This window comes from Neophocaena asiaeorientalis, unplaced genomic scaffold (genome assembly GCF_003031525.2).
Source record: "Neophocaena asiaeorientalis asiaeorientalis breed wild unplaced genomic scaffold, Neophocaena_asiaeorientalis_V1.1 scaffold190, whole genome shotgun sequence".
NCBI classification, from domain to species: domain Eukaryota; kingdom Metazoa; phylum Chordata; class Mammalia; order Artiodactyla; family Phocoenidae; genus Neophocaena; species Neophocaena asiaeorientalis.
Window position 1 is genome coordinate 7,353,602 of NW_020175017.1, and position 66,540 is coordinate 7,420,141.

Genomic DNA, 66,540 nt, shown 5'->3' on the forward strand with positions numbered 1-66,540 from the left:
GAAAAGACATTAATAGAAAATGCAATTTTAAAAACGTTTCTGTGCTGTTAAAGCAAAAAGCAATAGCTGATAAAAAGAGGAAGAGAAAATAGAACAATGTATGATTGTCTTACTTATACAAAATTTTCTATTGAAAGTTTACCTTAAAAAACATTGCTTCTGGGCTTCCCTGGTGGTGCAGTTGTTTAGTCTGCCTGCCGATGCAGGGGACGCAGGTTCATTCCCCGGTCTGGGAAGATCTCACATGCCACGGAGCAGCTGGGCCCGTGAGCCATGTGCGTCCAGAGCCTGTACCCCACAACAGGAGAGGCCACAACAGTGAGAGGCCCGTGTAACACACACACAAAAAAACATTGCTCCTATCTTAGTAAACTGCAGGTGATATCAACAACATTTTTAGAATGATTACACATTATGATCAAAGTCCTAAGACCTCAAAATAAATAAAGAAAAAGAAGTAAACATGAAGTCTCCTCCATGGGGGGGGGAGCGGTGCTCAAACATCAATAATATAAATGTTTCTATATGTACCACTGAAGGACATAAAGTAGGTTATTTTATCTTAACCTGGTCTATTAAATTCATTTCAAGAATAATGCTTTACAGTTCTAAGAGGGAAGTTTATAGCAATACAATTCTACCTCAAGAAACAAGAAACAGCTAAAATAAACTACCTAACCTTACACCTAAAGCAATTAGAGAAAGAAGAACAAAAAATCCCCAAAGTTAGAAGAACGAAAGAAATCATAAAGATCAGATCAGAAATAAATAAAAAAGAAAGAAGGAAAAAATAGCAAAGATCAATAAAACTAAAAGCTGGGTCTTTGAGAAGGTAAACAAAATTGATAACCCATTAGCCAGCCTCATCAAGAAAAAAAGTGTGAAGACTCAAATCAATAGAATTAGAAATGAAAAAGAAGTAACAGCTGAGACTTCAGAAATACAAAGGATCAAGAGAGATTACTACAAGCAATTATATGCCAGTAAAAGGACAACCTGGCAGAAATGGACATATTCTTAGAAAAGCACAATCTTCCAAGACTGAACGAGGAAGAAATAGAAAATATGAACAGACCAATCACAAGCACTGAAATTGAGACTGTGTTTAAAAATCTTCCAACAAACAAAAGCCCAGGACCAGATGGCTTCACAGGAAAATTCTATCAAACATTTAGAGAAGAGCTAACACCTGTGTTTCTCAAACTCTTCCAAAATATAGCAGAGGGAGGAACACTCCCAAACTCATTCTACAAGACCACCTTCACCCTTATACCAAAAGCAGACAAAGATGTCACAAAGAAAGAAAACTACAAGCCAATATCACTGATGAACATAGATGCAAAAATCCTCAACAAAATACTAGCAAACAGAATCCAACAGCACATTAAAAGGATCATACACCATGATAAAGGGGGGTTTATCTCAGTAATGCAAGCATTCTTCAATATACGCAAATCAATCAATGTGATAAACCACATAACAAATTGAAAGAGAAAAACCATATGATCATCTCAATAGATGCAGAAAAAGCTTTTGACAAAATTCAACACCCATTTATGATAAAAACCCTCCAGAGAGTAGGCATCAAGGGAACTTACCACAGCATAATAAGGTCATATATGACAAACCCACAGCAAACATCGTTCTCAATGGTGAAAAACTGAAACCATTTTCCCTAAGATCAGGAATAAGACAAGGTTGTCCACTCTCACCACTATTATTCAACATACTTTTGAAAGTTTTAACCACAGCAATCAGAGAAGAAAAAGAAATAAAAGGAATCCAAATCGGAAAAGAAGAAGTAAAGATGTCACTGTTTGCAGATGACATGATACTATACATAGAGAATCCTAAAGATGCTACTAGAAAACTACTAGAGCTAATCAATGCATTTGGTAAAGTTGCAGGATACAAAATTAATGCACAGAAATCTCTTGCATTCCTATACACTAATGATGAAAAATCTGAAAGAGAAATTAAGGAAACACTCCCATTTACCACTGCAACAAAAAGAATAAAATACCAAGGAATAAACCTACCTAAGGAGACAAAGACCTGTATGCAGAAAACTATAAGACACTGATGAAAGAAATTACAGATGATACAAACAGATGGAGAGATATACCATGTTCATGGACTGGAAGAATCAACATTGCGAAAATGACTCTACTACCCAAAGCAATCTACAGATTCAATGCAATCCCTATCAAACTACCACTGGCATTTTTCACAGAACTAGAACAAAAAATTTCACAATTTGCATGGAAACACAAAAGACTCCGAATAGTCAAAGCAATCTTGAGAAAGAAAAACGGAGCTGGAGGAATCAGGCTCCCTGACTTCAAACTATACTGCAAAGCTACAGTAACCATGACAGTACAGTACTGGCACAAAAACAGAAATATTGATCAATGCAACAGGATAGAAAGCCCAGAGATAAACCCACACACATATCTTCACCCTATTTTTGATAAAGAGGCAAGAATATGCAATGGAGAAAAGACAGCCTCTTCAATACGTGGTGCTGGGAAAACTGGACAGCTACGTGTAAAAGAATGAAATTAGAACACTCCCTAACACCATACAGAAAAATAAACTCAAAATGGATTAAAGACCTAAATGTACGGCAGACACTATAAAACTCTTAGAGGAAAACATAGGCAGAACACTCTTTTACATAAATCAAAGCAAGATCCTTTTTGACCCACTCCTAGAGAAATGGAAATGAAAACAAAAATAAACAAATGGGAACTAATGAAACTTAAAAGCTTTTGCACAGCAAAGGAAACCATAAACAAGTTGAAAAGACAACCCTCAGAATGGGAGAAAATATTTGCAAATGAAGCAACTGACAAAGGATTAATCTCCAAAATTTACAAGCAGCTCATGCAGCTCAATATCAAAAAAAACACAACCGAATCCAAAAAAGGGCAGAAGACCTAAATAGACATTTCTCCAAAGAAGATATACAGATTGCCAACAAACACATGAAAGGATGCTCAACATCACTAATCATTAGAGAAATATAGTCAAAACAACAATGAGGTATCACCTCACACCAGTCAGAATTGCCATCATCAAAAAATCTATGAACAATAAATGCTGAAGAGGGTGTGTAGAAAAGGAACCCTCTTGCACTGCTGGTGGGAACATAAATTGATACAGCCACTATGGAGAACCGTATGGAGGTTCCTTAAAAAACTAAAAATAGAACTACCATATGACCCAGCAATCCCACTACTGGGCATATACCCTGAGAAAACCATAATTCAAAAAGAATCATGTACCACAATGCTCATTGCAGCTCTATTTACAATAACCAGGACATGGAAACAACCTAAGTGTCCATCGACAGATGAATGGATAAAGATATGTGGCACATATATACAGTGGAATATTACTCAGCCATAAAAAGAAATGAAATTGAGTTATTTGTAGTGAGGAGGATGGACCTAGAGTCTGTCATACAGAGTGAAGTCAGAAAGAGAAAAACAAATAATGGATGCTAATACATATATATGGAATCTAAAAAAAAAAAATGGTTCTGAAGAACCTAGGGGCAGGACAGGAATAAAGATGCAGATGTAGAGAATGGACTTGAGGACACGAGGAGTGGGAAGGGTAAGCTGGGAAGAAGTGAGAGAGTGGCATGGACATATATACACTACCAAATGTAAAATAGATAGTGGAAAGCAGCCACACAGCACAGGGAGATCAGTTCGGTGCTTTGTGTCCACCTACAGCGGTGGGATAGGGTGAGTGGGAGGGAGACACAAGAGGGAAGAGATATGGGGACATATGTATATTTATAGTTGATTCACTTTGATATAAAGTAGAAACTAACACACCATTGTAAAGCAATTATACTCCAATAATGATGTTTAAAAAAATAGAATAATGCTACCTACTAATCCAACTAAATTCTATAGTCTATCAGGCTTAAAGAATTATATTGGGCTTTTAAAGCTCCTTTCTGCTGAGAAACTCAGACTGCTTTTTTTCTTTTTAAATAAATTTATTTATTTATTTATTATTTATTTGTGGCTGCGTTGGGTCTTTGTTGCCGCACATGGGCTTCCCTAGTTGCACCAAACAGGGTATACTCTTCGTTGTGGTGTGCGAGCTTCTCACTGCGGTGGCTTCTTTTGTTGCAGAGCATGGTCTCTAGGCATGCAGACTTCAGTAATTGTGGCACGTGGGCTCAGTAGTTGTGGTGCAAGGGCTGAGTTGCTCCGCGGCATGTGGGATCTTCCCGGACCAGGGCTCTAACCCATGTCCCCTGCGTTGACAGGCAGATTCTTAACCACTGCACCACCTGGGAAATCACCTCAGACTGCTTTTATATATAATGGCTTTAAATGTCACAATGGTCCCATAAATTTCATCAAAAGACCGTAATATTCCCAAATAAAGCCAATTCCCCACCCCACCCCCCCAAATGTTAACATCTGCTGGAATCAGGCAAACTCCTTGTTTTGTAACTAAAGAAACCCTGTGGATATTTTTTAAGTAAATAAGGTGTAAAGGTTAAGAGAGGGTGTTCAGCTGTGTAGATATAAAACAACTGAATTTTGGCAGACGTAGTTCATAATTTCCAGATAATTTAAGGTAAACTATTTCCACAAAAAACACACACAACTTTTTAAACTTTTAAAAACTCACATGTCACATGTGTTCATTTTCAAAAAATTAAAAGAAAAAGACAAGAATATGAACCCATAATCCCACTGTCCAGGATAACCTCTGTTAACATATTGCTGTACACCTGTTGATCTGGGTATTTTCTGATTGCCCCTCAGGATCCATTCTCAATCCTGCCCACCCTACTCTGTGCTATATAGGCTGATCTACATGGACTGCATCAAAGGACCCCTTTGCAGTCTGACTTCTGGTTGAGCTCAGTGAATGAAGGACACTAGTAAGAGAGTAGAGGGAGGAAGCAAAGAGAGGCCAAGATATTCATTTTCCAGCAACCACACTGTCGAGTTACTATGGGAAGACTACATCCCTTTAGGAAAAGTTACAAATCCTGTCAAAAGGACATCTCCACCGAACAGCCCCTTCCTCTGGCTCCTTTAGGCAGGCCTGGAGGTGGTAAGAACATCCCACCCTCCATACCCTTATAAGTTCCATGTTCTGTACTATTCATTGTTTCTCTATGTTCTGCCTACACCTTGTAAATAACCCCTATATTGAACTCTGCTCAAATTACTCAAATTCAGTGTGCCATCTGTGTCCTGCTGCTACCTTAACTAAAATGCCTGTCCAGATTTTTAAGTATCAATTATATACAAACACACACATACAAATACACATTCATGTTTTTGTAAAATACCTGCATAATTCACCAGTGACAGTGTAGCTCTATCAAAATCTATATGAATTACTATTATTCAAATTTTACATTGTTTCCATTTTTCTATCTGAATATTGATGCAATAAATATCTATGTACTTACATATATCTTGACCCTTTATTATCCTAAGATACATTCTTAGCAGCAGTATTTCTGGGACAAAGGGTATGTGCATATTTAAGACTTTTGATATTACCAAATAGTCCATCATACAGGCCATAATGATATTCACCTGTCCATGCAGCATACAAGAAGCCCAAAGGCCCATTATCTCACCCACTCACTAACACTCTACCAAAACATTCTTGCAGAAAGAAAATTAACCTCTTCAATTCTATTGTATTCATACCACTTAGTACTGTGTGATGAAGCTACACCCAAAGCCACCAAGTTGCTAGCTGCATAACAATTCAAACATCGGCTCTAAATTCCAATTTCAGAAATCATAAAATACTGTTTTCTGACTTCTCCTCTTTTTCCTGCATGCCCCTCCACCACCCAGGTTTAAAGCTTTTTTATTGTAAAGTAAAATGTGAAGACAGAAAAAGCACATATACACGATACACATATATAACTCAAGAAATTATTATAAGGCAAACATACCTTAGTCGAGAAGTAGAATCTTTCCAACAGCTCCAGAAGCTTCTTCCACATGTCCCATCCCAGTCACCACTCTTCTTCATCCCACATGAATAACGACCATTTAGCTTTTATAATAATCACTTCTTTGCTTTTTAAATATAGTTTTGTCAACACACCATCAGTTATTCTTGCCTAGTTTTAATAAAATTATATGTCTTTTAAGTATCTCTTATTCGATAAGTTCTCCCTCTATCCCTTTCATTTCCTTACACTTTTTCAGTTGAAGAAACTGGGCCATTTGGCTGGAGAGTCTCCCACAGACTGGATTTTGCTGATTGCATATTCTTGGTACAATCCAAAATTTTCTTCTGTTCTCTGAATTTCTGCAAATTGTTAGTTGCATCCAGAAACTGGATCAGACTCAGGTTCAAGACTATAAGAGGCATGTGATTTCTGATTATCTCTTTATTTTGTGATCTTAGCAGCCAATGATGTTTAATGCTTATAGCCATTCATTAGAAATTGCCAAATGGCAATATTCAAATTCTATTACTTTATTTTAATTTATTTGTTAGATTACCTTTATAATAATCTACTCTGTTGTTACCAAGTAGCGCAGTTCATATAGGAAAGGCAAGGTAAATGTTGTTGTCTTTCTCTTTATTCACCAGTTTTCAAGATAATGAATTGTTTCCTTATTCTCCAAAGGTTAAACACACACATGCACACACAAAATCATTATGAGCTTTTCAATTTAGACATTTTTATGGGCTTCAGTCCATTGTAATTATCATATTTGAGCTCAAATTGTCCCATTTTTTACCACTAGGAGCCTTTTAAAGCCAGCCCCTGAGTCCTTTTGATGTGACTCTAGCAGTATTTGATAGTTTTCTCTCTCTGGTAATATAGGATGTTCTAGGCTTCTCTTGTTTATTTCTTGCCCAAGTCCTCGATTTGACCATTTCTCCCAAAAGCCTTGGTTTCTTTTAATGAGAAACTGTAATGAGAATTATACATTGTATCACAATCTAAGCACAAAGGATGCACCCTGTTTCTGGGTTGATCATTGTTTTTAGGCTGTTCGGTGGACAGAACTAGGAAATATATATGAAATATTTGTTGCATCCATATTGATAATTCCAATTCCACCTCAAGGTTTTATGTAACCTCTTTCCTATTGTACCTCCTTTCTTCCAGATGAGAATTCTGGTTCTCAAGAATGCAGAGGATGATAGAATTAATATATTCCCCAATTACTCAGTTTATCTCATACTACACACACAACAGTCTCAGAATAATAATATTAATATTACCACCAATATAACTACTGAAAACATTTTAAAAATTCATATACTCTTCCTATTCTTAAAACAGTTATACTCTACTTTGTCAGGCCATTACATACTACACACACTCTCTCCCTCTTATCCAGTGCTGGGGCCACCTCATATCAGCTCAGGAGAGCCAGTTGTTAAATTTTCAGGAACTTTGTAAGCTGGTGGTTAAACACATCCATTATTAAAAATTAAACTATATAAACTTACAATTAAATCATACGGAAAGAAAAGGTAGAAAATAAACAAAACTCATCATCTCCTAATTATTTTACTACATGTCATTACTACCTATGCTTTTAAGGTTATTTACATGGATTACATCTGCATGGTGGAAACACCATATTACTCTATCATGGTGAGAGGCTGCCCAACTCTTCTCAACTCCGCCTTCAGTGACATCACATTTGGTAGCCTGAAGTCGACCATGGTGGGAGTATGTACGTCACAGAAATGGACAAATCCTATAAACTAGGGCTTTATTGTTTTTTACAATTGTCTAGACTTAAGAAACTGAAGGAGGAAATGGTAATAATGCAAATTAAACTTAAAAGTGTATTGCATCTATAGCCATTACGTTTTTGAATAGCACCCCAAAAATGAGAAAATACTTGAAAACTATTATCCAGTTCATCGAAGAGGTCACTTGCATCATTGACAAATGAGTGAACTCATGATACACATCTTCATTGTTTCACATTTGTCTTACTCCTTGATATAAAATTTTGCAGAGTTCCCTCCTGAGTTGTTTCCATGTGATGCTCAAAAATATGGTGGCTTGTTTTCTGAGATTTTCTTGGTTTTGTTACCACACACCACCTCGGTCTGAACCTTCTCTTTCCTTCATCTCTATCGTTTCCATGCTGCTCATCTTTGATTATATTCCCAGAAGTTTCTCCTCAGTGGGATCCCTGACCCAAAAGGGCTCCTCTGTCAGGTCTGTTTGGAGAGTTCATGGGGCGCGGCTCCTCCAGCTCCTTCAGTCCGTCTTCCTTCAGGGCCCTTGGTATTGGAGAGAGCAAAACCTCAGCAAGTGTCAGCTGCTCTCCTCAAAGTGGCCCACGTTGCTTTCCAGTGAATACCTGTTGGCTACTTTAAGGGTCTCTCCTCTTCCCTGTTGCTTCCTTCTTCCTCCTACACAGATGCTGTTTGTGTTTTGTGGCTGATGGTGGTTTGGCCTCACCTACCTATAGTTTGGGGTCCGTAAGGAAACTTCTCCATTTAGTTTTGTCGTAAATGGAGTCCATGAGTTTTTAGTTTTGCTATCTGGTTCCTCTGACTGCTTTTATGTGGAGAATAAAAGACATTGAAAAACCATGCTGCTGTCATCATCTCTCCAGAATTTTCCATCTAAAATTAATTTTTGTATTAATGTAGAAGTTCAACTTCCATATTTTCCCATATGGGTAACTATTTTTCCACAGTCACTATTGAAAAGTCCACTCTTTCTTCACGGCTCTGCAATCCTCCCTCAGTCACGTATTAAGCATCCGTAGATGTCCAAGTGGGATGAGTGTGCTCCTGCACGCTGCGTTTTGTTCCACCGATCTCATCGTCTATTCCTGTGCTGATACCTCACTGTTTAATGACAAAATCTTTATTAAAATTCTAGTATGTCAGCTTATTCTTCTTTGGAAGTGTTTTGGGTGCTATTGGCCTTTGTTCTTCCATATACCTTTCCAAATCAAGTTTGTCAGGTTCCTTGAAAAACCCTGTTATTTTCTACATTTCATTTAAGTATTTAAAAATTTAAATGCCTCTTTCATACATTATAAGGGTAAATGTTGCTTCAAGATACTTTTGTTTTAGGTGCGTGTGTGTGGTATGTGTGTGCATACACGTGTATGTATTAGGACATGTGTCCCTGTCAAAAGGAAAGCCACTGCCCTGGGTCATCCAGAAGGTTACCTTGGCACTGGTTCCCTCTCAGGCTTCCTCTTTTCCATTAGGTGTTGATGGCCTTCTTATCCCTTGCCAGACAGTCTGGGAGTTTTTAAATTGAGACAGGAAATCATAGGAAATAAAGAAATGTTAGTAATGTCTTTACTCTTAGGAAAACAGTTTGAAGACAAACAGTCTGAACTCTTGGGCCGCCCAAATCTTGGAATTCTAACAGGGACACCTCAAAGCGCCCTCTGCTGGCAGCCAGTATTAATCACCGCTACAGTCAATAATTACTAATGCAGACTTTATTTGTACATAACTACATTTTAAGCTCGTGATCACATATAGGGAGTTATATTTACTATGATGTTCTCCAACTGACAAAATGGAATTCAAGCACATAAGCTAAAATAGCTCTTATACAGAATCTACAGTTAAAAGACATTCTTTTTGAATGACAGATCCTTAAAAATGTCCTTAAAGACAATACGCACACACATACACACACACACATACACACACACACAGAGCACAATTAGTGCCTCTCTCTGAGGGGTAAGATTACGGGTATCTCACTATCTAAGTTAGATATATTCTATAATGGAAGTGCAAAAAAGAGACATTTTTTTTACAAGTTTTCAAGTATTACAAACAAATCTAAATGCTACTTGAAAATGAAATGAACTAGTCATTTATAATTATTGAGAATAATTGTTAGTTGAAAATGACTATTTTTGAAATTCTCTATTATGAACAGTTATCAATATTTCAGGAATAAATGTATATGTCAGAAAGCTGTGCTTCTAACTTTACATTTTTCCCTGGTCAAAAATAAACCACCCATGACTAACCTCTTTCATTCTTCATGTAAAATTTCTGAGTGCCTAAGAGAGATGGCCATAAAAAATGATAAAATTCTACATAATTATGAAAATTAAAGTTGTATTTACTGTGGTTAACAGTCATTTATTAGTATACTACAATCTTAAAAATAGAGTTGAATAGTTTAAAATAGAGTTAATAAAATTAAGTGGAGAGATAAAATTAAATCTTAAAATTCAGATCATCCACATTAACAATTTCTAAACTGATAATTACTCCTGTGTCAGCACGGTATTGCAAGATATTTAAAATATCATCATTTATCTTGCTCAAAAAACTTAACTATTTTGTGTATTTACCCACTAATACATACAGTACCTGTTTATTTTAACTTTAATCTAGAAAGATTATAGAAAGTCTATGCTTCCCAATTTTCAAAGCTCTAATAATCGTATGCCTATATACTGAGGTCACTAAAACATCACCCTAACTTTGGGTATAACTCAATGTTTCAATGACAATGTTTATACCCTAAGAGAAGGAACTATGACACAATCTAGTTCTAGATCTTTATATAAAAGATCAGTGAAGTAATTCATTTTCCAGTGTGAATTAATATTTATTAATTTGCTATTTATAAATATTCTTTATTAAATTATCAGCTAGGCCATTCCTGATTAATAACAATCTAGAGATTCTATTGATTATAAGTAGATTATTGGGTAAAACACAACCATACAAAACTATTTTAAGAATGCTGAGGATAAAATTGGAGAAGTGGGGAGCAAAGCTTACAACAGGGTTATTGATTTAATAGACAAATTAAACTATTTACTGCCACATCCTTTCAGAGCACTTTGATCTGTACAAAAAGTTCTAATGTTTCCTTTTTTTAATTCCACACTCTGTTTCTGTAGTAACTCTAAAGCATATAATCCGTTGCAATATTCCTAAGCCTTTTACATGGTGAATTCTTTTCAGTCAATAAACAGTAATAACAACATAATGCTTGTTTCGAACTTTATCTTCTTCCTGAATATCCCTTAATTAGTATGCAACAGAATTAAATGTGACTGCAGTCTCACTATACGATTTTGAATAATTAGAAGAAAAAATACAAATTCCAAACTAAGCACCTAAGTCTTGTAAGAATTTACTGCCACCTTCAGGTTTTAATCAAAATGCAATCGTAGTACAGCTTTTACATTTCCAGGAGACAGTCCCTGGTTAATGTAGTTAAAATATTAACATTATTTTCTGGTTTGGGAAGCAAAGTGCTATCTAAGTTAGACTGCAGTACAAATGTCTTTCATGAAATACCCTTCCACCTTGTCTTTCATGATTCTTCTACAATGTAATTGAAAATCAAAGCCTACAGTATTTTATCAGTCACTATAATTACATACAGGGAGCTCCCAGAACACTGTCTAGAATATACCTAAGTATCTTCAGACTAAATCTAATTTAAAAAGCTCTTCAAACAAAACAGTTTTAAAGGTTCCATGTGTCAGTGCCCTCCAGCCAAAGACGACCAGGAACACAACTATAGTAAAACAAGTTGGGTTTCTTGCTCACTGCAACGAGGGAGCGCACACACCATAGGGGCTTTGGGTGTCTGAGAAAGGTGTGAGAAAGGACTTAGAAGATTTGGACTTATAGTGGGAGATTTGGGGTTGTGTTCATGGAAGTGGGGCTTGGCTCTGGATGGGATACTGTCAGGAAGTGGGGGCACTTCTGTGATTGGGCACTTTAATAAATCTTATTTATAAGGCAGGAGGAATGAAACAAGGCCAAAGCCATCATGGATAAAACAGCAGCAGCTGTTCATATTAGCCAGGATAGGGGAAGCTTTCAGATTTTTGTGGTTGGCAGGCTGACCTTGGTTTTGTCTATACTTACACAAGATTATGAGGGGGAGCGGGGTCTTGGTTTTTTCGTCTCACTTCATCGCGGGCACAGAGTGGCCTTGTTTGATGTTGATGTTCTATGCGATTGTTTATGCTCAACAGAACACAAAGGCAAGTGCCAGACAGATCCCAGTTGTCAGGGACTGCTTTTCTTTCTCAGGGGAACGTTTGCAATTCTACCAATACCTTTAGTGTTATTCCTTGAATTTGTGGTGAAATCATAAAAGTTTATTATGTTTTTTTAAGATGGAAATCAATAGAATTTGAAGCCCTGGTGTTCATGATAAATGTTGTAAGCTAAAAAAAAAAATTAGAAGGAGGGTATTTATTAGAAGACTCATGTAACATGAGGAAGATTGGGTGCAGGTGGACTGTGGGTTAGCTGGAAGCAGGAAGTTAAATGCCAAGAACAGTCTCTCATCTCTTCAGCTCTCCATGTCATCTTTCTCCACAGGGCAGGAAACTTAATTGCCTATTGCTTAATTGTCTTCCCAGTTACATTTAAAAAGGGAGACTGACTCTCTTTCCACAGATATAATTTGAAAGATCCCAGGGGAGGATTCCAGCTGGGGCAGCCTGAGTTACAGACCCACCTAATCTAAACAACTGTGATCAAGAACGGCAGAGCATGAGAGAGATGGATGCTCCCATTGGAACCACATGGCTGGGGAAGAAACAGTTTCTGTAAAAAGTAGAACTGGAGGGCTGGGCAAAAGAACTGAAGTTCAGCCAGGAGTGAAAAAATCAGTTCTGGGTTTTAGAAATAAAATACCTGCTATAGGCAGTACTCTTTACAATAGTCAAGACATGGAAGCAACCTAAATGTCCATCGACAGATGACTGTATAAAGAAGATATGGTACATATATACAATGGAATATTACTCAGCCATAAAAAAGAACAAAATAATGCCATTTGCATTTGCAGCAACATGAATGGACCCAGAGAGTATCATACTAAGTGAAGTAAGTCATACTAAGTGAAGTAAGATTTCACATATAAGTGAAATCTTAAAAAAAAATGATACAAATGAACCCATTTACAAAATAGAAATAGACTCACAGACATAGAAAACAAACTTATGGTTACCAAAGGGGAACATGGGGGGAGGGGGATAAATTAGGAGTTTGGGATTAACAGATACACACTACTATGTATAAAATAAACAACAAGGACTGCTGTATAGCACAGAGAACAATACTCAGTATCTTGTAATAACCTGTAATGGAAAAGATTCTGAAAAAGAATATATATATATATATATATTTTTTTTTTTTAATTTTTAAAGGTGATTAATAAAACGTCTTGACATTAAGAAAAAGAGAAGCACAGAAGAGTACATATAATATTCCTTTAATGTAAATAATGGGTCCTGCTTTGCCCTATTTTATTTACCTAGCAGAAAAACAACCAATATAAGTCATGGAATCTTTTAAAGCTCAAAATGGAGAGAGAAAAAGAGGAAGTCCAGAGAACTAGGAGAGGACACAGGAGGCATCTTGCAGGCAGTGGACAGACCAGCATCCTCTCCTTCTTTGGTCTCCCCTCACCTTGGCAGCCTCGCAGAGAGTGGACTTGGGCCATGACCATGACTGGTGCTAAGAACTCCCTTGAGCAGTCACACCAGGAGGAGGGAGAGGAGAGCTCTACAGGAGGGGAAGGGGAACAAGCAGACACAACCCTTGGGCTCCCCTGACTATGAGAAGCCTGAAACCTCCCAACAGACCCTTGGGCATGAGGGACGGTACAGCGCAAGGGTGTATAGGAAAGGTCCAAACCAATTTGGCCCTGACATAGTGGGTACTGTTATTATTTATACGTATATAAGTATATTGATAAAATACGTATAAGTTAACACCATGGAGGGTAAGCTTCAAATCAAAAACTGCTATAGTGGTGGGGGAGTGGAGGGGGGGAAGAACTGGGAGATTGGGACTGACATATACACACTACTATGTACAAAATAGAGAACTAATGAGAACCTGCTGTATAGCACAGGGAACTCCACTTCGCTGTACAGTAGAAACTAACACAACATTGCAAAACAATTATACCCCAATAAAAAAATAAATCTAAAAAAAAATTGCTGTAGCCAATGAATAATTTAAACAGTACCTGAAGTTTTTTTAAATCGTCTTTCCTTGATAAGTGCAATTACCTATAAATGCACTTAAACATAATACACGGAAATCATAAATTTATCTTCAAAGAAGTGAAAACACTTCACTATCTTTGCCATTACCAATAACATTTTCATATTTGCTCAATAATAAACGAAATATATTTCTTTCAACATCTCACTAATAGCAGGTATCATTTAGCCTCTGCCTGAGGATCTGGTTTTCTAAGCCGTTTAACATAAATTATAATCTTTACTAGCAGAGATGAAATGCTACCATGTGGCCTGCTTCTGGACTAGAATTATGGCTCTTCTCTCTTCAAGAGAATGCAACAGTCTCCTGGCAAGTTCACCCACTTCAGACTTCTATTAGATACAGAAAAATGGAAAAGGAAAGGAAAAATGAACTCTAAAGACTGTTACTACATAACTTTTCCCCTTGACCTTCTTTAATAAATTGTGTCTTTGAAAGAGAATATATTAACTTCAAGTTTAGGAACAAAGAAATTTTAGACTTATAGTTGCTTTCTAGTTATAGATAGATGATAGATAGACAGAAAGAAGATAGATGATAGATAACGTATATAACATATATACATTTTTTCAGGAAGATTAGCAACTTGAGATAATCAACTAAGTTTAAGACCATTCAAAATATAAGTTCTGCCACAATCTTTTGCCTTGCATACCTTGAGGAAAAAAACCCCAGAAATTCCTAATATATGGTAAATTTATAAAGTAAGCATATCAGAATTCTGACATTTATGTTCATTTTTTTTCAAACATGAAAAATATTAAATAATGACTTTCTGTTTATATACTAAACATAGTTCCTGGCACATGGCAGGCATTCGAATTACCAGTGTTATTATCACTGGCTGCCCATGAACCAGGGGCCACACTGGTCCAATAAACTGGGCAGAGTAGCAAAGTACATAATATAGAAAGAACTTAGAGGGAGGCTGTGGACCAGGCCTGCACAGCGAGATCCTGGTCAGCAGAGCACCAGGAAAAAATAAAATCAAAAATAAGATACTAAAAATAGAGTTGCCATGATCCAGCAATCCCACTCCTGGGCATATATCCAGACAAAACTATAATTCATAAAGATACATGCACCCCTATGTTCATAGCAGCACTATTCACAATAGCCAAGGCATGGAAACAACCTAAATGTACATCAACAGATGAATGGATAAAGAAGATATGGCATATGTATACAATGGAATATTAACCATAAAAAAGAATGAAATAATGCCATTTGCAGCAACGTGGATGGACCTAGAAATTAACATACTAAGTGAAGTAAGTCAGAGAGAGAAATACAGATACCATATGATATCACTTATACGTGAAATCTAAAATATGACACAAATGAACATATCTACAAACCAGAAACAGACTCACAGACACAGAAAACAGACTTGTGGTTGCCAAGGGGGAAGTGGGGCTGGGGAAGCATGGGTTCAAAGTTTGGGACTAGCAGATGCAAACTATTATATATAGAATGGATAAACAACAAGGTCCTACTGTATAGTACAGGGAACTATATACAATATCCTGAGATAACCCATAATGGAAAAGAATATGAATATATATATGTATAACAATCATTTTGCTGTATATCAGAAATTAACATGACACTGTAAATCAACTATACTTCAATAAAATTTTTTTAAAAATAAGATTATAACAATGTGTCCGGCACAATACCAGGAAGGGGCTATCTCACAAGAGGACAGGTGAGCCCTTCAAGTTTCGACAAAACCATCTTTTGATTCCAAGTTTGCTTTCACACAGATTTTCCTAGAAGGAAAAAATATGCCAAGTAGTTGACTTGAGGAGTCTGGTCTCCTTCTCAGTGAAAATTATTAAACTGACACTCGGCTGTCACTTCAATCCACTGTGAATGGGTCGGTCTAACTCCCCCAGAGCTGTCAACTCAGGCATGTTATTAGTTTGATAGAGCTGCCATAACAAAATAGCACAGACTGGGTGGCTTAAACAACAGAAATGTATTTTCTCACAGTTCTGGAGGTTAAAAGTCCAAGATTGAGGTGTTGGCAGGTTCGGTTTCTCCTGAAGCCTCTCTCCTTGGCTTGCAGGTGGTGGACTTCTCATTGTCTTCACATGGTCCTTCCCCTGTGTTCACGTATCTGCTGTCCAAATTTCTCTGTGTCCAAATTTCCTTTTATAAGGACATCAGTCAGACTGGATGAGGGCCCAACCTAACACCCATTTTAACTTAATCACCTCTTTAAATGCCCCATCTCCAAATACAGTCACATTCTGAGGTAACGGGTGTGATGGCTTCAAAATATGCATTGGAGGGGCGGGGGGAGATACAATTCAGCCCACAACAGGGCATATGAATAAAGTTTAAGTTTCTGGGCCTATGAAGTAAGGGGCAAGACTCTGAGCCACAGTGACCAATGAGGGAAAACGCCTCAATTAATCCCACCTGACATATCAGGCACACTTCCTGTAGTTCATCTATGAAGACAATATAAGGAACATACATTTTCCCTAACCTCATTCTGAGCTTTTGTGTTCTTTGAAAAATATTTTACATTTCCTTACATTTAGCAATTAAAATCATTTATATTCCAACTTGGCAAGAGACTACATAAATCCTAACTAGTGTATTCATTCATCCTACAACCATTTTCCTTATCAATTCATTTTAGTTCAGTTTTAGTGTACTGGACTTACTGGATCCAAAGACAAAATCAGAAATAACCAACGTCCCTGTTCTTCTTTTTAAATAATTATCAAAAAAAAAAAAAAATAATTATCAAGTATTTAAGATTGTACATGGTTCTGTCAGTGGTGTTTGAGTTCTGAGTAACAACACACATATCGAAACAACTTTTACGTGAAGAAGTTTGCAATGAAAAGTACTCAGTGTCCAGTGAGAAGAAGGGACAGAATGAGGAATGTACATTAGTGTTTGCTAATAATTATTAGTGATGAATTGGATTACTGATGATTAGATTCTTTTAATGGGAAATGTCGAGAAGGGATAGACCAAACATGAAATCCTGGAAGCTGTGACAGTTAAGGTCCATATATTGATACTAAGACAGAGTCTGATTGTAAACAAAGTACCAGCAGCTGCTAGATCACATTTTGCAGATTCTAACAGTTCCCCTAAACTAGACTGTTTTTGACCAGAAGTCAAATGGCAAACTGCCAACAATGAAATATATTTTATAGTATTTCAATCATAGACAAGCATACACTTACCTGAATCAGTATCAATATTATGGAAAAGTTACATATGATATAAACATTGAAGTTCTGAAAGTAAATGTATTAAATCATAGTCAGTTTTTAAAATAAAGACTTTCTACTTAAAATTTCAGAACTTACACGGTACATTTTTATTAAAGTAGAACATATATGCATATATTTAAATTAAATATAACTTAGCTGCCTTAAACATCTAAATATACCCCAACAGAGGTTGAATTGTGGTTTAGGGACGCAGAAACATTTGTTCAACACTCCAACACTCCATATCTATTCATGTAAATTGCCTTAAATCCTTCTTAGAAGTAGACAGGTTATAAATAATAAAAGTGCACAAGTCATTCAAGACACTACGAATGACACACAAACACATCTTTTTATTATATACTAAATTTAAAAATCCAAATATTAAAAATGCTTATGAAACATTGTATACATAAGTACTGTCAAACACTATCAGATTATGACATTATGTACATTTGCTAAGGTTAATTAGAAACAGAACAACGTACGTAACTGCTGATAATTAATTTCAGAAGTCAAATATTTTAACATTTGGCAACTGTGAAGTAGTGATCTGCACAGGAAGATGTTTGCAGAGGTAAAATAGTGAGAAAACAAATGGAAAAATGCAGATATTCCTGCCCTAAGTGTTAATAAGTAGATCTCTTCCTCATCCTCTTAAGTCTCAATATAACAGAAATTAAAGTGCACAAGACCACCAGGAATACCTGATTTGGTTGTACCCTAATATATACTACAGCCAATTGTGCTGCCATACTGAGGGTTTCAGTTCCCTATACTGTTCCTGAGGTTTTAGAAGTTAATTTTGAATGTGACTAGGGGAAGAGGCCAATACTTTCTAAGTTGCACCAAGTGGCCTTAAAGTGTAGAAACACCAAAGATAAAAACATTAATTTGGGAATAGATTCAAGGAGATCATCCCTGTCTATTTTGCCCTAGGAATAAAATTAGGATACGAACCTAGTTTTACCTCTGGAAAATGCTTACTAAAAATCTGTTTCAAAAGATCAGACATGTACAGCAAGCACCACAATACTGTCAGTTACTGTCCACCACTTACATACTGCATCATAAATACCAGGCATATAGACCTGCCCTCTAAAGGTTCACATGAAATAAAGGTAGAATCATGTTATTACTTGACACTAATATTTCTAATCAACATGAAGTATAATTTGTAAAAATAGGTCACCTCCATACAATCAAGGAAAAGGAGAAGGAAAGCTGCTAGTCTACAAAAGTGCTCCTTTTAGCTTTCAAACCCAATAGCTTAATTTCGGGTAAAACAAGATTGCAAAGTAAGGCCATCAGTTCTAAATAAGCTGATGATGCCATCTATACATACTCACGTATATATGTTTAAATTTCAATTCTGATTTGACACAAATGTACTATTACAAACCATTTATAGGAAACATTTTATAGGGCTTATTTACAAATATATGATCAGTGACAAAGACACTGAAAATCAAGAAAACTGCAGATAAATGTAGCCATTGCTAACATAGTTCACTAAAGGTAAGACAGATTTACATAAAAACCAAAGAAAAAAGTTTAGTAAGAAACCCCTACCATATATACCTATTGGTCACTGGGCCAAAAAGGCAAATAAATGTAATGATCATGATTAAACTTTTATCACTGTCTCTTTCAATAACATATCAACATGAGGTCTATTTAGAGTACTACCTACAAATACCCAGTCTCTCATGATTCGATGAGAATATTAAGTTACTGAATATATTTTTTTATTCCCATGGCACATCATACTTGGTAACACTAATAAGGTAGATTTAGATAACACTTAAATCATGATTACGAATGTTTAATTGAATATTTTCCTTTCTGTAGCTGTGAAATGTAAAGCTTAGATTTGCTTCCATCAGGCCTCTTAAACCAAACTTCATCATGGTTAATTGTTGTAATTACAGCACTAAAAAGAAAAAAATACGAATGAATGAATTACAATATGCCTTCTCCACTCATTTTAGAGCACAAACTATAAAACCAAAATAGCTGGACTCTAAGAGTAGATTCAGGTATGTAATTGTCATTTACCGGAATGCTATCAGCAGGGCATGCTGTCAAAAATATCACATTCAGCAACATTTAATAGATAATCTCCTTTCTTTTCTTAATAGAGTTGGTTAAACTTACTACTAGAACTATTAAAAGCACATTGTCCCTAACTCCGTTCCCACCCCACCTCCAAAAGAAAAAGGGGAGCTAACACCACTCCTTATGTAGTATTACACCTCCAACTCATATCAGCCTTGGCAGTAGGAAATCTTTCAAATGCCAAACTTAATTCCCAGTGTCAAGCATCTGTGGTACTTGCACAGATTTTTTTTAACACTACTAATCTTTACATAGACATCTTTCTAAAAATATATGTGTTTAATCCTCTTTTATGCTATTTCATCTCCTTTTTAACCACATTTATGCTAAGTAGTAGTAGTTAAATGTCTCAAAATCAATAAGATAAAGCAAAGAATCCATGGGTATCATGTATAACCTAGTAATTAATTAGCTCAATGAGCTTCTATGAGAAAAGTTACTATACACACTGATCCTGAAATGAGTATTCTATACTAAACGCAAACACTTTATTTACTACTGATGCCTAGAAAAAGATAGTTTCTTACTGTAGAAGGTTACTACTCTGAGAATTAAATCCTAAACTACTAAAGGAATTAAAGCAGCGATGGGCAATAATATTTTCCAAAGGCCACACCAGATAAAACTTATAAGGCTCTGTAAATAATTCTATAAACTTTATTTAAGCCTAGACAGATTGAGTTTTTTAAAAGGCAATTTTCAGTTTTCAAGTTATACTTTAATTCCCACTACTCTAAGTTTTTGTTAATTTTCAATTCCTTTCCCATGCTAATTGAAGCAAATTTTTAATCTAAAATACTGTAATATACCCCAAAAAGTTAAGGATTAATAGAGCCACACTGTGGCAGCATACTGTCAAATTCATAACAGTCTGGATTAAAGGTCATAATATTAGGATCATAGCAAGTCATCTATTATAAGAATTAATAAATGGGATTTCTTACCTGGCTAAATAATTCCAACATTTCCATTTGTGTTAATGCTTGTGTCCATGAACTTAATATGTAACTCTGGTGTATAAAATTAATACTGGTGTGTAAACATGCTAATCAAATCATATGTCAAGAGAAAAAAAGAATCCATAGGGAATTAATAATGTATTATGAATGCACTATGGAAGCAGCAAATATTTACTGACAACAATGTGGTAAACTCTAATACTGAGTAGCACTGAAATGATAAAGGCTTTTTACCTTGTAGGACATTCATCTTTTTTGTCAATACATATTGTCTGTCCACGTATATACCATTCACCATCATAATACAATCTTCCCTCTTCGGATCTAGCACTGTGCAGGTGTTTTTCCAGTTTCACAGGTGCTAAAGGGATCAGTTCAAAAACTGTTATATTAATAAGACATTGTCAGAAGAAAAGTGCAGAACATTAAGTATTAACACCAACCCATGCATATATGTGAAAAAACACTAACAATATTTCTTAGATAACAAAACTAAATCTAATAAAAACAAGAGAATTTCATTTCTTATATTTTATATAATTCATTCAGTTTTTAATATAGCTATTTAATAAAGCTAAACAATATATAATAAATCAATTAACTAGACAAGTGTAAGAAGGAGAAGCAGATATATTATCAATTACTAGTGCCAACTTTAAGTGAGATATAAAATCTGAATTGTCATATTTCTACTGAAAATTATATTTTTCATATTTTCTCCCCTGCAGCTGACACTTCCAAAAAAGCAAAGTTTAATAAATATTCCAAGAGTTCCCCAGGACTTTGATTCTAAAAAGGAAATGTCCTCAAGTAGAACTTCCATTTTGAAATCCTAGAAATGGTCTGAGATTCACCAGATAAACTCATGCAGAGAAAAAAAATGTTCTTTATAGAAACACACTGTCAAAAGCATACCATGAAATACACACCTCTGCATCATTCAAATGTCACCACCTCAGAAAGGTCTTCCCCAACCACTCTACCCACTCCTCAGTTAATCTTCATCACAGCTTTATATTTCCTTCATAGCAATTATTACAATTTGTCAGTATCTGTTAGTTATCTATTTACATATACATTATTATTCTGCTTCCCCCCAAGGAAGTTCTAGGAGGTCCATCTGTTGCACCATTGTATTCCCAGAACCTCAAATAGTGCCTCCTATATAGAAGGTGTTCAATAAGTATTCACTCATTCATTCGTTCAACAAATGTTTTCTGAGCACTGCGACTAAAAGAGATGTTTCTGACCTTTGTGGAGCTTACGAGTCTCTCAGGAGACAGGTAAACATGTAAATAATCAATAAAAAATTACAAATTGTGTTAAGTGCCATGAAGAAAACAAATAGTACACATGCTAAAGATAACATAACAGGGGTCGGGGAGGAGACCCACTCAACAGTGTAGTGAGACTCTTAAAGGAATCCATGACTCAAAAATGTTCAGAATATAGGTAGTTACCCTTCCACCTAATTCCCAAGGGAAGCAGTTTAGTACAATATTGCTAACAATTTCCTGACATCATATAACGTTTAAAAGAATCCTTGGGTTAAATATAAAATAGAAATTGATCTCTTATAGATTATCTGTTGGGATACGACTCTTCGTATTTAAAACATGTTTTATTTAAAATTCTTGCTTCATTGTTCTTAGGATTAGGAAACCTCATATACAGTGAAAGTAGGCAGAAACAGAGAAAGTTACCCTAGACAATAATGCCCATCACTACTTTGGCAGTGATTTCAGACGTTCCAAAAAATTGTGAATAGTATAATTTGATATAAATTTTACAAAGGCATATCAGAATGTGTAAATCTTAGTGGTGCGTAAATTTTCTTGATGAATCCCACTGCCAGCACTCTAATCTCTCGCCTAGAAAACACAGGCACAGAAGAAATTTTGCCCACAATTCCAGAGGATTCACAGGCTCCCTGAAGGCCATCCATGGACTCCTAAAACCTCCCCTACAGAATTACTGAACCCATAAAAAACACTAAGTACATACTTTTAAAATTACTGATCCATATCAGCAATTGAAATGTAGCTGAAACACTAAAAGAAGAAATACATTCCATTCAGAAATCTTGAAACTTTTACATGAGACAAAGACTCCAGAAGAATTCCTCATAATTCTGGGGATAGTGTTCACTGATGAAATGAAACCAGTGATCGGGGACTGACTTAAAAAGTCTCCACAGGGCTTCCCTGGTGGCGCAGTGGTTGAGAGTCCGCCTGCTGATGCAGGGGAAACGGGTTTGTGCCCCGGTCCGGGAAGATCCCACATGCCGCAGAGCGGCTGGGCCCGTGAGCCATGGCCACTGAGCCTGCGCGTCCGGAGCCTGTGCTCCACAATGGGAGAGGCTGCAACAATGAGAGGCCCGCGTACTGCAAAAAAAAAAAAAAAAGTCTCCATAGCGAAGATTTCTGAACTCAGACTAAATGACTTACGTTCTGTTTTCACTCTGTGTGGACCCAGTGTAGCCATTGCCTTAATTTAAAAAAAAAAAAAGAAGAAGAAAGATGTCTGAGTTCATAGGCAAAGTATATTTTAGTTTCTATTTAATATAAACAACACTACTGATAAGCTCAATAACAAAAACAGTGAAATACGATCTTTAGCTGCTTCAATAAATTGGTAATATCTAAGACCATAGGAATATATAAAAAGAATAACAATTTCTCCTAGAGGTGTTATCAATATCCGAAATAATCTCAAATTCTCAACTAAGAAGCTTCTGAAAATAGAAAAATTTAATAAGAAAACAAGTCTCCACTTTCAAACAAGCACAGAAAATCCTATAATGCTTGAATGCTTAAAGACAGGATGCAAGACATATGATAAGGGTTCAAATATTCACTTTCGTTTATTCAACAAATATTTATTGAGTGTATTCCATGAGCCATTATCAGGCTAAGAACTAGGCACAGAATGGTAATTTATTATTATTTTGGGGTAACCTAAATAAACGCTTTTCTGCACTTTTGCATGAATTATTAATTACATTATCACAGGAAAATACAGTCAAACAGCTGACATGCATCTCTTAAAATATTCTTGCAGGGACTTCCCTGGTGGCTCAGTGGTTAAGAATCCTCCTGCCAATGCAGGGGACACAGGTTTGAGCCCTGGTCTGGGAAGGTCCCACATGCCACGGAGCAACTAAGCCCGTGCACCACAACTACTGAGCCTGCATGCCACAACTACTGAAGCCCGTGCACCTAGAGTCCATGCTCTGCAACAAGAGAAGCCAATGCAGTGAGAAGCTTGTGCACTGCAACAAAGAGTAGCCCCCTGCTCGCCATAACTAGGGAAAGCCCACGCGCAGCAACGAGCACCTAACGCAGCCAAAAATAAATATAAACAAACAAATAAATAAATAAATTTATTTTAAAAACTCTTGCAATCCACTATTATCTGTATTAGTATTAACTGTCTTAGAGAGACTGTTGCAAAGTAAAACATATTTACAATAATATTTTGATGTATTAGTGAAAAATCATAGACTCTTAAAAAGTAGACTATAAAAAATATACTTGCATTCCATTGCTTTTTAATCATACCTTCCTTATTGTTGTCCAGTCTTCAAGAATATCAAGATCTTGTAGCATATAAACTATATACGGACGTTGAAAAGTCAAGGTCAATTTAGCTGTAAGAATTTCACATTTTGAATTATACTTCCAAACTTCTGTTTTTCAGAGAATGGAACAATGACCTCTGGACAAAAACCTTCAGCATGCTGAATTCTGACTTCAAATTATTCTTCAAAAAACTTAGTACCAGGATAAATATGTTCCAGTACTTCAGATGTTATAACCATATTCCCTTAGTCCTATGGTATCAAGGATAGCAAGATACACCACCAACCTAATCACTGGTTTGAGGTGGGGGGAAAAAGGCAGGAGCGAGGGGAGGGCACCAAAGGGAATGCCAAGACTGAATGCATATACTAATTTAATTTAAAGACATTCCACTTTCAGAGACATTAAAAATGTTAAAAAGTACACATGAGGGCTTCCCTGGTGGCACAGTGGTTGAGAGTCCGCCTGCCGATGCAGGGGACGCGGGTTCGTGCCCCGGTCCGGGAAGATCCCACATGCCGCGGAGTGGCTGGGCCCGTGAGCCATGGCCGCTGAGCCTGCGCGTCCGGAGCCTGTGCTCCCCAACGGAAGAGGCCGCAACAGTGAGAGGCCCGCGTACCGCAAAAACAAAAAAAAAAAGTACACATGAGAATTAAGCAATCATGCTACATACTCAACAGCTGCTTCATATCAAAGCCCTTGTGATCTACAAAGCCATATTAATTTCAAAGTTGGGATCGTTACTAAATTTCTACTCCTTCCGTACTCCTCTTAATCTAAACTATACCCTTGTGCCTTTAATCGGTTTTATAAATCATCTTTTGCTTTTTACAGGATCATGCAAATAAAGACAATGTATACTAACAAAAGTTACAAAGATATGCACAATGCAAAAATGTACATTAAAACAAAACAAAACAAAAAAAAACAGAAAATTTGAAAAAGGATATCTGAAACCACAACTGGCTTCTTTTTGTCAGGACTGAAAGGGTCCTTCCTCTTTTTTCTTGACTGAAGCTCATCGTTCCACAGCTCTGGCAAGTAAATAAAAATTAAGTATTAGCTGATTTCTAGAGATCAAAGGAGGAAAGAAAGACTATATAATTTCATAGTAGCAAAATTTCATTGGTGTCTATGTTTATATACTGTATGTGTATACTATACATATATATATGACTATATATAATTTCATGAGCAGTTATATATTTTGAATTTTCCTCTGCTTTTATTAGAGCAAAATTCAACTTGGCACTTAGCGACTAATAACTGATAAACATATGTCAGGCACTCTGGTAAATACACATCGCATGAATGGTCTCAACTAATCCTCAAAGCTACCTCTGAGGCAGATAGTCTCATTACTTCAATTATAGGAGGAGACTGATTTAGAAAAGCTAAAGTGACTGTCACTTGTAGTCACCCAACTACAAGTAAGGCATCATTAGAGCTCAGCTTGTCCACTCTGTCTACTCCATATCAGAGAAATAGAATTTATAACAAGTAAAATAATACATATGCAAGAACAATAGGATAACCCAGTAAATCTTCCATCCAGCGTAGAAAGCCTTTCCACAGTACCTCTGAAAAAGCCATTTCACTTTGGACTGATCTAATTAGTAGTAAGTATTTCCTTTTCCTGAGACAAAAATCTGCCTCCCTGGAAAGTCCATCCATTTGTCCTAGTTTGTGTGGGACCAAAGAGAAAAGGGTTTTATTTCTTCTTCCACATGACAATCTTTCAAGGCTTAGAGGAAAGAACATATACTACAGCTGTCTTCCAATACTATTCTTATGTTTTAATAATATTCTTACTATTCTTGTAGTATACTATCTTATGCCTATAGTTCCTGTCTCACTTCTGTTTTGTTCCCTTTCATGTGCTCCATTTTCTACATCTTTCTGAAGTGTGAGTCCAAATCAAAGCAACGATCACAATCATATCAGATTCTTTAGCAGTCTTGCCCCTCTCTCATTAGGACACTTCATTTACATAACATATGTAAAGGAGACTACATACAGCGAGACACCTCAGTAAACCAAAGGTTTAGTGTCACTTAAACATGACAGTCACAGCATTCCCCTCACCTGAGGTAATATCAATGCTATGCCTGTCCTCTTCAAGCCTTCTTATCTTCTCCTCTAGTTCACTCTGCACTGTATCATATAACAAAAGCTTTTCACTCTGAAAAAAAAAAAGAAAGCAGATCACACATAAGCAGAAAGAACAAATCGGTCTATCTTAACTAAAAGTACCAAATAACTCACTCTTATTTTAACATATGGTGCTTTCGTGTAATTTCAACTTAAAAATTTTAATGATAAAATGTCAAATATATGAATAAACTAACACTAGAAAATATAGAATCTAAATATAGGGAGAACTATATACAATTAAATTGTTTAAGAACATCTAAATTTATATGTGATAAATAAAGAGGCAAATATTTACTTTACAAAAAAACTCATAGTAAGCTCCCATGGCCCCTTTTAAATATAAGCAGGTCCCACCTGTACCACAATGGAGACCTTGTCCTATAAAGTATATCTTTATAAAATGGATCTCTTTTTCTCATCAGAACAATTCCCTGTTAATATCGCAGAATCATATTAAAATAGACTAATATATCACCAGGAGAAAAATTCAAATCTAAACTTTACAATTATTTTAAACAATTCAATTATAGTCAAAATCCTAAAATTACAGATTAATTATATCCAAATCTTTCAACAAAACTACAGAAAGATTGAGTCACTCACTAAGAGACAAGACTGTTCACTAGTAAATCAGACTAGAATCCAGGTCTACTACTTCTAGCCCGCTGTATCCCTTATTTTAAAAGCCATAGAACACACATCAGTATAATATATAGATTTATTATATAAAAAGCTATGACAGATTCCCACCCACCCACCACACCCTTATCTCTAGTAAGGATATTAGCCTATTGGGCCAGATATATAGCTAGATATGACTGTCTCATAGAGGCCACTGCAATGCAGTTAGTTATGATTTCTTGTGGATGGCATTAGCCATGCCCATTTTCAGCATTCCCAGTGTCAGTTATGAAGTCCTGTCTTTTGGGTTTGAAATTTAGAGTCTACACATGCTTGAAGGTTCTCCTGAGTGGTAGAGAAAAGATGGCTTTTGTCAGGTTGAAGCAATCCAGGAGCTAGAGAGAAAGCAAAGCTGAAGAAGACTAAAACTAGATCTCATATGAAAAATTACCTCATTACATGCTACTCTCTATGCTTACTTCTTTTTACTTACCCCTCTGCCTTTGGCAAAGTCTAACAGATATTCTAGCCTTATCTACATTGTATTACAAGAATTGGGAAATGTTATGTAGCAGAGAAAAAGGGAGAGCAGGCTGTGGCCACAGTCAAGATCGTGTGACAGCTATAAATAGAGCCAGATTCTCCAACCAAAGATGACTCCGAATGCTAAGCAGGAGTGATAAAGCTTTTGCTTTTAAGAATATTTCAATTTTTAAAAAATTTTTAAGTAAAAATAAAAATTAACATTAAAAAAAAGAATATGGAAGTTTAACTGCTGCATTCTCTTTGCTTTCCATTGATAAATTTGCCCTAGGCCAAGCAGAAATTCTAAAATAAATCTACCAATCATTCTTTACAATTAAAAAAAAAAAAGCCACAAGGGGACTAAAATGTTTGAAGCTATCTCTAAAAATATAATAGGTATACTTTAAAGTATACAAATAGAAGTATCTTGATTCTATCCTCACTGTTATTTCTTTGATCTTCTCTCCCTTATCCCCAACCCCTCAACAACTTTCCCTGAGAAGGAAAGTCATAATGAAGCAGCTAAAAGACACCTAGAAAAGAAAGAGGCATCCAAACTCCCTTGCTTTGGTGCCTGTAGAGGCCTCTATAGTCAATAGGTAACTTCGCTTTTTTAAAGTATTACTAATTATAATTACATGTTTGGCTTCAAAATCCCACAACCCTCCAATCTCCACACCTATACTTAGTGAACCTGCTCACTGAGCCCTTTCGCAGGCTGACACCTATGCTCCTTCTCATCAGGGAAATGCCAGGGAGCCCCAGGAAAGTGGCTCCAAGGTTCCGTGTTTGTACTCGTCTCCCGCTGGCCTGGGTTCAGAACCAACTCCCTTTCGGCAGTTCCCTGACTTAGGCACCTCACGGTTCCCAACCTGGAATGGAGTCCTCGGAGATTTTCAAAGACTAGCATTACCAGAGAGCAAACCATATTAAAAAGCTACAATCATTTTTTTTTTAAGTGGGATACACTGGAATGAAAAGATAAGCAGAACAGAATTTAAAAGCCAAGAAATAGACCCATTGGTTATGGGAAATTTTATGAAAAGGGTGACTTTTCAAATAATTTGGAAACCTGATGACAATAAATGACAACAGAAAAATAAGTTTAACTATATAGAGAAAAACTCAGGTTCTTTGCCTCATGTTATACAAAAAAATTAATGGACTAAAGAGTTAAATTTATGAAATGAAATCCAAAAGAACTAAAGGAAAGGGACTTCCCTGTAGTCCAAGGGTAAAGAATCCATCTTCTAATGCAGGGGACGCGGGTTCAATCCCTGCTCAGGGAACTAAGATCCCACACGCCATGGGGCAACTAAGCCCACGGGCCACAACGACTGAGTTCCCGTGCCTTGACGAGACAGCCCGCGTGCCACAAACTACAGAGCCCACGCACTCTGGAACCCACGCACCACAACTAGAGAGAGAAGACCCAGCTGCCACAAGAGAGAAGCCCGTACGCTGCAACGAAGAGCCCGCGCAGCACAACAAAAAGATCCTGCATGCCTCAATGAAGATCCCATGTGCCACAACTAAGATCTGATGCAGCCAAAAAATAAAGAAAGAAAAAATATCAGCTTCAAAGAACTAAAGGAAAGATGGGGACTCTATTTGATGTTGGGGTGAGAGAAGTCTTTCAAAGCACAAAAATTAGAAGGACAAGTTATTTTTTTAAAACTATGCACACAGAAATTAAAAACACATTAAAAAGCAAACAAAAGTAAGAGGAAGGCAATAAAAAAATATTTACAACATGACAAAGGCCTAATAACCATAAGATGGAATTAAACAAGCATGGATAAGTCAGTAAGAAAAATCTAAATACTATCCATACTCACTGCCAAAATCAGCCAAAAAGAGAGACAGAAAACACAACTGCAAATTAAAATGTGCATTATGTGATATTATTTTTCACTTGACAAAGTTGTTTCATTCTTTTCAAGTATAATAAACAATGCCAACCAATACTGAGAATATAAACCAACTCAACAATTTGGAAAGTAATTTAGAAACAAGTATTGAGGACTTTACTGATTGTATCCTTTGATCTAGTAATTACACTGAAGATTCCATCCTAAGGAAATAACAACCTCGACCAATGCTGTATGGAAAAGGATGCTCACAACAGCAATACTTGTAATGCCAAAAACTAGGAACAAAGTAAAATCCAGTAATAGAGTATTGGCTACATAATTATTGTACATCCATACTACTACTCTGCAGACACCAAAAATTCAGAATTCAAAAAGTAGGGAGAAACTGCTAGAGTAAGATTACAAATGAACCCAGATCATAAACTCTCTCTTCCCTAAGACATAATGAAATAAACAAAAATATGTACAAAATAAATCAACAAACCACACTTGTAGTTGTCAGACAAAGGAAGGGGCACAATGTCATGCCATAATCTCTGAACGTGGTGACTAAACTGAGACAGAACCCCAAGACCTGCATTATGTACATTACACACATGCGTGCACTTCACAAAGAAAGAATATGAGAGAAGGGGGAATATTCTGAAAAGTCTGAGTTATACTTCCAAATCTAGAAAGAAATGAAGGAGGGTCTGGATGGGAGAAAATACATGAAAAGCCCTAGAGACAGAAAGCCCTCTTCATCACGGTAGGCTCACCAGTGAGAAGAAAACTTCCACAGCTCAGCAGCTGACAAGCCCTGCACATAGGCAGATTGTACTGACTCACTCTTAAGTATGAATGATGGCCAAAGGTGACTAGTTATTTGTGAAAAGCATCGAAATGAAAGACAGAGACAAACAAACAAAAAAGAAGTATAAAGAAACAGACACAAGTCAAGACACAGAAAAAAAATTCAAAACAACTACATTTAATACCCATAGAGGAAAGCGATTACACCCATAAGGAAAGAACAGGAGTTAGAAAAAATATTTAAAAATGAGTAATCACAGGGCATAAGTGCTCTTGGAAATTAAACACATAATAGAAATAAAATATTTAGTAAAAGGAGTGGATGAGAAAGTTGAATATGCTCTAAAAAAGAATAAAAGAAGAATAGGAGACTTCCGGGAAGATGGCGGAAGAGTAAGACGTGGAGATCACCTTCCTCCCCACAGATACACCAGAAATACATCTACACGTGGAACAACTCCTACAAAGCATCTACTGAATGCTGGCAGAAGACCTCAGACCTCCCAAAAGGCAAGAAACCCCCCACGTACCTGGTTAGGGCAAAAGAAAAAAATAAACAGAGACAAAAGGATAGGGACGGGTCCTGCACCAGTGGGAGGGAGCTGTGAAGGAGGAAAAGTGTCCACACACTAGGAAGCCCCTTCGCGGGCGGAGACTGCGGGTGGCAAAGTGGGGGAGCTTCGAAGCCGCGGAGGAGAGCACAGCAACAGGGGTGCGGAGGGCAAAGCGGAGAGATTCCAGCGCAGAGGATCAGGGCCGACCGGCACTCACCAGCCGAGAGGCTTGTCTGCTCACCCGCCGGGGCGGGCGGGGCTGGGAGCTGAGGCTCCGGCTTCAGTGGGAGCACCGAGATAGGATTGAGGTTGGCGGCGTGAACACAGCCTGCAGGGCGTTAGTGCACCGCGGCTAGCCAGGAGGGAGTCCGGGGGGAAAAGTCTGGACCTGCCGAAGAGGCAAGAGACTTTTTCTTCCCTCTTTATTTCCTGGTGCGCGAGGAGAGGGGATTAAGAACGCTGCTTAAAGGAGCTCCAGAGACGGGCGTGAGCCGCGGCTAAAAGTGCGGACCCCAGAGACAGACATGAGACGCTAAGGCCGTTGCTGCCGCCACGAAGAAGCCTGTGTGCGAACACAGGTCACTATCCACACCCCCCTTCCGGGGAGCCTGTGCAGCCCGCCACTGCCAGGGTCCCGGGATCCAGGGACAACTTCCCCGGGAGAACGCACAGCACGCCTCAGGCTGCTGCAACGTCATGCCATGCCGGCCTCTGCCACCGCAGGCCCGCCCCGCACTCCGTGACCCTCCCTACCCGCCACCCCTCCCCGGCCTGAGTGAGCCAGAGGCTCCGAACCAGCGGCTTCTTTAACCCCGTCCTGTCTGAGCAAAGAACAGACGCCCTCCGGCGACCTACACGCAGAGGCGGGAAGGGAGGGAGGGGTAGGGACTTCCCTGGTGGCATTGTGGTTAGGAATCCGCCTGCCAATGCAGGGGACACGGGTTCAAGCCCTGGTCTGGGAAGATCCCACATGCTGTGGAGCAACTAAGCCCATGTGCCACAACTACTGAGCTCACGTGCCACAACTACTGAAGCCCACACACCTAGAGCCCGTGCTCCGCAACAAGATAAGCCACTGCAATGAGCAGCCCGCGCGCTGCCATGAAGAGTAGCCCCCACTTGCCGCAACTAGAGAAAGCCTGCACACAGCAATGAAGATCCAACGCAGCCAAAAATAAATAAATTTTTAAAAAAATGAAGGGAGAGGAGTGGAGGGAGGTACAATAAAAATATATAAGATCTATATAATATGTAATAATTATATGAAATATAAGAAAATTCAAAGATCAATCTTGAAGGTCCAGCAGCCAACCAATAAGAGTTTCAAAAAGAGAAAAACAGAAAATAATGGAGAAGAACAATATAAGGAACTTCCCAGAACTAAAGATATGAGTTTCCTGATTTAAAGTTTCCTTTGAGTATTCATAATGAATGAAAAGAGACACACACCAAGGCACATCATCTTGCTGTTCCACAGCACCAAGGATAAAGAAAAATAGGTATTCAGGAAGAAAACAGGTCACGTACAAAGGATCAGGAATCAAAGTAAGAGGCTTCTCATAAGCAATACTGGGAGCTAGAAGACAATGGAAAAATGCCTTCAAAATTCTGAGGAAACATGATTACTTACCATCTAGAATTCCATACTCTGAATTGGGAGTTAAGATGTTTTTGGAAATGAAAGATGTAGGGGTTTTAAAACATGTCCAATAAATGTTTGACATGCCTCCCTTCAAAAGGTAGAGTCTAATTCCTCTTCCCTTGAATGTGGGTAGGACTTAGTGACTCATCTCTAATGAACAGAATGTGGCAGAAATCTAAGTTATTAAAAACCCTGTCACTTCTGTCTTGCTCTCGTGACCCGTTCACTCTGGGAGAAGACAGTCACCAGGTCATGGGGGCCCTCAGTCAGCCTGTGGAGAGGCCCATGGGACTAAGGCTTCCAACCAACAACCAGCAACAGCTTGCCAGCCTTGGAAGTCAGTCACTTGGGAAGCAGATCCTACAGCCCCCCCTCGAGCCTTCAGACAACTGCTTCCCTGGCTGACCTCTTCACTGCAACTTCATGTGATTCCCTGAGTCGGAACCACCCAACTAAGTGGCTCCCAAATTCCTGACAATAGAGACTGCGAAATAATAAATGTTGATTATTGTTTTAAGCGACTAAATTTTGGAGTAATTTATTACAAAGCAATAGATAATCAATACAAGAGGTCTCAAACAACTAACTTCTGTACACTTTTTCCCAGGAAGCTACTCTATGAAACTGAAAAAAGAAAACAAGATCTAGCAGGAAAGATGTAAAGGGAATTTCCAGGGCGATGGTGAAGAGATACCCCTGAAGACAGAGATGCAGCTGGCCTAGAAAGCATCTGAAGGATGTAGCAGGAAGGAACAGGTGAACAAGGGTCCAGGGGTGGAGGAGTTGCGCCCAGGAGGGAGGACTCCAGAAGGAAATGGGTCTCATGGATTACCTGATGCATTTGATCACAGGGAAAATGGCATTGGGGGTTTTCATAAATCTGCTGGAGTCTCTGGGAAGAATTGGTAAATAAGAGAAAACTAACAAACAATAAATGAAGCAATTAATCCCAAGGTTAAAAAAATAGTTGTACAAAAAGGGAAGTTTAAGCAAAGTATAACTCTTGGATCAGTAAACAATATTTATAGTTACAATAAGAACAAAAATTGTGACACAACAATATTGGAAGAATGAGATGAGGGGAACTATTATGGAATCCTCAGCTTTCATAATAGGAAACCAAAAGGTAATATCTAAAACTGATATTATTTAGAAATATGAAGGTAAACTCCAGAAGCAGTAGATAAAAGATTTTGATAGACAATTGCTGCTGGGATGTAAAATGTGGAGATGGGAGAGGGACTGCTGTTTTTCATTACAAGCCTGTGCCTTCAGAAATATGTACACACATTACCCCGTAAAAACTGACTTTTAAAAGGGTATTTAGGGAGGGGGAATTGGATGAAGACAATCAAAAGGTACAAACTTCCAGTTATAGGATAAACAAGTAATAGGGATGTGATGTACAACATGATTAATATAATGAACACTGCTGTATGTTATATACGAAAGCTGTTAAGAGAGCAAATCCTAAGAGTTCTCATCTCGAGGAAAAATACTTTTTTCTCTTTCTTTAATTTTGTATCTATATGAGATGATGAATGTCCATTAAACTTATTATGATGATCATTTCACGATGTATGTAAATTAAATCATTATGCTGTACACTTTAAACTTACACAGTGCTATGTCAATTATATCTCAATAAAACTAGAAGAAAAATTAATTTTTCAAAATAAAAAATAAAGCACAAAATGACTCCCCCCAAAAAAGTATTTAGAGCCATAAGGAAACGCTCATGAAATGCTGCTTATAAAAAAGTTAGGATACAAAATACTATACATAGAGTCATATCAGCTATGTGAAAAACAATTATACAAACACACATACTTATTAACAGTAATTACTTATGCATGGTAGATTATGGTTGCTTCTATTGTCTTCTTTAGACTTACTTCTCAAGTTTTCTCAATAGACAGTTATTAACGTTACAATCAGAAAACAAAAAATGATTAAATGAATAGACAACCAAAAAATCAGAGCTCTGAAGAGCTCTCACCAATCTTCTCAAGAACTGAAATCCTAACCCTGAACCCTAAGGGCCTGGCTGAGACCTTGCTACCACTTGCTGTCGCATCTGAAAACTCATTTGCAGCTCTGTGGGGAGGCTTAAATGAGATAACCTCAATAAAGCATCTCCACCCATCTTAGTGCCTGGCACACTGTAGTATTCTATAAATATGATTTTCTCCCTTAATTTGACACAAACCATCTGCTGCCTGATCGTCTCTGTGGTTTTTGGCACACTCTCTATGTGCATACCTGTGTGAACCTGTCTAGTCTCTGGTCCCGGCCCCTCCTTCCTATCTGCTGCTAATCAAACTTTTATTCCGACAACTGTCAGTGTGTCTTCCTTCTTCCCACTTTCCTTGCCTCTCAGGTTATTTCTATATGAGTCAAATGTAGAACTAAGGAACAAGCAGATACAAAGCCCTGAACAACAAGTTCAGATTTAATGATAAACTGCATGAATGACTAGGAAGATCAAAGGACTTCAATCCTGGTCTGCTGCTTATTAATTGTGTGACCCCCAAGCAAACTATTTAACCTCTCTGAGCCTCAGTTAACCCCTTCATAAAAATCAAGATAATTCCTATGCTATAAAGTTGTTGTAAGTACTAAAATGAGAGAAAGAATGTAAAACACGTAACACTCTAAATCTAAGTTCCCATTCACCCTTTATTTCCTATCTAAAATGCCCTTGAACTACTAGTATTTTCAGATTAATTATATAATTAAACAGAGTACTTATAATATTAATTATGTATTAAACATACAAAACAGCAAGCCATAACTAAACCACAAGAAATTTAGGTAAATATTTAGCATCTCTATGGAGGAGGGAGGACTGTCAAAGCTGAAAAATGATGAGAGAAAGAATATCAATATAATTGTCTAAGTAAAAAACATTACTTGAAGATATCTTATTGACTTTTATTTATGTCAATATAGTAGACGAGATATCCACAAAAAACAAAACAAAACTTCCACCACACCTAGACAGACATTCTAGATAAAACACCACAGAACTCTTTTTATAAGGTATAGCTAATCCCTTAAGAAAATAAGAGATTACCACCAAAGACCAAATATAAACAAGGAGTTAAAAACCAGTGTGCTAACCTGATATTAAAGCTGGGGTTTTCCAAAATATAGCAGAGGGAGGAACACTCCCAAACTCATTCTACAAGGCCACCATCACCCTGATACCAAAACCAGACAAAGATGTCACAAAGAGAGAAAACTACAAGCCGACAGCACTGTTGAACATAGATGCAAAAATCCTCAACAAAATACTAGCAAACAGAATTCAACAGCAAATTAAAAGGATCATACATACACCATGATCAAGCAGGGTTTATCCCAGGAATGCAAGGATTCTTCAATATATGCAAATCAATCAATCAATGTGATACACCAAATTAACAAATTGAAGGAGAAAAACCATATGACCATCTCAATCGATGCAGAGAAAGCTTTTGACAAAATTCAACACCGATATATGATAAAAACCCTGCAGAAAGTAGGTATAGAGGGAACTTTCCTCAACATAATAAAGGCCATATACGACAAACCCACAGACAACATCATTCTCAATGGTGAAAAACTGAAACCATTTCCACCAAGATCAGGAACAAGACAAGGCTGCCCACTCTAACCACTATTATTCAACATAGTTTTGGAAATCCTAGCCACAGCAATCAGAGAAGAAAAAGAAATAAAAGGAATCCAAACAGTATGGTCCTAGCACAAAAACAGAAATATAGATCGATGGAACAGGATTAAAAGCCCAGAGATAAACCCACACACATATGGTCACCTTATCTTTGATAAAGGAGGCAAGAATATACAGTGGAGAAAAGACAGCCTCTTCAATAAGAAATGAAGATGTTTAAAAAATAAATAAATAAATAAATAAAAATAAAGCTGGGGTTTCCTTGAGGGTATTTGCTGGTTATTGAATGGAGAGGCATCACTTTTAATGGCTATTTGGTTAAAAGAGAAAGATCTTGGGGGGAACTGGGATCCCTGCATGGTCCTCAAGGGTTACTACCTTTAGTGAAAAGGGCGACTGAAAAAATCCACCTGAGGGAAATCTATCTGTCTCAGCCTAGGCAATAAGTGGGGAAAAAAGTTTTCCCTGAAAATATGTCATCTTGGGCCTGATTTCTACATCTTTGGGATTCAAATATAGACCCTGCATCTTCCAGAAAATCCAAAGCCAGAAAGCAGTCATGTGGTGCTGGCATACCAGGATGCCTGGCTGAAACAACTCAGCGGAATAAAAGCAGACACTCTCTGAAGAGCTACAGCCTGTGTCCAAGGCTCACAGAATTGCTACCAATAAAACCTCCAGAATCAGGAAATAAGGAAATAAGGTGTGAGGTTTGGCAGAAATAAAAAACAGCAGAATTAGGCTCTGAAGGATGTCAGATAATGACTTATTGAATAAAAGTATGAATTAATTATTGCAATATGGAAAGCCGAATAAGGCCTTACAGATGACTAATCACAGTTCCAGAAGACAGAAGAAAATGGAAGACAGACAATACCAGAAAAGTTAACAACTGAGAAATTTCCAGAATTAACAGAGAACAAATTCTGAGATTCAGAAAGCACAACAAATCCAAGTCAGGAGAGAAAAATAATCTCTATGGAGACACACAGTAGAGAAATTGAAGAACAACAAAGAGAAGAGTTTTTGCAGCCAGCGAAGGGAAGGAAAAAAGTTATCTACAAATGACTGTAACCTTCTAGCACAGACTATGGAAAGTAAGATCCTAAAAACATTAACAGGAAATAACTGTCATCCTGGAATGTTATAACCCCCAAACTGTCCTTTCACAATTTTTACAAATAAAGCTATTTTTGAACAAATAAAAACTGAGCTTACCACTAACAGACTCTCAGTGAAGGAATGCCTAGGATGTTCTTCAAGAAGCAGAAAATAGACCTGCAAGGAAGGGTTGCAATTCAAAAACAGTGAACAAGAAACTAGTAAACTGTGGATAAACCTAAAAAGAACTAAATTTACGAGATCAAAATAACGTCTCATCTAAAGTATGGAAAACAAGATGGAACTAAAATAGTAAACAACTATACCTTGTAATTTGAGAGGGAGTAACTGGAGTTAGAGTTCTAAGGTCCTTTATAAGAGTTCTAAGGAGGAGGACAGTTATTAATTAATATTTAGATTCTACTAATGTAGGTATGCATGTTAAAAACTTAAGGTAATCATTAAAATATAGAAATGGAAGGCATGGAGGTAATCATTAAAATAGAAATAGAGGGTATAACTTTATGATGTATTTTTAAAACTCAATAAATCACACATACCTCCCAAAAAAGGTCAGGAAAGAATAAAAAAAGGATAAAGCAGAACAAACTGAAAACAGGTTGGAATTAAATATCAAAATAATCACCATCAATATAATTGGACTAAATTTATCAGTTAAAAGACAGAGATTGTTAAAATAAATTTTATTTTAATTCAAGGCTTATGCTATTTACGAATAATACACCCAAAATAAAAGGTCAGAAAAAAGTGAGAGGAAAAAAAAAAGGATGAAAAAACCTTTTATCAGGAAAATTCCAAGCCAAATAAAACTAGGGTAGCTGTTTTAACTATCAGACAAAATAGACTTTAAGGCAAAAATCACTGTTACAGAGATAGAAGGGTATAAAAAAAGGATAAAATGTTACATTTATTAAAAAATAAAAATTCTAAAATATGTGAGTCTGCTAATACAGACTCTCTCTCTCTCTCTCTCTCTCTCTCTCTCTATATATATATAAAGCAAAAACTTATAGAATGAAAGATATGGAAAATAAAAAATCCCATTTACAAGAGTATCAAAAATAATAGAATAATTAGGAATAAACTAAAGCGAAAGACTTGTATACTGACAACGTAAAATATTGATGAAAGAAATTAAAGAAAACACAAATAAGTGGAAAGCCCACGTTCATGGATTGAAAGACTTAATATTGTTATTAAGACTTAATATTGTTAAAATGTCCATACTACCCAAAGCAATTTACAAATTCAATGTAACCTCTATCAAAATTCCAATGACATTTTTTTACACAAATAGAAAAAACAATCCTAAAATTCATATGGAAACACAAAGGACCCCAAACAGCCAAAACAATCTTGAGAAAGAGCAAAGCTGGAGGCCTCACATTTCCTAATTTTAAAATATATTACAAAGCTATTATAATTTTAAAAATATGGTACTGGCATAAACATTTAGACAAATGGAACAGAATAAAGAACCCTGAAATAAACCCATGCATATATGGTCAACTGAACTTCAATAACAGTACCAAGACTACATAATGGGGAAAGGATAGACCTTCAACAAATGGTGTTGGGAAAACTGGAAAGCCACATGCAAAAGAATAAAACTTGACCCTTATCTTACACCATACACAAAAATCAACTCAAAATGGATTAAAGAGTTAAATGTAGGACCTGAAACTGTAAAACCAATAGAAGAAAATAAGGAGGATAAGCTTTATGACATTGGTCTTGGCAATGATTTATTGGATATGACACCAAAAGCACAAACAAGACAACAAAAACAAAAAGATAAGTGGGACTATATCAAAACAAAAAAGCATCTGCACAGCACAGGAACAACTAGAGTGAAAAAGCAACCTAACAGAATGGGAGAAAATATTTGCAAATCATGTATCTAATAGGGGGTTAATATCCAAAATATGTAAGGAACTTGATTTTAAAAATGGGCAAAGGATTTGAATAGCCATTTCTGCAAAAAAACATACAAGTGGCTGATAGGTACGTGAAAAGATGCTCAACATTACTAATCATAAGAAAATGCAAATCAAAATGACAACGAGGTATCACTTAATACCTGTTAGGATGCCTATATTCAAAAACCAAAAGATAATAAGTGTTGGTGAGGATATAGAAAAATTGGAACCTTTGTGCACAGTTCGTGGAAATGTAAAATGGTGTGGTCACTGTGAAAAACAGTATGGAGGTTCCCCAAAAACACTAAAAATAGAACTACCATATGGTCCAGCAATCCTACTTCTGAGTATATACCTAAAAGAACTGAAATCAGGGTCTTGAAAAGATATTTGCACTCCTGTGTTCATTGCAGCATTATTCACAATAACCAAAATGTGAAAAACAACCTAAATGTACACTGAGGATGAATGGATAAAGAAAATGTGATATATACATACAATGATGTAGTATTCATTCTTTAAAAAAAAGAAGGAAACCCTGCCTTATGCTACAACATGGAAGAACCTTGAGGACATTATGCTAAGTGAAATAAGCCAGTCACTTAAGGACAAAGATCGCATGATACCAATTATATGAGATATATAAACTAGTCAAACACATAGAAGCAGAGAGTAGAATGGTGGTTGCCAGGGGCTATGGGGAAGGGGAAACAGGGAGTTGCTGTTCAATGGGTATAAAGTTTCAGTTATCTGTGATGGTTAAGTTCTAGAGATCTGTTGTACAACCATGTGCCTAGAGCTAACAATACTATATTACACATTAAAATTTGTTAAGAAGGTAGATCTCATGTTAAGTGTTCTTACCCTAATTTTAAAAACAGAGAAAAGGGCTTCCCTGGTGGCGCAGTGGTTGAGGGTCCGCCTGCCTATGCAGGGGACGCGGGTTCGTGCCCCGGTCCGGGAGGATCCCACGTGCCGCGGAGTGGCTGGGCCCGTGAGCCATGGCCGCTGGGCCTGCGCGTCCGGAGCCTGTGTTCCGCAACGGGAGAGGCCACAGCAGTGAGAAGCCCGCGTACCGCAAAAAAAAAAAAAAAAAAAAAAGAGAGAGAGAGAAAGGAAGAGAGAGAGCGGGTTGGGGGGAGGGAGGGAGGAAGGGAGGAAGGGAAGAAAGAAGGAAGGAAGGAAGACAGAGGAAAAAAGGAAAAAAATAAAACAAAACAAAGAAAAAGATGAAAGAAATTCCATGAGAGATAAGTTTCAACTGGGTGCTCTGGAATCATGAGCATTACAGCATCTCTGGGCCTGTACAATCCTTTTTGACCAAAGGAACTTGAGACAGTGGACACGCATTGTGACGCATCTCATCATTAGCACCTTTGGCCTCCAGATCTCAAATTATGAATGACTTTACTATATTGAAAAGAAGAGTATGTGAATTTTCTTAGGAAATGAAAGAAAACTAATATCACAAAGAAAATAAAAGAAATAAATACAAGGAGGTATTAACAAATCCACCATCACAGAGAGAAATTCTACTCACCTCCCTCAGTAATTGAAAGATGAAGCAGACAAAAAAAAAAAAAAAGAGTGAGGAAACAATGCATATACTTATATAAATAAATAAATGAATAAATTGAAAGTGTTACGAGGAATGAGATATTTGCAGTTTCAAAGTACTTCTCCACTAAATACTTACTAATCACAATGAGAAAAAGTTAAGTATACTTAGAAAAACCTAGAAGACATCACTTAAACCAAGTGATCAGAGTGTACATAACCTATCATGGTACATATCAAAACTGTGCACTGCCTGTTAGAATTCAATGAGAAGAACACAGCATCATTGCTGTGATACTCCTACCAAAGATACAAAACCTGGTTCTAATCATGAAGAAACAGCAGACCAACTCAAAATTGAGGAACATTCTATAATATAACTGGCCTGAAATTTTCAAAAATGTAGAGATCATTAAAAAACCAAGGGAAGACTGAGGTATTGTTCCACACTGAAGGAGACTAAAAAGACAAGACAATTAAATGCAATGACAAAGATAACATGTGATTCTGAACTGCATCTCTTTGCTATAAAGACTGCTATAGGGAAAACTGCTAAAACTTAAATGGAGTCAGAAGATTAGATGGTAGTAACAATATCAATGTACATTTCCTGATTTTGATGATTTTAGTGTGGTTATGTAAGAGAACATCCCTCATTTGTTTGAAATATTCATTACAGTATTCAGGGGTTATGGAGCATCATGTTGCCAATTCATTCTCATGTTCACCAAACAAGTTCTTTTGTACCTTCTTGCAACCCTACTATGAGATTGTTTTCAAAAATGCATCATAAAGACAAGATGTACTAAGCACTCATGGAACTGAAGATTGCAATGTTAAATATATGCTTCTATAAGAAGAGAAAAATATGGAATATTCCTAACTTATTTTATGCATCTTGGAATCAAACAAAGATAATATAAGAATTAAAAATTAAATCTCACTTATTAACATAGAAATGAAGCCTCTAAACAAAATATCAGCAAACTGAATCTTGTAATGCACAAGAAAAATAATCATTCCAGGAATCCAAGGACAGTTTAACATCAGAAAATACATTAATAATTTAAGTGCAAAAAAAATGACTAATTCAACAGATGCAGACAAAGTATTTAATAAACTCTAACAATATTTATGGGAAAATTCTTAGAAAAAAAGAAATAAATTTCCTTAACTTGATAAAAAGAGTATTTATTAAAACCAAACATCAATATCATACTAACTGGAAAACCATTAGAAGCATTCCCTTAAAATCAAGAACACAGTAATGACCAGCTTTCACTGCTTCTATTCCAACATGTACTAGAGGTGCTATCAGTGCCATTAAGACAAGTGAAACAAATAAGAAGAGATCAGAGGACTTCCCTGGTGGCACAGTGGTTAAGAATCCACTTGCCATTGCAGGGGACATGGGTTTGATCCCTGGTCTGGGAAGATCCCAGACCCAGAGCAACTAAGCCCGTGTGCCATAACTACTAACCCTGCGCTCTAGAGCCCGAGAGCCACAACTACCGCAGCCTGTGCGCCCTAGATTCCGCACGTCGCAACTACTGAGCCCACCGTGCTGCAACTACTGAAGCCTTCATGCCTATAGCCCGTGCTCCACAAGAGAGGCCACCACAATGAGAAGCCCGCACACTGCAACAAAGAGTAGCCCCCGCTTGCCGCAACTAGAGAAAGCCCGCGCGCAACAACGTAGACCCAACACAGCCAAAAATAAATAAAATTAAAAAAAAAAAAAAGAGATCAGAAAGGAAGAAAAAAGTTGCTATTATTCACAAATGACATTATTATCTACATGGACAATCTAAGAATCTGTAATTAAATTATTAGAATCAAGAGAGGTAGATAAGATTGGATATAATATCAATATATAAATTACTTTTCTATGCAGTAGCAGAAAATAAAAAGCCATTTTTAAAAAGTTGTTACTAAAAAAAACAAAAAAACTTAACAATAACAATTGTAAGAAGGAAAAGAGCAAGATAAAATTATTAGGGTATTGAGTTACTAAGACTTACTAGACTGAAAGCTGTAAAAAATGATGCTGTGGGCTTCCCTGGTGGCGCAGTGGTTGGGTGTCCGCCTGCCGATGCGGGGGACACGGGTTCGTGCCCCGGTCTGGGGGGATCCCACGTGCCGCGGAGCATTTGGGCCCGTGGGCCATGGCCGCTGAGCCTGCGCGTCCGGGGCCTGTGCTCCGCAGCGGGAGGGGCAGCAACAGTGAGAGGCCCGCGTGCCGCAAAAAAGAAAAAAAAAAAGAAAAAATGATGCTGTGACATTGGTGCAGAAAGAGCCAAACAGACCAATGGAACAAATGAAAAAAAGCTAAAAACAAGCCAACACATATGTGGATATTTGATATAAAAAAGATGGGAGGGCTTCCCTGGTGGCGCAGTGGTTGACAGTCCGCCTGCCGATGCAGGGGACAAGGGTTCGTGCCCCGGTCTGGGAGGATCCCACATGCCGTGGAGCGGATGGGCCCGTGAGCCATGGCCGCTGAGCCTGCCGGAGCCTGTGCTCGGCAACGGGAGAGGCCACAACAGTGAGAGGCCCGCGTACCGCAAAAAAAAAAAAAAAAAAAAGAGATGGGATTGCTGATTAGTGGGAAGACAATGAAGAATATAATAAATAGTGTCGAGAATTACCTATCCATATGCAAAAAAGTAAAATTAGAGCCATACTTTAACCACACATAAAAATTAATTAAAGGCAGTTTAGCAATCTGTTAAAAAGCAAAATTTCAACTTTTAAAAGAAAATACATCATTTTACCTCAAAGTGGGGAAGGCACAAAAAGCATCTATCATAAAGGAAAGATGATAAATTCAATTACATTAAAATGTAAAATTTTGTCCATAAGGTCATCAGAAAAAGTGAAAAGATATTCCATTGCCTGGGTAAAAATATTTGCAAAGCCAATAACCAGCAATGCATTTGTATCCAGAGTATATAAAGAACTTCTACAGTCAATGAGGAAAGGACTAAAAGCCCAAAGTAAAGGCAAAAGATATGAACAGGCACTTCTTAGGAAAGAAAATCCAAGCAGCCAGTACACACCAAAAGACGTTTCACCTCAATTGTAACCAAGAAAATGAAATAACAAGCTCCATCATTTTTATACCTATATATTCTTAGTATTTTAATGATTTATAAAGATATGGTACATTAAAGTAAGATAAGAATCATCATAGAACGTGTCCTCTTATTTTCGCTAGTATATTTATGATCTTGTCTAGGTTTTATGAAAAGTTATCTGCAAAATCAGCACTATGTTTTCAAACGCTATTCAAAATAAACACAACATACAGAATTTATTTTTCCCCATAGAGAATTTTGCCCTAAGATGTGGAAACAGATCTAGAGATTGAGAAATTAATATAGCCCAACAATCTAACTGTACTACTGGATATACATTTTTTGAGCCTTGAATATTATACTAATTATACTATTTTCAGTGATGCCAGATGACATAATCATTAGTCTTTTTAAGGTAACAGTTGCAAAACTTCTAAAATTATATCACTGAGTTCTTTTCTATGGTCCCTTGCTTGTGTCCTATTTCCAATACAGCTTCCAGTGCAACTGTATTTAAAAAAAAAAAAAATTGTACAAGTGCTGAGCTAAAGTACTATTTAATTTTGTTCCATTTAGTTTATTTACTATACTGCTGTACTCATAAGACTTGAAGAGTTGAAATCAGCTTAAAAGTTAAGCAAAATAACAGTACCTCACAATGCTGGCGAGAAGCTTGAATTTCACATTCATATTTGTTCTTTACAGATTCTAAGCAGAGCTCTCTATAGATTCCTGCAACCAAACACAATTACTCTGATTATGTTAGCAATAAGGAGTTTCAATATCACTTCCCTACAGGAATTCTGTCCTAACTATTTTATAAGATGAATCAAGAAGAAACTGGCAAGTGAGTCTAACTTTACCTTTAAAAACTAAAAATAAAAGGCTCAGTTAAAATATATATCAAAGAAGACTAGAAAACTAATAAGAGTTTAAGTGCTAGAAAAAAACTACACTGCAATTTTTAGTTCTTACCCATTTTTCTAAAGAATACTCCTAAATGTTTGATAGAGAATGATTAAAATGAAAATAAAACTCTTCACCTATGAAAAACAATCTCTTGGGATTCATAAGGGAAACAGAGTCAATAAGCTCCGGTTTCTTAATCATATATACTCAAAGGAACAACTGGATACCATAACCATCAAAACCACTAGTTTTTAACTATTATTTATCTTCAGAGTCCAAAGCTTCCAAGAGGATTAAATGTAGAAACTAATATAACAAAATTTATAAACTGATACGAGGTTTGAGTGCTCCTAACAGGGCTTTACCTAGAGAATGGATGCTCAAGTGAGTTTAACTTAGAGGTACCAAGACAACAGCATAAAATAGGCACCATGGTCATGCAAACATGCCATCACAAAAATGGCAAACAAAGAGGTCTAGATGTATATGCTTAACTGTATGCCATAGTTGCCCCTAGAAATGTAATTCTGTTTCTTGTATAGAAAAGGCAAGGGACAGATGTCTGGAACTATGCCATCAGCAACACATTCACACACACTACTTTTTGTACAATCAAAAAGTAAAGGAGGCTGCCTAACAGAAAAGTGAATAATTGACTGAAGTAATATTTCCTAAACATCCACTAAGTCTCACTTAGTGCTTTTAGAATGTCCAGGAAAATTAAGGACATGTTTACTTTTAAGGGTGTGCTAAGCCAATATGCAAAGACAGCAGATTAAGCATCACATCATCTACATACTTAATACTAAGCACTCAAGAATAAAATCTGGTTTAAGGTGGATTTAGTACAAAGATAACCTATTATCAACAATGCCTTAGGTATTATATAACAGGTACATGAGGATCAATTAGTGTCCCTCAAAAAGAAAACAATCGGCATCTCCACTAATTAAATTTCAGTTTCTAGTTTGACTATGAAAAATCAGTAAGTGACCTTCAAATAGATATATCCCTTGTTATGCGTGGTAGGACACAATTCTGAGGCCAGATCCCAGTTACAAACAGAAGACTGAAATTTAACCACACAAATATAGTACATCTTCATTTATTCACAGCCACAAATGAGTCATCAAACTTATCAAAATAAAAACTCATGTCTAAACTGTAGGTTTGAAGGCGAATTCTCTGTTCTTTAATATCCTGATCAAACATTTAAAAAATGTTTTTACAAATAAAAAATCCTTATCACTCTTACAGATGAAAAATACTGAGGACTTAAACTGAACCTTAATAGGGAATTAAACTGCGATAGTAACAGTATCTCTTAATGAAAGTATCATGGTTTCTAATTGTTTCACATGTGGAAGTACCCTCTCAACAACACTGTGAGCAATTTGAGGGCTTTTTTTCTTTTTTCAAGGCCCTACAGTAGCAGAGAAAAGCATGAGGCATTTAATAAATAACTGTGGGCTGACTGACAGTGAAATACTCTGGTCAATGTAAATACAGTTGTACTTCCATTAACAACAACCAATCACTTGATAAACACCTTTTAAGTCTATTGAAGAGTTCATTTTCTACTATATGGAAAAGATGTTTCACTTTCCTACCTGCTACCTTTGTACGAATTTGCATATTTTCTTGTAAAGTTGCCAGTGGTTCCAAATATTCTGGTGCTTTTCCAGCTATGACTTCTTGTAGTTTTGCATCCACCTGACTTAATCGTTCTTTATAAAGTCTTAACAAAGCAAAAATTAAGATATTAATTTTAAAAGCCCAACAAAGGCTAACAATTTACCATTTCTATACATTCTCTTCTTAATATCATTCATATTCTAATAGCCTACCAAATGTATTTTTGCCTTGCTCTCAAGTGAAGAATGCAGTTACATTATTTGACTTTATACACATAATCACAAAGAAATGTCTTTCTATTTTTTAGATATATCACTCTTTAATAGTTAACTTACAATACAAAAAATACAACTGAAATAACCACTTTTGGTCACTCTAGATGTTTTTGTTTTAACTGCAGAATAAATCAATTCTAAGAGAAAAGGTCAAATAAACACTGAGTTTAAAAAAAAATCATTTTGAATAATTTAGATACAGGCATTACTAGCTTTCAAAAATAAATAATTCCCTGTCTCCTCTCCAAGTTTCCTGAAAAGCAGTCAGTATTACAATATTAAGCCTACTTGATTTTTAAAAGAACAAAGAGGAAGTAGCGTGATGAAGGTAAAACCAATGGCTAGAGAACTCGTGATCTGGCATACTCAGTTCTTCTAGACTGCAAATGAAGAAGCTATAACAATGAGTTGCTCAATAGATGGGGAAATGAAAAGTGGGGCAAGGAATCCCTGTTGCTCTATTTATGAGTCCACATACAAATACTCCTAATTTACCAGCTGTCATCCCAATACCTTTAGCTTGATTATCAAAGACAGTATGTGAGACAACTCAATGTTTATTTTTAGCAATAATCCTGCAGGACAGAACTAACTCTTTTTTAACAGGAAAATGTTTAAATTGTCATTCTTTATAAAAGGCACTTCTAACCCTGGTTTTGTGGCATTTCAAGGGCATCCTAAAATTTCAAAGCAGACAAACAATTTAAGGTCATTTTGTAAAATTTTTTTGCCATTTATTACTTCATCATAGGTGAAGAATATGTCATATACATCACAAGGATGGCATCTAGTAACTTCCAAAAGAAACCACTGCTTATGCTTGTAGGTGTTCGTATAAATAGCAGTTGGCTATTGAAAACATGATGATACCTGGCTTTCATATAAAATTCCACTCTTTCCTCTTGAAAATATAAACCAATACAATTAAGGCAACTAATATTAATTGTCTACTATTGGTCATCATAATTAGCATAGAGATTTATACAATGATTCTAAAGGAATAAAGCAAATTTGGGTGTTAATACAATAACTATTCTTTTTTTTAAACAAAAAGGGAAAAATTAACTGAATTAACTGCCAAAATAATACGTTATCACATCTGGGTTAAATTTTTCTAAAATGCAACATACAATGTGTAAAGTCAGAAAAGTACAACATGATACTTATAGTTTTTGAAGTTATAAATACAACTTTAGGCAAAATGCTAAAAATCTGATAAAAAAGATGACTGTCCCTGAAAAACATCAAACTCATACAAAATATTGATAAGGTTTCCTGAATAGGTGAACATCTTGAATGAAGAGGATATGTGAATGAACAACATTCAATTAGCTCACTTTTAAAAGAATAGATTCCTCAAAATCAGTATAATTTCTACAGCCTTGGAATCCAAGTATAAACTCATCAAAGGCAAGGATCATGAGTCCCTCAGCAGCAACCACAACACTATTCGCAGAATGGAAGCTCAATTAACGCTTGTTGGATGTTGAACACTGAAATGAATGGAAACTTGGATGGCACAAGTTCCTCTATCTTTTTAAGGAGGTGGAAGAACTCACCTTCCACCACTTTACAAACTGCAAATTGTGGATTTTCTGCCTTAGGAATGGAGTACTACTGTGCCCTGTAGTAGCAGAACAGGCAAAGCAGGGTATTTATTACTACTATTATTATTATATTTCCCACCTCTGCCAAAGAGGATTTGAGACAGCTTACAGAGATACACGGTGTGACAAAATAAAAATAAAACACAAAGCAATGGGGCACGACAAAAAAATAATTATAAACCTGGTGCCAAGATTTTTCTTTTCTAAAACATATTTCTAGATTCCAATTCCTTGAGAAAGAATCCTATTAAATAGTGGCAATGGGTCTACTTTTAACACTTTCAGAAATGAATAAAGCTGGTAGGGGGAACTGGCTGGTGGTCATAGTGAGCCATGAGAAAGTAATACTCAAGACAATTGCCTGCCCCAAGGTGAACAAGATTAGACCAAATGACTCACTAGATGCAAAGTTCTCCTACGTAATATATTATACTAGAGCTTTACAGCAATTTTCATTTCTTGGATAACCATAAAAGGCACTTTAAAAGCTCAATAGGTGTATCTTAAATAATTGTTTAAGAATTATTCATTCACGGATTACTTGTGCTAAAATACAAAAATACAAATTTGCTTCCTCTTTTCCAGAATGATCCCAAATGAACTGAATGAACTCTCCGTGTTGCCCAAATAATGGATTCCTGGGGATCCAAACTAATTTTGATTTCAAATTAATAATGTAAATCTTTAGAATAAGAAAATATCATGTTTTTTAAAGCCACAATTTTAAACTCTGGATTATTTTGGATTGCTTATATTAATTTGTTGCACTAGCAGGGAACATTATCTATATATTCATCTCTAATACCAGTGAAAGTTAAGACCAGAAATGGCATAAATCCAGCAGGATTCATATGGTAACCAAACCTGTCTTATTTTAGTCTGGCAATTTCAGATATTAAATGGGCTTTCATCTCTTCTTTGGGCCTCTCTAGGGAAGAAGTAGGCGAAAAGGAATAAGCAGCAAAATCACGAAGGATTCATAAACTGAAGAGCCAGCTTCTGAATAAGTTAAGGTGTCTTTCTCTCTTTCATTTACAATTCCTAAAATGTAGCTTGCCCCATAACCTTGCCAGCAAGTTCCAAACTGAAAGCTCACCTTTAAGATTTTTTTTTAATCTGCATCTGCATCTATTCTGTTCTCTCAAATCACTGGGGCCCATTCTTGCGTTACCAACTTTACATAAGAGTTCTGGCATTGTAAGCAGGGGGAAAAAAATAGTATCTAATAAACATGCACTACATGCCAGACAAATGGCTGAGAATTTTACAGACTGCTCATTCAATCTTTACAGTAGATAATAACGAATCTCTTATTATACCTTTGAAATCTGTCCAGAAAGCCTGGATTCAGAGCCTATGCTCTTTCTATTCCACTACAGTTCCTCCAAAGTAATGTGCCTTAGTGGAAGGGACACCATAGCACTTTCTGCACTAGAAGGCAGAAAGCCTGGCTTAATTTATCCCTTTCTGAAGAACTATGAACAAATCACTTAACCTCTCTGAGCATCAATCTTCTCATGGGTAAATTAGAGATAAGACTATCTATCTCCCAACCTTACAGAGAAGCAAACTAAATAATGCGTGTGAAAACACGTAATGTATATATTACCCAATGTTAAGATATAAACAAAAATCACTATGCCATCTTTGGGAAATATCTCTCTTATTCTCACAATTTTAAAATGCCATCTTTATCCAATTATTTAACAAAGGAATAAATGAAGCAGATTAGAATCAAGGGTGCAACAACCCAGGAAAACATTTTCATTACCAACCCCACATAAAAATCTTATTATATCCCCCCCAAAAACAGCCTCAAAACCCTTGATTAGTTAATGAGGTCTTCAGCAGGCAAACAATAGCCGAAGCCTTTTTCAGATCAGTCGGTCCCATAAAACACGAAAAGGAAAATAGTTTAGAGTGAATATAATTTCTCTCATGCTACTGTACACGTGACAAGGTTAAGATTCGGTGACAATGACCTTCTGAAGTCACTACTTACTGATCCTTGAGATCGGTAAACTGTTTTTCAAGATTGGACATTTCATCTAAACATTCCATTCTTCTTCTTTCACAGTCTTCATCATCCATTTCTGTTAGTAAAAGGCAAATATCAAAGATAAAATTAATTTTATGTTCCAAATATATCTGAATGTTAATTCAAATGGTAAAAAAAAAAAAGAAAAACACTGAAATATGAAGTTAGATATGCAAGGCCTACATTCAGCCTTAAAATACATATTTACCAAAAATAATTTCCACTATAGATTTTAAACTAAAATACAGATGAATTAAAACTATAACAGTCTCTAGACCTTCTTATTTTTATTCATTTTTAAATAATTTTAAAGGGCCAACATTAAACTGTGACTATGAAGTAATTAACCCACTTTTGGTCTGTTTTCCACCAAATCACGAGAACTTAAGCACCAAGATGATTATGTCCTTTAAAGGTTAATATTAAAAAAAAAAAAAAAAAAGGTTAATATTGCTCAAAAACACTTATGGAATTCTTCTTTCAGCACTGCTCACAAAGATGATTTGCGGTTCAAATAAAAAAGAAGACTAATCTCATTATGTTTACCACAGAATATCTTGGTCTCCTACTCTTATATTCCCATTGATCCCTCTCCCCAAATTACTGTCAGTCAGTGCGAAAGAGGAAAATGAGGAGAAAAACAAGCAAACTTTTCAAGGAAAGCAACTGTTAGTTACCAGCTCTGTCCTATATTTCATATCTTCTATTTTTACATCACATACAGTTGACAATAACAGAAGCTCAAAATGATATGCATATTGATCATCATCAAATAAAGGTCAAACTATGAGAAAGAGTTAAATTATGTTATCTTCCAATAGTGAGGAAGTATACAATTTTTTTTAACTTTTCTGAAACAGATTAAAATTATTTCTGGCTCCTAATAGCTTATTCCTTGGCTATTTAAAACGTGGGTCCCTCAAGACGACTCACTCCCCATTATCTCTGGATAGTTTTTCTGTAGCCTTAGGACCGGCCCAGTACCAAGGTTGGAGAAGAATAAAACTGTGGAAATTTAACATGCAAGACATATGGTAGAAAAGAAATGCTTTCACAACATGCAAAACTGCAAAGTTTATTTAAATAATTTCTTTGCACTTAAAAAATTTGACTTGTAGTTCAAATTATTATTACATTTTTCACAAATTAAGTTGTTCATTATTTTCTGGGATAGAATAAAAAACAGTGAAAAATCACAAGGGTCAACATAAAAATTAGAGAGGCAGAATTTTAGTAAATAGATGTCATATTGCGAGATCCTAGCTCCCATAAAAATTAAAATTACAAAAAAAAAAAGAACACTTGAAGATAAAATGTTTTACAGACCTAGGAAATGTATTCACATATAGTATAGATGTTCTTTCTCTGTATTCCTCACTTTTGAAATCTCACCTATTTTCATGACTAGGAAGATGACTTCCAAATTATGCTTCCCATACCAGGCAGGTCCCAACGCCACATTTCCACCTGTCAGTTGGGCACTCTGACTTAAATATACCAACAGGACCTCAAAAACAACGTCTGTAATACTCTATCTTCCACCTTCATCTCAAATCTTTTACTTTTCTATTTCTGTTCATGCTACCACCATTCTCCTTGTATCTGGGTTTTTCTTCTTACCTTGACTCTTAAACTTGTAGTCATCAATCCCACTTTCTGCTTTTTTTGAAATCTTTCACATCTATATCTTTTCCTTTTCTAGCTCAAATCCTTCTCCCAACCAAACTGGTTTTCTCACTTTTTTGAATAAGCCTTAAGATCTGGCCTTTGCACTTTTTCTTATATTCCTCCTTCTATAGCAGGGGTCCCCAACCCCCAGGCTATGGACTGGTACCACGTTAGGAACCGGTCCCCACAGCAGGAGGTGGGCAGCAGGCGAGCAAGCAGAACTTCATCTGTCTTTATAGCCACTCCCCATCGCTCGCATTACCACCTGAGCTCCACCTCCTGTCAGATCAGCAGCGGCATTAGATTCTCATAGGACCACAAACCCTACTGTGAACTGCGCATGCAAGGGATCTAGGTTACGCACTCCTTATGAGAATCTAATGCCTGATGATCTGAGGTGGAGCTGAGGCAGTGATGCTAGCACTGGGGAGCGGCTGCAAATACAGATTATCATTAGCAGATAAGTTTGCACAGAGACCATAATCAATTGCTTGCAGACTCATATCAAAACCCTGTCAGTGGGACTTCCCTGGTGGCACAGTGGTTAAGAACCCACCTGTCAATGCAGGGGACATGGGTTCTATCCCTGGTCCAGGAAGATCCCACATGCTGCAGAGCAACTAAGCCCATGCACCACAACTAATGAGCCTGCATGCCACAACTACTGAGCCTACACATCGCAACTACTGAAGCCAGCATGCTCTAGGTCCCACATGCCACAACTACTGAGCCCGAGTGCTGCAACTACTGAAGCCCACACGCCTGGAGCCCGTGCTCAGCAACAAGAGAAGCCACTACAATGAGAAGCCCGTGCACTGCAATAAAGAACAGCCCCCACTTGCCGCAACTAGAGAAAGCCTGCATGCAGCAATGAAGACCCAACACAGCCAAAAAATAAGTAAAATTAAAAATTTTTTTTTTAAAAACCCTATCAGTGAGTGGCAAGAGACAATTAAGCTGCATCTGACGGCAGGCTTTATAGTGGCAAGTGAGTTGATGTACTTCAATTGTACAGCTGCATCTTGTGGCAGGCTTTAAGTCAGAATCCGACACTTACTTTAGTCCGCGCATGGCCCACCCATTATTTTATTTACCACTTCCGTCCGTGCTTCTTTCCCCCACTGTGCACTTGTCTCAGTCACAGTTTTGGTAAGCCCACAAGCTAACCCTAGCCAAAATGAGTAAAAAACAAATATCACTGAAGAGCTTCTTTGAAAAGGGGGAAAGACCCAATGATGAGACAGCAGAAGACTCTAAGACTACCAACAAAAAGAAAGCTGGGTTTAAAAGAAAATACCAAGAGTCCTACTTAAATTACAGGTTCATTGCAACAGGTGATTTACATTTTCCAAGCCCACTTTGTATAACATGTGGCAACCGGCTATCCAAGGAAGCCATAAAACCTTCAAAACTGCTCCACAACATGGACACCAAGCACCCTGCATTAAAAGACAAGTCTTTGGAGTTTTTCAAAAGAAAATGACGTGAACACGAAGAACAGAAGCAATTACTGAAGGCCACCACTTCATCAAATGTGCCTGCACTGAGAGCATCATTCTTAGTGGCTAAACGTATTGCTAAAACTAAGAAGCCTTTTACTATTGGTGAAGAGTTGATCCTGCCTGCTGCTAAGGACGTTTGTCGTGAACTTTTAGGAGAGAATGCAGTTCAAAAGGTGGCACGTGTTCCTCTTCCGGCTAGCACCGCAACTAGATGAATTGATGAAATAGCACAGGATATCAAGGCACAATTGTTAGAGAGGATTAATGAGTCACCGTGGTACACAATCCAGGTTGATGAATCTACCAATATTGACAACAAGGCAACAATGCTTGTTTTGTGTGATACATTTTTCAGGAGGATGTGCATGAGGATATGTTATGTGCACTTTTGTTGCCAACCAACACCACAGCTGCAGAACTATTCAAGTCTTTGAATGATAACAGGAAAACTGAATTGGTCATTTTGTGTCAGTATATGCATGGACAGAGCGGCTGCCATGACTGGACGGCTTTCTGGTTTCACTACTCGGGTCAAAGAGGTTGCTTTTGAATGTGAGTCTACGCACTGTGTCGTCCATAGAGAAATGCTGGCTAGCCAAAAAATGTCACCTGAACTTAACAACATTTTTCAGGATATGATTAAAATTATCAACCACATTAAAGTATATGTCCTTAACTCATGTCTGTTCACGCAGCTGTGTGAGGAGATGGACACATGTCTTCTCTTATACACAGAAGTGAGATGGCTTTCTAAAGGTATATCACTGGCCAGAGTTTTTGAGTTATGAGAGCCACTCCAGAGATTTCTTTTAGGAAAACATTCACCAATGGCAGCACATTTCAGTGACACAGAATGGGTCGCAAAACTTACTTGCGTGACATATTCAACCTGCTCAACGAACCCAACCTGTCACTTCAGGGGAGAACGACAACTGTGTTCAAGTCGGCAGATAAAGTGGCTGCATTCAGAGCCAAACTGGAATTATGGGGGCGACAAGTGAACACTGGGATTTCTGACATGTTTCAAACATTAGCAGAGATTTTGAAAGAGACTGAACCAGGGCCTTCTTTCTCCCAGCTGGTGCATGATCACCTATCTCAGCTTTCTAAAGAGTTGAACATTACTTCCCAACCACAAAAGACCCCAAAACTGGGAAGAAATGGATCCGCGACCATTTGTGAATAAGCCAGGTGAAATCGACTTTGTCAATGCTAGAAGAGGATCAACTGCTTGAGATCGCAAATGACGGTGGCCTTAAAAGTACGTTTGAGACAACTTCAGATCTCCATACGTTCTGGATTAAAGTCAAGGCGGAATATCCTGAAATTGTCACAAAAGCACTGAAAAGCCTGCTTCCATTTCCAACTCTTATCTTCATGGAGCAGGGTTTTCTGCAGTGACAGCAGCCAAAACGAGATCACGGAGTAGACTGGACATAAGCAACACACTACAGGTGTCACCGTCTCCCATCACCCCCAGATGGGACCATCTAGTTGCAGGAAAGCAAGCTCAGGGCTCCCAGTGACTCTGCATTACGGTGAGTTGTATGATTATTTCATTATATATTACAATGTAATAATAACAGAAATAAAGCGCACAGTAAATGTAACGGGCTTGAATCATCTCTAAACCATCCCCCCCTCCCTGGTCCGTGGAAAAATTATCTTTCACGAAACCAGTCCCTGGTTCCAAAAAGGTTGGGGACCGCTGTTCTATAGAAACACCTGAACATTACCACTCCAATCCAAGTTCTACCCATTCTTCGAGGTAATTTAGGTAACCCCACCTTCTTCATCTAGCCTTTGCTGACCACCCTATACTGAAAAGATTTCCTCTGCCTCAATTCCTACAGTATTGTTTATAGTTAAGCATTTGTTTGGCAATTTAATCAAGTGGTGACCTATGACAGCTCTTTAATTGCAGTCAGATTATAACTATTTATAGCTCACAATGAGTAGAACCCAGTACTGCAAAAGGAAGTCACTCAGAAATACTTATTTTGGGGTGGTTGATTTATTGACTGAAATTACATACTTCCATGGAGGTTTCCTTTGAAAGGGAAACCTGAAAAGAGGGTGTCAGGGTGCTGACAGACTGTCATCAACTTGTCATCAATCCTTGCTTCACATGGCCAAAATCAGGACAAGACAAAGAAATAAGTCTCATCTTCATCATATGGATAAAAGGAAAAGAATCCAGGTAATCACAAATTCCACTTTTTTAAAAAATAACCATTACTAAAAGTTTGCAAAAATTCACTTGTGGTGTTAACCTGCCCTCCTCTACCCCACCCCACATCCCCCCTGAAAAAACAAAACTAAAATAGCCCAAAGTTAGAAAAGATTGCAGGAAAGAAAAGATTTGGAGAATTTCAAAGTTGCCAAAAATCAGCCAATTTATAAGCATATGAAGATCCCCAATCACCCCTGATGTTAGGCTCTTCTTAGTCTTGACAAATGCAGAGAGATGCTGTAAACGGTCCAGCTCCCACGTCAGCCCCTCGAAAGAGCACTAATATCAAGTGCTGACACGCTGACTTGGAAGCTGAGATTAAAAAATTCTAAGCCAGCCAAGAGCCAATACAAATCTACCCTCGGCTCCGACAACCCACCCACGTTGACAAGTAAGGGTTGCAAAGGTGCAAGATAAGAAGTCGGTGGTCTGGGGAGAGGAGGCATTTGCAGGGTCTCCCAGACAAGATGCGGCACATTCCTCGCTCCGGATAGCCCCGGGCACTACCCAGAGGTCCCAAGGGCGGGGCGGACCGCGAGCAGGACCGCGCAGCGTACGGGAGCTGGGCGAGTCCAGGCCCGGGCCCTGCCCCGCCCCGCCAACCGGGACCCGCCAGGAGTCGGGCAGCGCCCAGCGAACAGTCCGGGTGCCAGGGAGAGCTGGGAGCCAGTCTCCGCCCCTTCCCTCTCTCTCCTCCCCGTTCTCCCAGCAGGACGCAGCTGCCCGGCGTGCGGAGAGCGGCCTGTCGCTAGCCTGACGCGAGGACTCGGGGTCCCAGCCCGCTGGGTCGCGTACCTGAGCTATCTCCATCCTCGGAGACCGACGAGCTCTCGGTGTCCTCGTCCTCGGAGCTGCTCCCCTCGTTTTCGGCGTAGTCCACCTCCATCTCATCGTGATGGTTCGTCTCCTTCTTATCCCCTCGGGAATGGACTGGCATTTTCCAGCCGCGCCGTCGCTTCCCACTCCCGGCGCCCAGCCCGGCCACCGCCGCTTCAGAGAAGGGCGCGCCGAACGCCCCGACCCACCCAGCGGCCGAGCTTTTTCTGAACCCCCTCGGCTCCTCCCCGCCCCCGCCGGAGCCTCACAACCTAACCCACAGGCTTTGCGCTGGGAGCTCTGCCATTGGTGGAGGCAGTCCTCCGAGCCTGGGGCTGGAGCTTGTCCTGCTCGGGTCCGGTTGGTTGCCGGTAATTACGGCGCGGCCTCGCGGTATGTGTCGGGAGTTGTAGTCCTTACTGCTCAGACCTGCAGGGGCCGCCAGCTTCCAAGCTTCAACAGTCCTGATCACTTCTCCCCTCTGGACTTCAAGTCCCACAAGGCACGAAAGCTGCCAGAGTCGATCTCAGTTTATAAACTAAACAGAAACAGATTGTGAGAATTTGGTCTGTATTTATTCTTTTCCCGCCAAGTGATTGAGCTCCCAGGCCATCCAAGATGTTTCTGTCAGACGAAAAGGTCTTTTGCCTGAGGTTTTTTCCTCCTCTTTGAGGATACGGGAACTGGAGAAATGTCTCTTTACCTAAGCACTTTTATTTACTACTAATAAACTATTATTTAATTTATTTCTGCAGGCAACTTGCACTTTCTATGTTGCACAAAAGTCTTTAAATTGTTCTTGAAACTTTTGCAATCCATAATATGGAAGGAAAGGAAGTTTTATCTTGGCACTTTTCTCTAGTATGTTTTGCATTATTTTTTACCATTTGCAGCCTGAAAATGCTACCAATCTTAACTTCAGTTTTCAAAGAAAAATACATATTTGACTTAATGAAATGTTATATTTTATCAACGGTAGGGATGATAGACAAGGAAAACTCATTAAATATAATCATAATAACATACTAATTGACCACTTTTACTCTGTATCAGGTACCCTGGTAAGTTCTTTAAATGAGTTATATTGAGTTAAATTCTCAATTTAACAGCCCTGAGGTAGTTGCTATTATTATACCCATTTTACAGATGAGGAAACTTTACTTGCAGACAAACCTAAAAACGGTATTTTATCAATTATAAAGACAGGGCTTCTTCCTGAAGTGGCAATTTGCTATTGACAGAGATTTCATAGAATATTGTGGGTTGTACAGCATTTCTCAAACACAAGGCCCAAAGACATTTGACAGAGAATGATAAGAGTATCCAAGCATAAATTTATTAAAGTTAGATTTGGAATTTAACGACAGAAAACATTTCAAGGGCTATCCATCTCTTGGCTTAGATCCAAATTATGGGGCTTTTATTATCTAGTGTCAGCCTACTTGTCAGCCTACTCTTCTTACTGTAGTCTCCAAAACTGAACTCCTCAATTGATAAACACACAAATTGTTTCCCATTTCAATGTTTTTGCATATCCTATTCTCTCTGCAACCCTCTTCCACTCCTTTTTTTCAAAGCCACTTTCCTGACAACGTTCATCACCAGCAGCACCTCCACCATTCAGTACAAACTCCTGTTCCTTCAGGTTGCTACTATACTTTGTACTTTGCAACTTTGTACTTGTTTCTGTCAAACTGTATTGTGAATTGTTTAGCAGATGCATCTCACCTATTGGATTGTGAATTCCTTGAGAACAGGGACTGTCTTATTCTGGGATGCAATTTCAGAGGCAAGCATGTGAGTACATGCACGTACATTATGTGAGTGGTGTGGACTAAAGTGGGGCAGCTGCTTTTAGCTCTAGCCAATTGTTGCTACATCAGAATTCTGGCCTAGATGTCAAATCTTCCAGTTTTCAAGAGAAACTGGAAATTTAGATCTCTATGTGAAATAACCAGATTTGTAAACATTATCTCAAGTGCATTTTTTTTTTTGCTGTTGTTTTGGTTTGGTTTGGTTTATTAAACTCCAGACCAAACAAAAACAGCTGTGGATAAAATCCCTGGCCTCTGTTAATCTCTGTTATATCAGCAGCTAGCAGAGTATGTGCTAAATAGTAACAATCACTTAGATTTCTGGTCACTATGTGACAAGCACTGTTACATGCTTTAAGTACATTAATTCATTTAATCCTTATAACAACTCTATGAAGTAGATATAAAATTATGCCTTCTATTTTTCAGATGTGGAAACTGAAGCTCAGAGCAGTTAGGTTACTTGGCCAAGGCCACACAGCTAATAAATAGCAGATTTAAGATTTGAATTTGAGTAGTCTGACATCAGAGCCTGCACTCAACAACCAGTATACAGTGCCCCTGTAACAGGTGCTTTCTATGTTTCTGCTGTTTAAAGGAAAACAGAAGGAAGTTGGAGAGGAGGCATAGGTTCTAGCCCTGGTTCTGCTAGTAATCAACAATTCAATTTGGCAAATCACACGATCTCTGGTCACTTGTAAAATGAGAAGTTTGTATTAACGTTATCTTTAAGTTCTCTTCTGGGGCTTCCCTGGTGGTGCAGTGGTTAAGAATCCACCTGCCAATTCAGGGAACACAGGTTCTAGCCCTGGTCCGGGAAGATCCCACATGCCTTGGAGCAACTAAGCCTGTGCGCCACAACTACTGAGCCCACACGCCACAACTATTGAAGCCCACCTGCTCTAGGGCCTGCATGCTGCAACTACTGAGCCTGCAACCCACAACTACTGAAGCCCGCATGCCTAGAGCCCGTGCTCTGCTCCACAAGAGAAGCCACCGCAATGAGAAGCCCACGCACCACAACAAAGAGTAACCCCCGCTTGCCTCAACTAAAGAAAGCCCGCATGCAGAAACAAAGACCCAATGCAGCCATAAATATATAAATAAATAAATAAATAAAATAATAAGTTATCTTCCAGCTCTAAAATTCCTGTCATCACTATATTTATGTTTAAGGCAGACAAAATAATGGGAGATTATACAATTAGAGTTGCATGATGGTGTTTTGCTTAAAAGGGTAATTTCTCTCTCCTCTCCCCAAACAGATTTTAGAAAAGATGCCTAGGGAGTGTAAGGGGAACCATAAGGGGAAAAAAATGAATAAGGCTGGAAAAGAATGTTGTCAATGTAGAAAGTACAAATTAATGTGAAGAAAACCATGAACACAGAATGAAGTTTCCTCAGTCGAGGCATATTAATAGATAGGAATGATGCCCTCCATTTATGTAGCACTTTACATTTCATGTAGGGCTTACACAATCATTAGATACATTTTAAATCTCACTTTTCATTAATCCATCCATACGCACTCATTTATTGAAAGCCTTCTAAAACTCATGGTCAGTCATCAGCAAAATCTACTATATCATCACCTCTTCTCTGAAATGTTCCCTTAACTTTCTTGTTCTAAACGGAACAGTGCTCTCCCCTAGGACTCTGCTTCCTTTGCACCCCTACTCCCACTGAGTCTTGTCATGGAGTAGGTATGTTCCATGTCCCCCTTGTTCCTTCTAGATGATCGTTCCCCCCCCAAAAAAACCCAGCTTGTCATCAGCATATACCACATAGTATCTTTACTTGTGGCTGTCATGTACATGCTGCCCAGACTCATTCCCCCTCATTTTTTGAAGATTTTAGCTCTTGGTTCATTCTCTCCCATGGTATGCCTATCATAATCCTTGATCATTTTAGTATTCATGTAAATAATCCTATACCACTCCATTTCCTACTCGGTTTGCTCTGGTACAGAGTAGACATAAAATAATCCTGGCTTTTTCTTTCTAGTTTTCCTCCCATACCTTCTCTGGGGTAACTTTTTTCAATCTGTCTTATTAAATATTTTAATATTACATGATAATTTAAACACATAGAAAGGTATTCAGAATATTATATATGTAACACAGTATTGCTCTCTAAGCTTTGTCAAATCTTAGAATTTTACCACATTTTCTCCAGACCCCTCTTCTGTCCCAGTTTTCTCCTTCCCTCTCCAGAGTAACCATTATTCTGACTTCAGTGTTTTTGATTGCTGTGCATGTGTACATACCATTTTTGTATATTATGTATCCATAAATAATAGAAAGGATTGTCTAACATGTTTTAAAGTAGTCTCATACACTACATATCATGCTACAACTTCCTTTTTCCTCAACAATTTTTTAATATGTATTTATTTATTTATTTGGCTGCACTGGGTCTTAGTTGCAGCACGCAGGATCTTTAGTTGTGGCACGCAGGATCTAGTTCCCTGACCAGGGGTCGAATCCGGGCCCCCTGTGTTGGGAGCGTGGAGTCTTAACCACTGGACCACCAGTCCCTCAGCAATGTTTTTGAGATGTATCTATTATGATACAGGTAGCTCTAAATCCAGTTATTTTAACCTGCTCTAAGGTAGTCCCTTGAATACATATATTCCATTGAATGAATATTAAAAACTTTACTCACTTACCTGTTAATGGATGGTTAGGTTGCTTCCAATGTTTTCACTATTAAAAACAGTTGCCTCAATGAATATTCTTGTATTTATCTTTTGGGGCATGTGTGCGAGGATTTCTCTAGGTCAGTGGTCTCCAAAGTGGGGCATGTGAATCCAGGGAGTATATCCTAGGGGACAGGAAGAAAAGATTAAAATTTCTGTGTATCTAATTTTCAATTTCATCTTTGTCTGGAATAAAGTAGATGTAGGAAGGAAGCTTTATGCCCATTTTTTACTCTGATTTACACTAATTATATTCCTTGTGCTTACTTGTTTTTAATCAGCAGATCCTGCCCCTAAAGGGAAGCAAACTTAATTTCAACCACTACCACGTGGTGGAGCTGAGACATCAGCTATACAGCCACAAACCTTGCTGCTGATTGACCCAGGCCAGATGCTGATAACTTGAAAAACAAACGCAGGAGACCAGAGGCAGCGACTAATGGCTAATATTCAAATCAGCGTAAACATTTTAATCATTCAAACTAAATCTAGGTCTTTAGAGATCTACATTGACAACTAAATGAGACCAATTTATTATCAATGATATGAGTCCATGATTTCAATTGCTTAAGAACGAAACCATCTAAAGGTGCTTGAAATAGCCTGTTGACTGGTACAGGGCCCAACCTTGTATTAATTGTCTATTTGCAGAAATTAGTTCTTGGATTAGTTCAACTATAAATTTGATAACATTCCTATTAGCATATTTATATTATTATTATTATTCTACTATCTCATAGCTCAAATTATCACGTGCTTTTCTGTAGTCAATATCTGAGTTTTTGTTTTTTAGTATAGAAATTTTCCTTTTCTCAAGATTTTTCTCAAGGGCAAGTATTTTATATGCAGTTTTATTTTTAATGTGTATTTTTCCTCTTCAGATAATTTTTCTGTATAGTTAAAGTGGGTATCTTTTATCCCCCTCAGTATCTACCCCCTTTTTGAAGCAATAGCTCCTTGATTTTTCCCTTCGAGAGCCCCCTCTGCTCCATTCATCCCATATGGTTCAGGTGACCAATCAGAATATTATGTTCTCCTGGTTCAGGGATGGAGATGTGGACCAACCTAGGCCATGATGGGCATTGCCAGAACTTTTATTGGCTCTATCAGGAAGAAGTTTCCATCTTTTGAAATTAAAACTTCTATTAAGCCTATGAGCCTAGCTTTACTAGGGCCATTTCTGCCTCCATATATGACTGGGGGAAACAGGGAAGCAGGCATGGGAACCAACAGAAAGGAGAAACAAAGCTAAAATAGAAGACTCCTGGTGACATTATTTAAGCACCTGCATCCACGTGTGTTCAATGTTAATCCTCAGACTTTCAGTTACATGAACCAATGAATTCCTTTTCTTTGTTGAGTCTTAACCACTGGACCTCCAGGGAAGTCCCTGAATTCCTCTTCTTATTGAAGAGGTTTTGATTGGTTATTTGTTACTTTCGGTTGAAAGAGTTCTGACTACAACAGACAGTTAATTTTCTTGTCTTTAAAATGTGTGTGTCTTTTTAAAGGAAGCAGTGAATGAAATACTTTTAAATCTCCCATCATAATTTCTTATCTATTCTTGTCAAAAGTTCCCTCTCATATTCACTTATATATTAACTATAATATTTATTGAATGTATATTATATGTCCCGTACTGTGGTTTCAAGAGATACACAACAAAACAGATACAGCCTCTGCTTTTACAGAGCTTAGAGAAAAGCAAAGAGATAAATATTAAAAAGTTAACTACACAAATTAAGGTGTGCTCTCTGCTGATGTTATGAGAGTATAACACAGAGACCTGTAGGAGTGGGTGTCAGGTAAGACCTCTCCAAAGTAGTAATATTTCAGCTAATACCTGAGAGATAGGTTGGAATTAGCCCATCTAGAAGGGAGGGAAGGGGGAATATTATAAACCGAGGGAACGGCATATGTAAAAATCCTGATGTAGAAAAGAGCTTTCTCGTGTTCATGTTTGAGGAATTAAGAGATCACTATGGACAATCAGCATATAAGGGTGAAAGGGGTACAAGGTGAGGTGGGTAAGTTAGGGAAAGGCCACATCTCACAGGGCCTGGTAGATTACAATAAGGATATATGATTTTTATTTATTTTTGATCCTAAATGCAGTGGGTTGCCCTTAGGAAGTTTATAGGATGGGATTATACGATTAGACTAGTGGTAAGTTTACACTAATTTAAGATCAGATCTTTAGAAAAAAAAAAGTTTGTAAGAAGGGATTATACGATTAGACTAGTGGTAAGATTACATTAATTTAAGATCGGATCACTGGTTGCTTATGGGAAAATGGACTGGATAGGAACAGGGAAAGGAATAAGTCAATCAGATGTTGAGGTGAGATAATGGTGGCTTGGACAGGAGTAGAGGCTGTATGGAGAAAAGAAATGGACAAATTTGAGATAGTGGAAGATAAAAATCAACAAAACTTAATAATGGATTAAATATGGGGCATGAGAAAGAGGATATACAACATAGTTTACTTATCTCCCTTCTCTTTGAATTCGATTTATTTCCTTATGCTAATAAATAATGTCAGCAGCCTTTGCGTCAACAAATCTCATGAAAAATATATTTCACTTAAGAAGTTCTATACTCACTGTATATTATTTTCAGCGCTATCTGTCCTTAACCAATCACAAAATTTCTTCCAGTGCTTCTTTTTTTCTTCCAGTTTCATTGAGATATACTTGACAACACTGCAAAAGTTTAAGGTATACATCATAATGATTTGATTTACAAGAAGTGATTATCACAATAAGTTTAGGGAACATCCATCATCTCATATAGGTACAAAATTAAAGAAATACAAAAATATATTTTTCCTTGCGATGAGAACTCTTTAGAATTTACACTCAACTTTCATACATAACATACAGCAGTGTTAATTATATTTATCACGTTGTGTATTACATTGCTAGTTCTTCTAATGCTTCTTGACTTGTGTGTGAATGTTACCTGTTTTCTCTAAAATTTCAATCATAATCTGTGAAATTAAACAGAAAGAAATTACAAAATGTTTTGACATCGGAACCGATGATGCAAAAGCAATGATAGGTAAAATGGTTGGCACAATAGCGAGAAGGCAGTGGTACCAAACCATACTAATATTCATTGTATTCTTCATTGCCAGTTTCACTTATGAATGTCCTTGATGAAGTAGGAAAATTTACTCTTTATGAGATCCCAGGCACTGAGTACATCTTTTTAATATTTTCTGTGGCAAAACCTACATACTGAAGTACAATGGTGGTCTTCAGGAAAAGCACTTGTGCGATTCAGTTGTGAGCTAACCTAGCAACTTGATTCAAGGAATGGCAGTTTTACTTGAAAGAGCTGACAAACTAGTTATTCAGACTTGGTTATCAGGCAAACATTTTCACAAAAAATCAAATAAACAAAGTGAGCCTGTCACTTTTAGTAAAACAGGTGACAGTATTTGTTACGAAAGATAAAATTCAAGCTTCCAAATGATAATTAGGAATTTGGAAAACTTTTATTCACCATAGTGATTATGACAACCTTTTAATACTTAAAGGATTTTCTGATGTATATGCTTTTTAAAATACTTATATTGTTTAATGAAATGTATTAACATTTGGAATATCTGTATATCAGTGAACAATTATTTTCCAAATGGCAAATGTATAATGTTACAAAATTATGCATGGGTAAAAGATCCATTTAAAGTGCAAGATTTTAATGTAAAGAATACAAAAAGTTTACCGATATGCTTTCATAATCCACATTACAACTAATCTTTAAGAAAGCACCAATCGTTGAGTTTTAGTTTAGGTTAGTTTTAGCATAGTGACCACAATTATCCGAAAAAAATTAAAATATTCCCCCTTTGGGGACTTCCCTGGTGGTCCAGCGGTTAAGACTCCGCACTCCCGATGCAGGGGGCCCGGGTTTGATCCCTGGTCAGGGAACTACATCCCGCATGCCGCGACTAAAAAAAAAGAAAAAAGATCCCGCATGCCGCAAATAAAAACATCCCGTGTGCCACAATGAAGATGCCGCGTGCCTCAAATAAGACCCTGGGCAGCCAAATAAATAAATGAGTGCAATAGAGTTTTTAAAAAAAATTTCCCTTTCTCCAATGTAAAGTTACTCCCCCTGCCCCTTCCATACTGTACTCTTTGGAAGAAACTCGTTATGTGCAGACCACACCTAAGAAGTAAGGAGTTATTCTCATCTCCTTGGGTATCTACATAAATTCTTTGGAATTCTTTTTGCATGGGAGATTTGTCTCTTCTCCCTCATTTATTTTTTATTCAGTCATTATTTATATCAGTATGGACTCATGGATGTTTATTTTATATTTTGTGTTATAATCTAATACTACTTTATTTATTTTGTTGTTCACATTGTCTCAACTTTGACCATTAGGTGCTCTTTCAGTTGATGTACTCCTATAATTTGTGCGTGTGTGTGTATATGTGTGTGTGTGTAGCATTTCCTTATTTCTGTCACTACAAAATGTTCCAGGCTCATCTTGTATATGAGACCTAGAATCAGCTCCAGGCCTAGAACAATACATTATTCCAAAGAGCCTTGTTTCCTTTTTTTTTTTTAATTGGAAAATGGTACTAAAAAAACCATCATCTGGGTGTTAGGTATGCTTACTGCTACTAGGGTGTCATTGCTTCTAAGCCCTCTCAGCTGATGAGCAAGGAAATATAAATGTGTTTACTAATCCATCTATATTCCTGTCTATAAATATTTCTATATGTAACTATCTACATTAAGCTAAACATGAGTTCCTGATGATGTCTCAAACTCAAATCCACTACCACATGGATGATTCTACCCTCCTCCCTGGGCTTATCTGAAAGATTCCCACTCCAATAAGAAGAAGCTTGGGTCCTGCCATCGGCCATCCACTTACATAATTATTTAATTCCAATATACATGTATACCAGTATCAAAACTCTTAAGCCATACCCCCATGGGGGTAAGGACTTAATCAACTAGAGTACAGTGTTTATGTACATTTTCTTTAGTCTTCAGTCTTACAGATTCCTCTCATTTTCAAATGAGTATGTTTTCCCTACCTTCTTCAGTGAAGCTGTTGCATACATTGTAATACAGTTACTTTGTCACATTCTGTGTTCCAACCTGGGATCCTCTGACCTTCTAATTGATTTTTTAAATTTGCATACATTATGGTTCATTCTATGTTCTATAAGGTTCTACGAGTACTGATAAATGCACAGAGTCAAGTATCCACAATTACAATATCATATAGAATTATTTCACCACTCTAAAAAATCCCCACTGCTTCACCTATTCGCCCCTCTTTCCTCTTCTCCAAGCCTCTGGCAACCACTGATTTTTACTGTTGGTATAACATTGTCTTTTCCAGAATGTCATATAATTAAAATCATAAAGTATGTGGCCTTTTCAGACTGGCTTCTTTCACTTAGTAATAAGCACTTAAGATTCATGCCTGTGTTTTCATGGCTTGATTTTTTTTCGTTGATGAATAGTATCCCATTGTATGGGTGTAACACAGTTTTTTTATTCACTCACCTATTGAAGGACATCTTGGTTCTTCCAATTTTTGGAGTTACGAATAAAGATAATACAAATATTTGTGTGCAAATTTTGGTGAGGTCATATTTTCAAATCAATTGGGTAAATATCTGGAGTGTAATTGCTGGATCATATTGTAAGAATATGTTTAACTTTATAAGAAACTGCCAATCTGTCTTCCAAAGCAGGCTGTACCGTTTTACAGTCCCACAAGCAATGAATAAGAGTTCCTGTGCTCTGCATTCCCACCAGCATTTGATGCAGCATTTGTTTTGAGTTTTCGTCATTCTAATATGTGTGCAATAGTATCTTACTGTTGTTTTTTTTTTTTTTTTTTTTTTTTTTTTTTTTTTT

General features: G+C 37.3%; 1 protein-coding gene across 5 annotated transcripts; it reads right to left on the reverse strand.

Annotated features, from left to right (window-relative positions):
* Window positions 1-17,612: 17,612 nt before the first annotated feature.
* Window positions 17,613-60,686, reverse strand: BRMS1L (BRMS1 like transcriptional repressor). 5 transcript variants are annotated; one of them, XM_024762098.1, is made up of 12 exons: window positions 60,616-60,686; window positions 56,113-56,671; window positions 49,879-49,969; window positions 45,970-46,097; window positions 44,103-44,182; window positions 36,994-37,053; window positions 26,023-26,119; window positions 24,888-24,971; window positions 23,917-23,981; window positions 22,804-22,843; window positions 20,591-20,738; window positions 17,613-19,212 (listed from the first exon to the last, which is right to left on the reverse strand). In XM_024762098.1, the coding sequence occupies exons 2-12, from the start codon at window positions 56,252-56,254 to the stop codon at window positions 19,095-19,097; spliced, it is 1,053 nt and encodes a 350-aa protein (XP_024617866.1). In that variant the 5' UTR covers window positions 56,255-56,671; window positions 60,616-60,686; the 3' UTR covers window positions 17,613-19,094. The 5 variants fall into 5 exon arrangements, with proteins under 5 accessions (XP_024617866.1, XP_024617867.1, XP_024617863.1 ...); XM_024762099.1 differs by lacking the exon at window positions 60,616-60,686 and having other exon boundaries at window positions 20,591-20,717; window positions 56,113-56,825; XM_024762095.1 differs by lacking the exon at window positions 60,616-60,686 and having other exon boundaries at window positions 56,113-56,825.
* Between the last annotated feature and the right edge of the window lie 5,854 nt (window positions 60,687-66,540).

What these genes read in the sequence shown, in the direction of transcription:
- BRMS1L (XM_024762098.1), bottom strand. Translation starts at nt 56,254, where the DNA reads ATGCCAGTCCATTCCCGAGGGGATAAGAAGGAGACGAACCATCACGAT. An exon ending in TCACTGAGAGTCTGTTAGTG is followed by an intron (nt 26,120 to 36,993) that starts GTAAGCTCAGTT and finishes TTTTTTTTTCAG; the next exon opens with AGTGAAAAGCTTTTGTTATA. An exon ending in ACTGGACAACAATAAGGAAG is followed by an intron (nt 22,844 to 23,916) that starts GTATGATTAAAA and finishes TTTTAAATTAAG; the next exon opens with GCAATGGCTACACTGGGTCC.